A 70,376-nucleotide genomic window follows, 5' to 3' on the forward strand; every position below is an offset into this window, starting at 1 on the left:
TGGAGCTGCTAGGATAGGTGGGGAGGTGAGTATTTTTTTCAACCCCTGAAGTGCTGCATCTGCTGCATCGTCCCAGACAAACTTGTCTGTTTTCTTCAGCAGTTTGTACAAAGGTAGCGCCTTCTCGCCAAGACGGCTAACAAACCTACTGATTGTTGCGACACAACCAGTTAGTCGTTGCACATCTTTGAGACAAGTTGGCCTTTTGATACACAGGATTGCCTTGATTTTTTCCAGGTTAACTTCAATGCCTCTGTGAGAGACGATGAAGCCAAGGAGTTTTCCGGCTGGAACGCCAAAGACGCACTTCAGCGGATTCAACATCATCTTGTACCGACGGAGATTCTCAAAGGTTTCTGTGAGGTCGCTGATCAGGTCGGATCCTTTTCGGGTCATGACCGCGATATCGTCGACGTAAGCGTGCACGTTCCGGCCAATTTGGTCCTTCAGGCACCGCTGCATCGTACGCTGGTAAGTGGCACCTGCATTTTTCAAACCAAAGGGCATGGTGACATAGCAGTAAGTGCCGAACGGGGTGATGAACGAGGTCGCCTTTTGGTCGGACTTCTTCATACGGATCTGATGATACCCGGAATATGCGTCAAGAAAACACAGAAGTTCCGCCCCTGCCGTCGAATCAATGACTTGGTCAATGCGCGGCAAGGGGAACGGATCCTTCGGACAATGCTTATTCAAGCCGGAGTAATCGATGCACATTCTTAGTATTTCAGTGTTCTTTTTGGGTACAAGGATGGGGTTTGTGACCCAATCAGTATGGATAACTTCTATTACAAAACCTACCTCTAGTAACTTTGCTAGTTCCATTCCTATGGCGCGACGCTTCTTATCTCCAAAGTGTCGCATAGCTTTCTTCACCGGTTTAGCCCCCGGATTTATGTTGAGGTAGTGATTGGCGAGTTCCCTAGGTACTCCGGACATGTCAGAAGGTTGCCATGCGAAGATATCCATGTTAGCGCGGAGGAACTCGACGAGCGCATCTTCCTATTTGGGGTCCATGTTGGCTCCGACTGAAACCTGCTTGGAGCTGTCGCCTACGATGAGGTCATGCTTCTTGGTTTCTATCGCGGCCTTGAACGAGGTCTTCTGTTCGGAGATCTGCTTCTTGGTGGTGTGCATCTCTTGCGGATCCACCGCGGCTCTGTAGCCTTGCAGCTCCTCTCCGGATATCACAGACTCTGCGAAGGCGGCTTCGCCTAACTCGCACTCGTGAGCCTTCTTGTAGTCTCCGGATACGGTAATAATACCCTTGGGACCCGGAATCTTGAGCTTGTTGTAGATGTAGCAAGCTCTTGCGTGGAACTTGTGGTAGGTGGGCCTGGCGAAGATGACGTGGTAGGAGCTCTTGAAGGGCACGACCTCAAACGTGATCATCTCTTCGCGAAAGTTATTGGCATCGCCGAAGGCCACGGGAAGTCTGATGCTGCCCAAGGAATTTGCCCTTTTACCCGGAACTACACCATGAAATTCAGTGGTGACATCCCCAAGCTTAACTCCTGCTCGTCCTCGAGTAGGTAAGTGATAAAAAGAATAATTTTTGAGGTGACATGCACCTTCAAAGTTCAAAGGATGACTAGATACAAATAATTTAAGAACAATTAATAACACATTCATGATTCAATCAATAATAATTTCAGGACCATGCACATAGAACTAAGAATGACAACTATGCTCTCATAAGACGGTGCATATAACTTAGAAGATGAAGACTCAACATAAAAGTAAAAGAATGCCCCTTCGCAGAGGGAAGCAGAGATTAAACATGTGCTAGAGCTTTTTATTTTGAAAACATAGAGATATAAAATTTTAAGAGAGGCAATTGTGTCAACGGTAGCAATAAGTAATATATGTTATGTATAAAACTTCCTATAAGTTGCAAGCCTCATGCATCGAATACTAATAGTGCCCGCACCTTGTCCTAATTAGCTCGGATTTCCATGGATTATCATCGCATTACATATGTTTCAACCAAGTTTCACAAAGGGGTACCTCCATGCCACCTGTACAAAGGTCTAAGGAGAAAGTTCGCATTGGATTTCTCGCTTTTGATTATTCTCAACTTAGACATCCATACCGGGACAACATGGATAACAGACAAATGGACTCCCCTTTAAGCTTAAAGCTTTTGGCAACATACATTTCTCATAAGAGATTTTTGAGGTTTTAATGTCCATGCTGAAACTTCCACCATGTAAACATGGCTTTGGTTAGCGCCCCAATGTTCTTCTCTAACAATATGCATACTCTAACCTTTTTATCATGGTTATCTCCTTTACTTCAGACAAGACGGACATGCATAGTAACTCACATGATATTTATCAAAAATATGATGATGGTGTCCCCATGTCAGCATGGTTGCCACACAACAAGCAGCTTATAAGAACTAAGATACATAAGTGACATATTCCTCACCACAATATTTTTTTAGGCTACTTTCCCATGAGCTATGTATTGCAAAAACAAGGAATTATTTTGAAGGTTTTAAAGGTAGCACATGTAAATTTACTTGGAGTGGCGGTGAAATACCACATATAGGTAGGTATGGTGGACACTTTTGGCATATTTTGGTTTTTGATGGTTGGATGCACGAGTAGAGATCATACTCAGTACAGAATGAAGGCTAGCAAAAAGAAAGATAGCGACCAACTAAGAGAGCAATAATGGTCATAATCATGCATAGCGACAAAACTTATTATTTAAAGCATATGGTGATATTAAAAGTTTAAACCAAATGATCAATTCAACCCAATTGAAACATCAGAGGAGATCTTCCATTTGCATCACTATTAATATGAAACCTTTTTACTCGTATCCAACACCAATCAACTTATTTGAAACAACTCTCATTTATAATATTCATTAAAGATCAGAGAGCTAATCATATATAACAAAAGCATACTAACAAGCTCTGAACAAAATAGGAGTGAAAAACCAGAGCTAAACGCAGTACTAGCAAAAACTAGCACAATTACCCGTGCTTTGCTACGGAACTACATTTGTAATATTATGAACTAATTTAACATGTAGTATTACTTTTTGAAAATATGACATAATTTATTACAAATGCACATGCTCAATAAAACATGCCTGCCAATAGATGATATTTTTCTATCAAGTGTAATGAGATGACAAACAAATAATAATGGAGCCATTATTTAAAAGTTCACCGGCACCTTTTTCTTTTAAAGTTGCATATAAGGGCATGTATATTAGTTATGTGAGAACCCTCAACCTAAGGTCTAGACGGAATAAAAAAATCCTCTGTAATGGATTTTTTTTCTATGGCTAGCACCAAAAAATAGTTAACTTATCAGCTAAGCTGAGTTATGTCTGCCTGCAAGATTAGCACACACATAAAAATAAGCAATAAATTTCCTGATGGGCTTTTGCGAGACCTCAACAGGACTACAGGAGGCAAACCATAAAAATCAATGCCAAATATTGAAGCGGAGGAAATGAATGAATCACAAGCCAAAGTAACAATATCCCTTCCGCTAAAGTATTATCTTGAACGAATCATATTTTCTGAAACTTGCACCTTATACAGTGAAATCGAAGTAACAATATCCCTCCTGCCAAAGTATTTTCTCATCCTTATCTTTCAGGTTGCTATATTCACATATCATCTCTTGACTACTCCGTATAAATCAGCGTGTATGTGTCAGATTACCACGTGGGAGCACACCGTCAAAGTCCAGGTTGATCCAGTTCTTTTACCGAAGTTCTCGCAATGTTCGTGTCAGATCCGGATCAGATTTCTTGCTTATTCATGTGTGAGTCGGGACGTACGTGACTGGGCCGGTTTTACAGACTTTGCATGTCCGTGTGGTTACGTTTTTGGGCCGTGGGCCTGACTCGAGAGTTATTAGCGATCGAGGAAGCGAAGGTATTAGCATTAGAGGCGAGCGACGTACGTACCAACGGATTCAGATTTAATAGTAAAGATAAAACGCTCGTTGAACAATAAGAGTGAAAACTAGAGCGTTCATACAATTAAAACGGAGCGTGTCTCTCTCCCAAACAAACATGGTATGATGGTGCCCACTTTATTGAAAATAAAATACACAACAGAAAATAAAGACGCTCCAAGAATAACACATAGTATATGAAGCAATAAAAATATAGTGAACAGAAACAGGACCTGATATTTTTATTGATGAAGAAGGGGATGCCTTGGGCATCCCCAAGCTTTGACGCTTGTACTTCTTGAATATATCTTGGTGTGATATGGGCATCCCCAAGCTTGAGCTTTTGTCCATTCTTCATCTCATCTTATCATTCTTCTTTCCTACACTTGAAAACTTCCTTCATACAAAACTCATCATAAATCTCATTAGCAGTGTTAGTGCAATGATAATATTAATCAAATATACAAAGTTCAGTATGACATATGAAAATAATTTTAATAAGCATTAGCTACTGTAGCAACTTCAATAAGGTTCTTTGATCAAGATAACTCAAAAAGGTGGGCAAAAAGATGCAAATGCAAAACAGTGCAAGAATCTGTCAAAACAGAACAGTTCGTAAAAATTGATTTTTGAAAAATAGTTACGCTGCGTAACTCGAAAAACTCTGAACTAATAAAAGTTAGATAAATACCTGGGGAAGATGCTCGTAAATTGGCAGCTCAAACTTACGTTCTGGTGATTTTCGGAGATTTTTCTCATGACGAACCAGAAACAGTAAACAAGATTGCAAATCTCTCAAATACCACTTTCTTACCATTAGAGGCAATTCTTGGCACAAAAACAAAACTAACATGATAAGGAGAGGTCATTATAGTAGTAATGACTTCCAAGACTCAACAAAGCAGTAAATAACAGAAATATAAATATATTGGGTTGTCTCCCATAAAACTCTTTCTTTATAGCCATTTAAGATGGGCATGATTATTTGATGGAGCTCTCAAACCCCCTTTTTTTGTTGTTTTCCAATTATAAGTGAAACTGACAAAGAAACAAGAACCAAATAAAGACCCTAATAAAACTAAATAGGATAAAACCAAAGATAATAAAAGCAACTATATACAATGCTTACATGTGGATGGGTAATATTGAGTTTGAAGGAGACAACCTCATGTTGGTTGATGAATAGGGGGATGCCTTGGGCATCCCCAAGCTTAGATATTTGCATCTTCTTGAATATTCTCTTGGGATCCATCTACACATCCCCAAGCTTGAGCTCTTGCATCCTCTTGCTCATCTCATATCACCATATTGATTGGAACTTAAAAATTGCATCCACATAAAGCTTCACAAAACTCATTAGTAGGTTAGTACTCATTAAATAAAATCCACAAACGTTCAAGTATCCCTAATTTCTATAAAATATATCAAATATTTAGCCACTGTAATACTGATGTTTCTTATTATTTCAATCGTACGTCGAAAACGAAGGAAACTTTTGAATCCTAAGTACAATATTTAAACAAAGAGAATAGAAATCTGTCAAAACTGAACACTCTGTAAAGATGTCACTCAATGAGATAGTTACGTAGCTAAAATCAAAAAACTCATGATTAATGAAAGACAGATCATAACCTCAGGTCTATGCACAAAAAATTTCAGATCAAAATGCCATACTGAGATTTTTCACGAATTTTTGCAGCAAAGCACAGAAAATCTGTCTCAACAGAATCAGTCCGTAAAGATTGAATTATTAGATCTGTCTACGTACCTCAAATCAGAAAAGTCAGAACTAACGAAAGTTAGATAGCAAGCACTACTATGCACTCAAGAAATTTCAGATCAATATCACGTTCTGGTGATTTTTAAAATTTTCTACAGTGGAGCACAGGAAATCTGTTTTCTAGGCAGCATAGTGACAAACTTGCATAACAAACTAGGGGTTATCTATACATTCTATTTACAGCGGGATATGTACACTATATACACCATATACACTATTTACAAGTTTTTAATGAAAAGCTTCCATGGAAAGAATTGTTTTGGTTTCGCAGGCATGAACACAAGTGTCAAAAGGTCGACCCCCACTTTACCATTACTCATCTTTCCAATCACTTTTTTTTTCTGAGAACATTTTTTTATTTTTTTTATATAAGAAGTACAACTAATTTTTTTTGTAATTCGCATTCCCTATCCATACAAGAGATAGAGAACAACTAGGTACAGGAATTAAAACTATTTAGAGATAAAGCAAACAAGTGCACACGAAAATATTCACCTACGCTATGGCTCCCCGGCAACGGCGCCAGAAAAGGTCTTGATAACCCACAAGTATAGGGGATCGCATGTAGCCTTTTCGATAAGTAAGAGTGTCGAACCCAACGAGGAGAGAAAGGTAGGATAAACATTCTCTCAAGTTCTATCAACCACTGATACAACTCTACGCACACTAAGCGTTTGCAATATCTAGGAAATAAAACTAGAGCGATAACGGGTATGAGAGGTGACTTTGCAGAACAATAAAATACACGGAATAAATGTTAGTGTTGCAGCAATAAAACAAACTAAACTAACAGTACCATGAGTGTGGAAAGGCGGTGGTAATAGTGGTGGCTTTGTCCAAGATCAATTAGTGAAGATCTTGGGTTCAATGTCTTCGATGCAGCTTTCTATGTAGGAGAGGCTAAATATACATGTTTTCCCTCCGGGATTACAAGTACTATATGATTGGCTTGCTAGCAAATATCCGTAAATACTAGCAAGCATTAAGGTTTCCCCAACCATAGCCTTAAGTAAATGGTCCTCTTAGGGCATCTCCAACCGGGCGACCCAAACGGACGCGCTGGGCCGTCCGTTTTGGGCCGTTTGCGTACCCGAGCGGACGCGCGGACGGAGCCCCGCGTCCGCACGTCCGTTTGGGTCGCGCGCTGCGCCCAACGCGCCAGATTTGGGTCGCGGCGCCCCATGGTATGTTTTTCTTGTAAATTCACTAGAAAAACGCAAAATAAATTATAGAAAAAATATATAAAGTAGTTCAAATGCTCAAAATGTATTACACATTACATAGTCCATGTAATCAAGGATAAAGTATTATTCAAATAAAATGAAAAAACGATACAAAATGCTCTAGGCTTAATCATTGTTGTTTGCAGCATTGTTGCCTACATGCTGCCACATGTGCTCGACCAAATCAGCCTGAAGCTGGTTGTGCACAGCTAGATCTCGAATTTCATGGTGCGCATGAAGAATGTCCTGGAATGATGCCGGAGCACGTTGAGGAGTAACCAACTCTCCTTGGCCTTCCCAGTCATTATCAAAGAGTGAATCATCCCGCTCTACCTCAACAATCATGTTATGCATGATTACACAAGCGGTCATCACCTCCCACAGAGTTTGCACATCCCAGGCTCTGGCAGGGTGTCTGACGATAGCCCAACGAGCTTGGAGGATGCCAAACGCCCGCTCGACATCTTTCCGGGCTGCCTCCTGCTCTTTGGCAAACCTTGCCTCCTGCTCTGAGTTGGGGTTTCGGATTGTCTTCACGAGTGTAGCCCAAGGTGGATAGATACCATCAGCAAGGTAGTACCCCTTGGTGTAGTGGTGGCCATTGATCTCAAAATCCACATCAGGGGACTGATCGTACGCTAGCCTATAAAACACCGGAGAGCGCTGCAGCACATTGATGTCATTGTGCGAGCCAGCCATTCCGAAGAATGAGTGCCAAATCCATGTGTCATGGGAAGCAACAGCTTCAAGAATGACTGTGCACCCCTCAGAATGGCCGCTGTATGCCCTGCCAAACCAACGGTGCAGTTCTTCCACTCCCAGTGCATGCAGTCTATGCTGCCAAGCATCCCAGGAAAACCCCTGGAAGCGTTGATCGACAACAGACGAGCTGTGTCCTCTGCATTAGGTTGACGGAGGTACTGTTCTCCGAACGAACCGATCACAGCTCTGCAGAACCTGTACATCGATTCCAAGCCGGTTGACTCACTCATGCGCGTGTACTCATCTACGAAATCACCGGCAACGCCATATGCGAGCATCCTAATCGCTGCCGTGCATTTCTGGTACGAAGAGAGGCCTACCTTGCCAATTGCATCCACTTTCGCACAGAAGTAGTCGTCGTAGATCTTGACGCCATCCATTATCCGGCGGAACAGCGGCCTGGTCATCCGAAAACGACGGCGAAACAAGTGCGGCACGAACAATGGAGTGGGTTGGAAGTAGTCGTTGTAGAGCTGGTCGTGGCCGCGTTCTCTTTTGCGGTCCAAGGCGGCCGCGCGCCCCGGCAAGGACCCCCGGAACACGGGGATTTGCGAGACAGTGTGCTCGTGGATGAGCAGCGCAGCATCCGTGAAAAAATCGTCGTCGGACTCCTCTTCCGACGACGTGTCGATGAAGTTCTTGAAGTAGTATTCGTCGTCGCTGTCCACCATGATCTGAAAAGGACACATTTTAGTTCGAGCATTTGAACGAACACCTCGCAGGCGGAGGCGATCCAAATGCTTCTCTAGGGACCTGCAGCCATGGCCGTCTCAGCCGACTTGCGGTCTGGAAAGACGGTGCAGGAGAGCTCACCTCCGGCGGAAACGGCGCAGCTGCGAACGGCGGGAGGTGTCGCGACGGTGAGAGGACAACAGCGCCGGCGGCGGCCTCCTCCGACTCTGCTACGAGTCGGCGATAGCAGCGCGGGACCTCGACCTATGCTTCCGCCCCGCTTGCCGGCGTCTCGACGACGATGGCCGGCGTCGACGCGCTCCCAAATCGCCGGTCCGTGGGTGGCGGCGGAGCGGTGGGGAGATGTGTGCGACGGCCTTGTGTTTTGGGTGGCAGACAGGCGGGCCAGGGCGGACAAGGGGAGGACGCAAGCGACCAGCCTTTCGCGTCCGCGGCCACGCAAACCCGTCCAAGATTTGGGCCGGGTTTGGATCGTCCCGGACGCGCTGGGCCATCCGTTTTAGGGATGGGTCCGCGCGCTGGGACGCGGTTTTGTCCGTTTCGACCCATCCAGACGCGCGGGCGCGGGATGGGTCGCCCGGTTGGAGATGCCCTTACTCCCATACATGCAACTATCCGGTTCGCGTCCTTAGGTTTCTGTCACTTCGGCAGAACTTCCCCCTTCTAGTATACAAGTACTACCAATCCTATGGTGCTTGATCCATGCGCGCACAAATATAATGGGCACCAAGGACGGTAACATATCAACATACAACTCTAATGAACCAAAGAGAAACAACCAATCAATCAAAGAACAAATAAACTATGGCAACATGACATAGATCATAGGATTATAACTTATAGCATCAAACACCATGTTTACATAGGGCGGTACAGAGGTTTGTGAGAGGATGGACCACTGAATACAATGAGGAGTTGGTGATGGAGATGGCGGTGAAGACGTTGGAGAGGGGCTCAGCGAGGAGCGCCGGGAGGCGGAGGCGTGGGCGGCGACGGCGCGGGGGACTCCTTCCCCGCCGCCGACATCATGGGGGAGCGCCGCCCCTTAGCCTTCTTCTTCCTTGAGTTGGTGCTGGTGTAGATGAGTGTTTCCCCCTCCTTGGCTGCTGCCAAGGAGGAGGATTTTCGTGACAATGCTTGGGGGCCTCCAAAAATAGGGTTTCCCATCAATATATAGTGTTGGAGATGCAATCTAGGCCATGGGATGGATGCCCCTTTGATCCAAGGGCTCTTGGGCACCTCTAGAACCTTCCTAGGACTCCCCTCTGTCCTTCATGAGCCTCACAACTCATGGCTGGGCCGAAATATCCAGGTATGGAAAGAGTTTGTGTCAAATACGTCACCAACTTTCGGAGTCCCGAGACTGCACGAACCTCCGCAGTAATTCTACTTTTCCGGATGCATACGTTGTCCGTTCTGGACGAATAAGATGTCCAATTTGTTCGGTTTGAAATTCTCTACAACTTTGTAGTTTACCACTTTTCCATTGGACGTCGTTTTGATGGAGTTTCGAAGCAATCTTTGAAAAGTGTTCAGCACGGACAGATTTCGGGAAATTCCAGATTTCACCATAATGAGCTATTTCCTTCCATATTTGCCTATTTCCTGCACAACAAAGTTGAAACCAAGAACTTGTGCACTTTTGCAACTATTAATAGGTTAGTCCCTTAAAACATATAGTAATTGGTGTAAAACAAGCATGGAACATCAAAAATTATAGATACGTTTGCGACGTATCATGGTGCTGTGTTTGAGCTGTTCCTTACTAAGGTTCATCCGCTCCAGAATCTCCAGGTACATGATGTTCAGGCTGGCTCCGCCGTCCATGAGGCACTTGGAGAAGTCATGCCCGTCGATGCGGGGACTTACAACCAAGGCATACCACTCTTTCGGAATGACAGTAGAATGATCCTTCCTATCAAACGTACACGGAGTTTCCGACCACCTGACATACTGCGGCATAGCGGGGACTGGGACGTTCAGGATCCGGAGAGCTGATTTGCTTGCACGGACTGTTGGGGTTCCGAGGAAGGTGTGGTACGCGCCCACACTCTTTTTGTCGAAGGGGTTGGGTTTAGCTGCGGATCCACCTTTGGGATCCGGCGAAGCATCATCCTCATCCATCGCCTCAGAACTGTCTTCCTCCTTGTCCTTGTTCTTGCCCTTGCCTCCTTTGCCGCGTGGGCAGTGCTTCCGGGCTCGCTTGTATCCTGCTTCCGGGTCAGATTTGAGATCATTGACCCACTTGCAGTTGCGGTTGGTGTGAGTGGACTTCCCTGTAGCCGGATCCAGATGGGCCAGGCAAGGCATGTCTCTGTACTCTTCATAAGTTTGGGGAGCGCGGGTTCCGGCAGCGGTGACCTCGTCACCACGCTGCTGGCCCCTTCCAACTCTGCCTCCGCGGCCGCGACCTCTTCCGCCTCCTTGGCCTCCGCGCTGGAAAGCCATGGCGATCAAGTCGGATCCTCCACTTCTTTGGTCATCAGGGGAATTTTTCCGCTTGGTGCCGCTACTGCTGCCGTTATCACGGTTCTTCTTTTGCTGATGCAGGGGAATCACTGTAGCTGCTAGATCTCCACCTGCATCGTCATCGGTGGCAGTATGATCGCTGGTGATGGTGATCATGTCATCCAAAGTCAGTTTGTTTGCATTGACCAAGCAAGTTAGCTTGTGCCGCATCAATCCTCCTCTCTGCAACCCACCAATAAAGGCGTGCATTGCTGTGCGGTTATCAACGTTCTCGCACTCGTTCCTGGTTTGCAACCATCGGGTGAGGAAGCTCCTTGATGTTTCACCCTTCTTCTGGATGCATGCCTGTAGGTCGCTTGTTGTGGCAGGTCTCTTGTAGGTGCCCCTGAAGTGCTTCTCGAAGGCGTTCTTCAGGTCAAACCAGCAAAAGATGGAGTTCTTCTCGAGGTCACTGAGCCAGATTCGGGCTGGACCTACAAGGTACAACTGGAGCATGCGGTAGGCGATGTTAGGGTTTCCACCGGCGAAGGTTACTGCATTGTAGTACTCCTCTATCCAGATATCCGGCCTTTCGGTGCCATCATAATGCTTCAGGTTTCCGGGTAGCTTGAGGTTCATCCTTGGCTTTGGTTCCTCTCGAATCATCCTGCCAAAGCACTTTGGGCCGATGCAATCAGTTTTGTACTCGTTGAGGCGTTCCCGGGCATCGCGTGGGCCGCCATCCGGGGTTTTTGATCGGGAGCGAGATCTCCGGCCACCGCCTCCGCCTCCCCCTCCTTCACTTGGTGGTGGTGAGGGAGACCTGCGAGGGGGCCTGTAAGATTTTTTGCTTCCGCCATCGGATTCCCCGCGATCTTCCCGTTGCTCGCTCCGCCTCCGGTGGCTACCTTCACCTTGGTGATAGTCTCCTCCGTCGTTCCGGCTTCGGTGGGGCTCTGGTTCGCGTTCCGACTCCTCCTGGGCTCAGGTTCGCGATCATTGTTCCGGCTCCTTCTGGGCTCAGGCTCACGATCGTTGTTCTGGTTCTGGCGGGGTTCCGGCGTACGCTCCCTGGTTCTCGGCGGCGGCATGTTGTCGCGGATGTTGATTCCACCGGCCCCGTGGGGCCTGGTGTTTCCGGCTGGACTACGGCGGCGAGGAGGCGGGGGACGCGGGTACCCGTTAGGCACGGGTTCCGGTACTTGTTCCTACCAGTGTACATTGCATCCTTTCCCTTCTTTGGATCTGACGGAGGCGTCTTTGATGGTACGGGGATCGGATTTGGGTGTTCCCTGGTTTTTCTTCTACGCTCCGTGGATCCGGTACGCGATTCGTCGTCGGGATGGCGATTGGCGTGGGCATCCTTCTGCGCGGTAGATACACAGTGATCCGGATTGGATTCCAACCTGCGCAAAGTATCTGCCTTACTCTGCTGCTTCATTGCTGAGGCAACGAGCGTACGAACGTAGTCGATGTCAATCTCCTCGTCTTTCTTTTTCAAGATCTCCACAGCCTTTTTCATGTTATCCTTCGGAGTTGTGAATGGCTGTTGCTCAGTGGGGGTCGCGAAGGTGATCTTGCGGGGAGGTATAGCTTCCCGCCTGATTTGATCGGCCTCATGCTGAAGCTCGGTGACCTTGTCTTCCCAGTGCTTTTGGAGCTGCTTGACTTTTACCAGTTGTTCGTCAACCTGGCGTTCTCGCTGGTGGAAATTTTACACGAAGTGTGCGGCCTCTTTCCTCTCGTCCAGCATTGCTGCTGCGGTGGTGGCGAATTTCTTAGCTGTTGCCAGCATCTCCTGTCTTTTGGCTTCTAGAGCCTCCAGATCTGCAGCATCGTCAGGAGTTATGGGTTTGTTGAGGATCTCCGAGTGTGCGATTGCGTCCATGCCTGCCTGCTCAACCAGTTCTTCTAGGGACAGGACTTCCTTACGCGGTCGTTCCCGCGATAGCGGAGATCTTGCATAGGATGGCTGTGGGTCGGAAGTGGTGTGCTCATCTGCTGATTCCTGCTGATCCAGCGCCGCTAAGGTTGCGAGAACCTGCTTAGGCTGGGCGGAATCTACTTCAATTTGCTCACCGCCTCCGAGTTCTTTCAACTTGCGATCGTACTCTTCAGTGTCCATGGAGGAGGTATCGTCAGAAGTTGGGCTTAGGTTGCCCAGGATCGATTCTTCACCCGGGGCGTCGCTTTCTCCGACAGCCTCCTACTGATCCGGAGCGTCGCCGTTTTCCGGTGCCACAACCTGCATGGGGCTAGCTCCGGCTTCTTGAGGGGCGGCTCCTGCGGTATGGGCTATGAAGTGCACGAAGTGACACCTTTGCTTCTCTAACACCTGGGAGACCCAGGCGGATCTGCATTGGTCTTCCACCTTTATTTCCTGCTCAGGGGCGGATTGGGTGGGTTTTGATTTTCCAGATCTAAGGCGGAATCTTCCTTAAGAAGTTCCTGCGACTCAGATCGGATCTTCGCGACTGCGTCCTGCTCAGCGGCGGTCGCGTCAACGTTACTTACCAGTGCGTTCCCATCGGAATCGACGGTCTCGCCGATGAAGAGGTGTATCCCGCCGATCGGGATGATGGAGAGCTTGACGGGGTTTGTCTTAGCCGGAATCCAGCACTCGTCCTCAGGGACGATCGGGAAGTTTCCGACGTACTTGACGCGCCCCACGGCGATGGTGTCGCCGATGCCTCCGAAGGTAGAACCCTCCCGGTTCCGGCCTCCAGACGCCGCTGGCCCCACGGTGGGCGCCAACTGTCGTTGCCTATTCGACGGTACTCTAGAGGAGGGATCCTCATGGAGGGGAGAAGAAGTAGGGGCCATTGGGCGGAGAGTCGTCGGGACGGTGGTACGCGATTTACCCAGCTTCGGACCACCTGCACGATGGCAACGCCTACTGCTGCTTGTCTGGAATTATCTGGGCGCTTTCGCGTTGTTACAATGAGTTCTGGTTGTGCCTCTAGGGCTCCCGGGATCCGGCTTATAAAGGCGCACGGATCTAGGGTTTACATGGAGAGTCCTAGCCGGAATACAAGTTGCCTAACTACGGTACAATGTCTTGCCGTGTACGTCAAGGATCCGCCTTCCATCAGGGCCGTGCAAGATCCGGATACTTCATGGGCCTTCACGGATCCGGCCTCCTTCGTAGGTCGGTTGGGATCCGGCTTCCTGTTCCTGGGCTGGACTTCATCCTTCAGGATCTACAGCAACTGGGCCGCCCGATGGGCCACATGCCACATCACCGTCTGTGGGCCACCTGGGCTTGCCGGATCTAGGCACTGCCGTTGATATACCCATAAAGTATACCCACAACAGTGCATACTAAGGACGATCATTTCATGGATATGCGAATATCGTTAGTGCCCCAATAGTTGGAGGATTGGGACGCCTGGCGTCTTCAACCTTCGTACATTCCCATAAAACTTATGAGTTTATGTAGTCTCACCAAATTATATTCTATCACCTTGCAATAAGGTCTTAGATATCACATATATCTCATACTTCGCTTATTTTTAAAAACAGAATTTTCAGCTCCTTACTTTTCAAACAAATTTGAACTTCAAGTATCACGGAGACAAGATGACTTTAGGTACTAATTGAAACCATAGCTCTTTGAATCAACAATGTGAGGTTTACTAAAAGTTTGCAATAGGACTTAATCATTTCTTGATTCTTTAACAATAGGGTACCAGTCCGTAAAGTTTCTTATCAGACTTAACAATATTTCTATCTCAATTACAAGACTAGCGCATGGTAGAAAACGGATGCCAGTTCTACAAATTAATTCAAAATACTATTCAGACTATGTTCATGATAATTAGTTCATGTTTTAATCTAATTACTAATGAACTCCCACTTAATACAACATCCCTCATAGTTGTTTAGTGGTACACGATCCATATCCACTACACCAAAAACCGATCATCATGTGAGATGATGTAGCTTCAATGGTGAACATCAACATGTTGATCATATCATCCATATGACTCGTGTTCAACCTTTCGGTTTCCTGTGTTCCGAGGCCATGTCTGTACATGCTAGGCTCGTCAAGCAAACCCAAGTATTTCCGCGTGTGCAACATGGCTTACACCCGTTGTATGTGAACGTAGAATCTATCACATCCGATCATCACGAGATGCTTCAAAACGACGAACTGTAGCAACGGTGCATACGTGGGAGAGCACTTTATTATCTTGATATTAATGTGAGGGATCATCTTATAATGCTACTGTCGCGATCTAAGCAAGATAAGATGCATAAAGGATTAACATCACATGCAATTCATATGTGATATGATATGGCCCTTTAGTCTTTGCGCCTTTGATCTTCATCTCCAAAGCACGGACATGATCTCCATCATCAACGGGCATGATCTCCGTCATCGTCGGCATAGCGTCAAGGTCCATGGCGCCGTCTTCATGGTTGTTCACCACATGTAGCAACTATTACAACTACTTTGAAATAACACTACTACATGAAATATAAAGACAACCATAAGGCTCCTGCCGGTTGCCACAATACAATAATGATCATCTCATACATATTCATCATCACATCATGGCCATATCACATCACCAAACCCTGCAAAAACAAGTTAGACGCCTCTAATTTGGTTTGCATATTTTACGTGGTTTAGGGTTTTCGAGCAAGATCCAATCTACCTACGAACATGAACCACAACGGTGATACTAGTGTTGTCAATAGAAAGAGTAGATTGAATCTTCACTATGGTGGGAGAGACAGACACCCGCAAAGCCACTTATGCAATACAAGTTGCATGTCGAGCGTGGAGCAAGTCTCATGAACGCGGTCATGTAAAGTTAGCCCGAGCCGCTTCATCCCACCATCCCGCAAGATGCAAAGTACTCTAACTAAAAGCAACAAAAGCATCAACGCCCACAAAACCATTGTGTTCTACTTGTGCAACCAATCTATGCATAGACACGGCTCTGATACCACTGATGGGATTCGTAGCATAGAAAACAAAAAATTTCCTACCGCAAGAACGAATAACAAGCCAAGATCCAATCTAGAAGATGGTAGCAACGAGAAGATCATGAGACTAACCCTCGAAGATTTCCAAAGCCTACGAGATTAGATCTCGTTGTTGTTGTAGTCGATCACTTGCCGCTTTCAAAGCGCGTAGAAGATCTTATCGGTGCCACAGTCGGGCAGCACCTCCGTACTCGGTCACACGTTCGGTGTTGATGACGACATCCTTCTCCCCGTTCCAGCGGGCAGAGGAAGTAGTAGATCCTCCTCGGAATCCCGACAGCACGACGGCGTGGTGGCGGTGGTGGTGGAGAACTCCGACAGGGCTTCGCCTAAGCGCTGTGGGAGGTGTATGAGGAGGGAGGTGTGCTAGGGTTTGGGAGAGAGAGGGGGGCTAGGGCGCCGGCCATGGGAACCTGATACGTCTCCAACGTATCTATAATTTCTGATGTTCCATGCTAGTTTTATGACAATACCTACATGTTTTGTTCACACTTTATATCGTTTTGATGCATTTTCCGGAACTAACCTATTAACGAGATGCCGAAGTGCCAGTTCATGTTTTGTGCTGTTTTTGGTTTCAGAAATCCTACAAAGGAAATATTCTCGGAATTGGACGAAATCAACGCCCAGTATCTTATTTTTCCCGGAAGCTTCCAGAGCACCGAAGAGGGGCCAAAGGGGAGCCAGGGGGCCCCCACCCCACAAGGCGGCGCGGCCAAGGGGGGGGGCGCCCCCCTATGGTGTGGCCCCACCAGGACTCCTCCGAGGCTGCCCTTCCGCCTATATAAAGCCTCCGTCGCGAAAACCCTAAAAGAATAAGCCACGGGACGAGAAAAGTTACGCAGCTGCCGCCATCGCGAAGCCAAGATTCGGGGGACAGAAGTCTCTGTTCCGGCACGCCGCCGGGACGGGGAAGTGCCCCCGGAAGGTATCTCCATCGACATCACCACCATCTTCATCGCCATTGTTGTCTCCTATGATGAGGAGGGAGTAGTTCTCCATCGAGGCTAAGGGCTCTACCGGTAGCTATGTGGTTAATCTCTCTCTCATGTACCTCAATACAATGATCTCATGAACTGCCTTGCACGATTGAGATCCATATGATGAGCTTTGTATCACTATTAATCTATGTGCTACTCTAGTGATGTTATTAAAGTAGTCTATTCCTCCTTCATGATGTAAAGGTGACGGTGTGTGCATCATGTAGTACTTGGCGTAGGTTATGATTGTAATCTCTTGTAGATTATGGAGTTAACTATTACTATGATAGTATTGATGTGATCTATTCCCCCTTTAGTAAAGGTGACAGTGTGTATGCTATGTTAGTACTCGGTCTAAATTGCAACGGTCTATTATGCTCTAGAGGTTACTTAAATATGAACACCGAATGTTGTGGCGCTTGTTAACTCCGGCTTGAGGGAGCTCTTGTAGCCCTACACAATGAATGGTGTTTGTTATCAAACAAGAGAGTGTATGTAGCACAAAGGAAGAGAAGTTATTTATTTATGTGATCATTGTTGAGAGTGTCCACTAGTGAAAGTAGGATCCCTAGGCCTTGTTTCCGAATAGAAAAGTTACACCACAGAGAATTGCCTCCCACGCCAGCAAGCTATTTTCTGGCACCGTTTCCAACAAGTTCTGCTACATGTTTACTTGCTGCCATATTTATTTCAGATTGTTATTACCACTCATATTCATCTATATTACTTGTATTTTACTATCTCTTCGCCGAACTAGTGCACCTATACATCTGACAAGTGTATTAGGTGTGTTGGGGACACAAGAGACTTCTTGTATCTTAATTGCAGGGTTGCTTGAGAGGGATATCTCTGACCTCTACCTCCCTGAGTTCGATAAACCTTGGGTGATTCACTTAAGGGAAACTTGCTGCTGTTCTACAAACCTCTGCTCTTGGAGGCCCAACACTGTCTACAGGAATAGAAGCGTGCGTAGACATCAGAGCCCTAGGTGGTGCGGCCAAGTCTAGGGCTGCCCCTCCCTCTCCTCCTCATTATATAGGTGGAACCCCAAGGGTTTGCCCAAAGTATTCGAATAAGACCCCAATTCAAAAACTGCCTTATGGACGAAACCTAGAGGGACAGGGACTCTCCCCTTCCCCCTTTCTTTGGCCGGCCAAGGAGGTGGAGTCCTCCATGGACTCCACCCTCCCACTTGGTTGGCTGGTTGGGTTTGGTGGAGTCCAACCGGGACTCCACCTTCCATGGTGATTTCATCCGGAAGGTTCTAGAACATTCTAGCGCCTTCCATAAATGCACCGGATCATTTCCAAACTTGGAAAGTGACTTCCTATATATGAATCTTATTCTCCGGACCATTCCAGACCTCCTCGTGATGTCCTGGATCCCATCCGAGACTCTGAACAAACATTCGAACTCCATTCCATATTCCATATCTACTTAAAACGACATCAAACCTTAAGTGTGTCACCCTACGGTTCGTGAAGTATGTAGACATGGTTGAGACTTTTCTCCGACCATTAACCAATAGTGGGATCTGGAGATCCATAATGGCTCCCACATATTCAACGATAACTTAGTGATCGATTGAACCATTTACATACGATACCGATTCCCTTTGTCTCGCGATATTTTACTTGTCCGAGGTTTGATCATCGGTATCTCTATACCTCATTCAACCTCGTCTCCGACAAGTACTCTTTACTCGTACCGTGGTATGTCATCTCTTATGGACCATTCATATGCTTGCAAGCTAATCAGACGACATTCCACCGAGAGGCCCCAGAGTATATCTATCCGTCATCGGGATGGACAAATCCCACTCTTGATCCATATGCCTCAACTCATACTTTCCGAATACTTAATCCCACCTTTATAACCACCCATTTACGCAGTGGCATTTGATGTAATCAAAGTACCCTTCCGGTATAAGTGATTTACATGATCTCATGGTCGAAGGACTAGGTAACTATGTATCGAAAGCTTATAGCAAGTTGAACTTTAATGACTTGATCTTATGCTACACTTATATGGGTGTATGTCCATTATATCATTCACCTAATGACATAACCTTATTATTAATAACATCCAATGTTCATGATCACGAAACCATGATCATCTATTAATCAACAAGCTAGTTATACAAGAGGCTTACTAGGGACTCCTTGTTGTTTACATAACACACATGTATCAATGTTTCGGTTAATACAATTATAGCATGGTATGCAAACATTTATCATAAACACAAATATATATTATAATAACCATTTTATTATTGCCTCTTGGGCATATCTCCAACACGGAGGAAGTATCCTTCTCCAGTTTTTGAATTGCAAATAATTTGAAGATTAGGGCTAGCCACAACCTTGATAAGAGCATCTCCACTCGTCTCCCCGACGAGGCCCCCGAGCGACGTTTTTCCCAAATTCGGCCCAGTCGCGCCCCCGGTTCCTCATTTTCGTCCGGATTTGGCCCTTCATCCATCCGGCGAGCCCACGCCATCCCCGGTCCCCCGGGGAGCTATCGGGGAGTCCAGACGAGTGAAAAGCGGGGAAGGGCCCGATCTGTCGGCGACTGGACACACGAACCCCACCACCACCTCGCTCAAAATCCCCCCCACCCCTCGTATCTCTCTCGCCGCCGGCACTACCCCGCCTGTTTGTTGCCCAGATTCCGCCGTCCCTCCTTCCCACCTGCCTATTTTCCGCCGTCTTTCAACGACGGCCTATCTGCCTGCTCCTCCGCCTGCCTGTTTTTCGACGACGGCCTAATCCTCGTCGTTCGCGTCTCGGCTAGCCTCGACCACGCCCGTCAGGTGTTCGTCCATTTGCCTCACTGGCCATGGACTCGGACGAAGAGGAGGAGCAGATGTTCGTCGAGCTTATGCGAGAAGAGATGGCAGCCGCCGCCCAAGACGAGGAGCACATGATGATCCTCGGTTGCTTATCAAGCATGTACGCCGGGTGGCAACTGGTCGACGTGGTGGGTCGGCACCAGGTCGCCGGAAGTGCAAGCCGAGACAACGAATGGAGGGCTACTGCATGTTGTACGCCGACTACTTCGCCGACAATCCATTACACGGTGAGACTGTTTTGAGGCGTCGTTTCAGGATGAGCAGAAAGCTATTTCTGCAAATTGTGTATGCCATCCGAGACTTTGACCCCTACTTCAGATGCAAGGCGGATTGCACTGGCTTGGTTGGATTTTCGTCACTGCAGAAGTGCACAGTGGCTATGAGGATGCTGGCGTATGGAGCTCCCGGTGATGGTGCAGATGACTATCTTCGGATGGCGGAGTCCACCGCCCTTGATTGTTTCTACCGGTTCTCCAGGGCCGTCATAGCAGTGTTCGGGGACTTTTACTTGAGATCACCCACTGTCGAAGACACTCAGAGGATCCTTGCAACAAATGAAGCTAGGGGTTTTCCAGGGATGCTTGGAAGCATTGACTACATGCATTGAAAATGGAAGAACTGTCCGTTTGCGTGGCAGGGAATGTACAAGGGTCACAAAAAAGGCTGCACTGTGGTACTTGAAGAAGTGGCTACCCATGATCTCTGGATTTGGCACTCTTTCTTTGGTACGCCTGGATCCAACAATGACATCAACGTCCTAAACTGCTCCCCGATCTTTTCCAAGCTTGTTGAGGGTCATGCTCCCCCGGTGAACTATGTGATCAATGGTCGGCACTACAACAAAGGATACTACTTTGCAGACGGTATCTATCCAAAGTGGGCAACATTTGTGAAGACTATCTCGAAACCCGGCACCCCCAAACATTCCGAGTTTGTCAAGAAACAAGAAGTTTGCCGAAAAGACGTCGAGCGTGCATTTGGTGTGCTCCAGCAGAGATTTGCCGTCGTCCGGTTTCCCGCTATGACTTGGTCCAAAGATCAGATGTGGGAGGTGATGAACTGTTGTGTGTGCTTATACAATATGATTATTAAAAATGAGCGAAAACATCCGGTTCATCTGGCTTAGCAAGAAGCATCATATGAGAGAGAGGGTCCTCTTGCACAGTCTAATCACCAGGTGCCGACATCATGGGCCGCCTTCATTGCTATGCGCAAGGAGATTCGAGACTCTACAATGCATCAACAGCTGCAAGATGATCTGGTGGAGCACATATGGACGCTCCGAGGCAACGCCGACGCCAACACCGACGCCAACTAGTCTGTCTTTATTAATTTGTTTCAAAACTTGTGAAATTATGTGCTTCATTTGTTTCAGCACTTGTTAAACATTGTACTGATTTTCGCCGAATTTGTTTCAGCAATTTTTGCCGAACTTGTTAAATTTTATGTCGATTTTATTTGAAATATGTCAAATGGCCGAGGTTGGGGGTGTCCTGCCGGTGGGACGGCTGGAACTTGGGCGCTCCCAAGACCAAATTTTCCTCCAATCCGAAGAAAAATTTCGCCGGATTTAGACGTAGGGGAGCGCCAACGAGTGGAGATGCAGTTGATCGTAGTACAGTCACATGGTTAGGTTTGAGACCTGACGTTGTCAATCAGATTCTTGAGCATGATAGATCCTTTTTATCAGGGAAAAAATGGGAAAAGAGCACTGGAAAAATTTAGAGAAGAAAAAAATGAGAAAAAAATAACTCCCACCCGCTTTCTTTTCTGAATTTCTGATCGCCCCTCTTTGACTCTTCCCCCCTTTCCACACCCACGCCGTTTTCTCTCCACCCCTGTCAACCTTCGTCCGCCTCCTCACTCTACCTTTGACTGCGCCCTTCTCTCCGCCTCTCTCTCCTGGCCGCCGTCACCGCACGCGCACCCCGCGGTTGCACAAGCCTCCCCAGCGGGAGCACGAGGCCGAGAGGAAGCAACAACCCTACCCCGGGCCGGCCCCAAGGTGAGGAGCCCTCTGCGCCGCCATTGTCTCCCCCTCCCCCCTCTCTCGCGGCGCTTCTCTGGTTCCCGACGCGTCCGCGGCGATTTCTCCGCCCGAAATGAGGCTTCTCGGGGTTACACGGTGCTGGCGGGGGTAGGATTTGGCGGCGGGTTTCTTGGTCCTCTCGGTGGGTTCCTCCGGGTTTCCGCTCCGGATTCCGCGGGCTCCGCGAGGTTTTTGTGGGGTTTCTTGATTTTTTTCCCCTTCTTACGCCGGCGCTTGGGTTGGAGACATCTCGCTGGGTTCTCGCGCGTCTGGTTGCCTGTTCGCAATGCTCAAGGGCTGGATTGGATCTTTGCGGGATAAACCGAATTGCATGTTCGATCCAACCGTCAGACTAGTTTACTTTCCGCAAGAACGCGCATGAAATTGAGGAATTTACGTTCTTGTTTTGGGGGGGGGGGGGGGGGGGGGGAATTATGGAGTTCTAACAAAACCGGGTGATTTTGGCGGTGTGGGCTGTTGTTGCCTGTTCGAAAGGATTAAGGTCGTATGCCTAGAGGATGCAAGAAGACCATTGCGTTTTATGTTGTTGTTGTTTTTCCGTGTGGAGAATTATACTGAACATAGTAGTACGGAGTGCCAGATCTTGTCGTCAAACGGAATTTACTGTCCAGAATCTGAATGCTTCAGCATTTTTCTGAACATTCATAAATGTATGGTTGAAGTGACGCACGGCATGCGTGGGTGGGTCAGCAGGTGATTTATCAAAACGGCCCATTCGATGCGATAATTCTTCTGGCGGGATTGGGTGTTGTAGTCAGTATGGTCTAGTCTTGCCTATCTCTGTTTCAGGATTCGAGCAACTTATGTTTACATTTGCTGTCCAAGTGATTCAGTTTGCTTTCTGTATCACGAAAAGTACCCTTTATGTTTCTTGGTATTTTAGTTTTGACAAAAGTCTAGAAATTCGCCACATACATCACTGGTTGTTACTTGTTTTCAGAGTATCACAAAAAGTACCCTGTATGTTTCTTGGTATTTTAGTTCTGCCAAAAGTCTAGAAGTTCGCAGCATACATCACTGATTCTTACTTGTTTGCTAGTAAAATTGCAGCATACCATGACAAATCAGGCTCTAGTTTTTGTCACTGGTTTTCTCCTGTCTGGTTGTGACACGGATTGGTCTGCATTGTTTGTGTAATGTGTACAGCTTAAATGTGTCGGCCTGTTGGAGTTGCCCTTATGGTGCATGATGTAGACATGTCTTAAATCATGATTGTTTTTTGACTTAAATTACCTGAAACCCTGTTATATGCATGATCAACTCATCATATTGCAGATTGTTGAGCTACAATGGGAGTGGCAGGTCACAACGATCCTTTGTTAGGTGAAACAACGTGCGGATCTTTGCTGCAGAAACTGCAGGTGCTTTGCTCCGCCCCCATTTAATATGCATTGTTTTTCTCCTGCGCTTTACTAGAGCTAATTTGAACAATGGCAATTCAAGCACCATTGGAACTGATGGGTGTTATTTCAGCTGATATGGGATGAGGTTGGTGAGACCGACGATGATCGCGACAAGATGCTACTTCAGCTTGAGCAGGAGTGCTTAGATGTTTATAGGAGAAAGGTTGATCAGGCTTCTACTTCCAGGGCACATCTCCTTCAGCAGCTAGCCAACTCTAGATCCGAGCTTACTAGACTCCTCTCTTCACTGGGAGAGTTGTCTATTTCTGGTGTCATAATTGTAAGTATCTGGGAATAGCCAGTCAAATCCATTCCATGTCAACCTAACTCCTTTGTATGCACACCAGTATACTTAGCTGGTACTTGATAGTTTGTCATAGTTCTACTTAGCTTTATCTTGAATATAATATATCTCTCCTCAAAAAAGAAAAATAATTATCTCTTCCACTTATATAGTGCATGTCTCCTTTCTGCCGATTTACAGCCTGACAAGACAACTGGTACAATCAAGGAGCAACTAGCAGCGACATCACCATTCTTGGAACAGCTCTGCAGGAAAAAAGAGAAGAGGGTGAAAGAGTTTGCTGATGTACAACTCCAGATTCAAACAATACGTGGTGAAATTGCAGGGAGTCTACAAGTTGGTGATCACTTGGAAACACCCCATGTTGACGAGGATGATCTTTCAATGAAGAAATTAAATGAATTTCTCTTTGAACTACAGGCACTGCAAAAGGAAAAGGTGCGTATTGGATATTGATTCTGTAGTTTTCTTTGCACAATGTAAGAACCGGTTATTTTGCTGTTCATGTTCCAATGTTCGAAAGCTCAAAGCCTAGAGGAATTATAAGTTTAGCAGTGCACATGTAATTTGCATTTTTCCCAAGTTCTCTTCATATGCCAATGCTATATGTATAACACCACAGTTATGTATCATTATTAGTGAGCAAAGCAATAGGCTACTGATATAGCTGCTGGCTGTTATTGCAATATATGTACTCTGGAATATGTAAAATATCCTGATTTGATATGGTGTTCTCATCTTCTGTATTGCAGAGTACTAGGCTGCACAAGATTCTCGACTTGGTGAGCTCAGTGCATGACCTTTGTTCTGTCCTTGGGATGGATTTCTTGAACACAGTTACTGAAGTTCACCCTAGCCTCAGTGACTCTGTTGGTGCTGATTCCAAGAGTATTAGTGATGAAACACTATCTAGGCTGTCTAAAATGGTGACTGAACTTAAAGAAGAGAAAGTAAAGAGGCTTGAAAAGGTAAATCCACAGTGAGCCTCTTGTTATTGTATATCTGGTTTTTTAGGTGTCTTTGATATGTTTACATGATCCGATTTGATTTCTGATTAAATGCTATGCTCTCATAGATTCAAGCTCTAGCTTCCCAGCTAACTGACCTTTGGAACTTAATGGATACCACTGTGGAGGAACGACAACTTTTTGATCATGTCACTTGCAATATGTCCTCAGCATTGGACAGAGTGACAGCTCCAGGAGCTCTGGCTCTTGATGTAATTGAGCAGGTTAAGATTTCTTTTCTTCTCTCAGTGAGTTGGACTTATTGATGAAGTAACATACTATTGTTCACCAATGTCCTAACATATTTTTGCACTCTACAGGCTCAACTTGAAGTTGAAAGGCTGGATCAGCTAAAAGCCAGTAGGATGAAGGAAATTGCATTCAAAAGGCAGACTGAACTTGAAGATATCTATGCCCAGGCTCATATTGCAATAGATACTAGTGCTGCAAGAGATAGGATACTGTCTGTTATTGATTCTAGTATGTTTGAGCCTTCGGAACTACTGGCCGATATGGAGAGCCAGATACTTAAAGCAAAAGAGGAGGCCTTGAGCAGAAAGGACATACTGGAGAAGGTTGACAGGTGGATGTTAGCATGTGAAGAAGAGAGCTGGCTTGAAGACTATAGCCGGGTATGCAAAATGTGTTACCTTAACTGTTCTCTGTCTTGGTTTTAATGGCTGAAATGGAGAATTTTGTGTTCCTTTAGCATTGTTCTTCTGATTATATTCTGCAATCGACTAGCATTGTTTATTCAGTACTTTTTTTTACTGTGGACGCTTACATTGATGTTCTCTTATTGGCAGGATGATAACAGATACAGTGCAACTAGAGGCGCACATCTGAACCTTAAACGTGCAGAAAAAGCTCGTCTTTTGGTTAATAAAATTCCAGGTATGTTCTCAAAACTGTTTCTCCATGGGAATTGCATGACATTACATGTGGCGCTCGTAGCTTCCACTGCATGAGAACTCACATTACATACATGTTACATGATATGTGATGGGACGTCAATGCTATTCCTAACATGATTTAACTTTTCATGAACATTGATGGCTGTTTGCTGCAGCTATTGTTGACATGCTGGTGGTGAAGACCCAGGCTTGGGAACAAGACCACAACACAGCATTCACCTACGATGGTGTTGCTCTTCTTGCAATGCTGGAGGAATACAGAATCCTGAGACAGGAAAAGGAGGAAGAGAAGCGGAGAATGAGGGTATTCCTTTATGCCATTCCTTTGTCTTGTATGATAGTTGGTTTTGGTAATAATCTCCACAAATCCCATACTCATCCTTTCTATCTGCCATTCCAGGACCAGAAGAAGATAAACGACCAGCTAGCTGCCGAGCAGGAGAAGCTGTTCGGCTCGAAACCGAGCCCAGCCCGGCCCCAGTCGGCGAAGAAGTTGCCTGGGCCTCGGGCGAACTGCGGCGCGGTGAATGGCACGCCAAACCGGAGGCTATCGGTGCTGCAGAGCGGTGGTAGGTCGGCGAGCCGGGATGGGCGGAGGGAGACAGTCAGGCCGTCGGCGCCTGTGAACTATGTCTCCCTCACCAAGGATGATGTGGCTTCGCAGGCTTCTTCAACTTGACACATGGCTTCTCGGTGCCAATGTGGCAGAAATATATTTGTGCAGTAGCTGGAAAATTATAGAGCTTAGCTTAGCTTTATCTGGGTGGAGCAAGTGGAATGATGTAGTCGTGGAGGGATTGACCGTGGTTTGACTGGATGGATGTTCGTCTTGTGTTGTAGATCGAATGCTATGGAAAACTGGGATTGTGCAATATATCTCCTTGCTTTCTGATCTGCATACTTTATTTCGCAGCTACATAGTAACTTTTACATTTTACTAGCAATCATCGAAATTTTTAACACCAGGCAACTGGAAAGAAAAGAAAAATCATGGAAACACAAGCGCACACAGCAATCTGGATTTGGAGAAGCTATGTACATCGTTGGTCGAGCGTCTCGGTTTCAGTAGTCCGTTGGAGGTTGGCGGGGATCGTACACATTGGCCTCGGCTTGATGATCCTTCTGCAGCTGCTTCTGCTCTCTCTGCCGCGCCTTCTTGCTCACCTTGATTGCATCGATCATGACACAACATTTCGCATCAGCACAGGACATTACTAACCATGGTGGTAAACTGAGTGATTTGATCGTTACCTTGTGTGATCTCGCTTGGAGACCGTGGTCTGACGCGGCCGCCGCCACCTTCCGGCGCGGCAGGTTCCGGGCACCCCTGGGCCGGTTGTTCTTGCCGGGCCTGTAGCAGCTCAGGCTGCCACTCCGCCCCCCGGCGCTGGAGCCGTCGAAGCTGACGGCGGCGGACACGCTGTTGGACCCGCAGCTCTCCTTCTCCTCGACGGCGGCGACGTCCTGCCGTCTCCTCACCGGCACCACCACCCGCCGCCCGGCCACCGCCGACCCAGCATCCGTCGCGTTCTTGCTCGCAGAGTCGTCGGCGCCTGGCTCGGCCTGCCGCGTCGCCATCCAGCGCTCCAGCCAGCTCCACCCCACGTTGAAGTCCCCCTGGTCCGACCGCGACGACCGCTTCTTCGTGCCGCCGCCGCTCCTCAGCTAGTTCCGACCAAGACGCAGGACACAGATCACATCGGTCACTAGGCCATGAAACTGAATTGTACACCAGTCGGCCGTCGCCTGATAATTCAGAGCTCCACCAGTGCAATGTGCGTACCTGCTGCGAGAAGGCGTATGCGAGGGCTCGCTCCCGCCGCGTGGTGGCCTCCATCCTGCTCTGGATCCTCATCCGCAGCACGTTCGAGCTCAGCGTGCTGTCGTCCCACTCCTCCTGCAATCGATCAACAAATCGACCGTCACCAAACTGAACTGAACTTTTTGTCAACACAAGTTGTTTGTGTGCTGTAGCTGTGCAGTACCTTGGCTCTGAAGACCTGCGGTGGCCGCGTCTTCTGGCTGGCCCGGTGCTGCGCCGACGGCGTCGGCGACGCGCCGCCGTCGTCGCTCAGCCGGAGGTTGCTCAGGGACTCCCCTACCTGGACCTCCACCGACGCCGCCATGGACGCCGAGACGGGGGTCGCGGGCTCCTCTTCAGCGTAGCATCCCTCCTGCCCCGAGCTCCTTCTCAGCACCTCCTGCAGCAGTCGCCTCCTTGCCTGCCGACAAGTGGCAGAGCGATGAGCGATCTGTTTCCACCTCGACGCAGTTCGGGCTATGATTTATGAATGCAGGATTTATTCAAGAACGCACCATGAATCTCCTGAACGCAGACTGGATCAGCCTCGCCGCCTCCTCCTCGCCGACCGGCCTCGTCGACACGCCGTCCTCCACGGCGTCTCCACCAATCCGATGCCGAGGCTCTTCAGGATTGCTGCTGTCGGCACCACCGACCTGATCTGCCACCGGAACTCGAGTCACCGGGCAAGTCTCGAAGCTTCCGGCGGAGGCAACCGTCCCGTCATCGTCGTCGTCCTCCTCCTCCTCCTGGTCGACGGCCGCCGCGCCGGCCTCGTCGCCGCACAGGTACAGCCGGAGAGAGCTCCGCCACCTCTTGCGGTCGCCAGGGCTCCGTTCCTGCAAGAAATTTGTTCGCACGGAGCGCCATTGTTGTCATTTCAGGAACCGCAAACTCCAAGAACTGCTGTCGAGAATGCACTCACGCTGTTGCCGGCGCCGCCGCCCGAGCTGCAGGGGCTCTTGGAGAGGACCCTCCGGACAATGCCGCCGGCGAGGCCCATCTCTTGCAGCGTGGCACGCCGCGTCACCCTGACAAGGTCGTCACTCGCTCACCGGCTGATCCACAGTGATGGCAGGACGGCGCGTGAGCTGAGCTGTGGCCGTCCCCTTATAGCGAGACTGCGTCAGCGGCCGTGGACTGAGCTGAGCAGTTGGGGTAAATCCAAAACAGGCAAAGCTCTCTCGCAGGGTGCTTTGGCCCGGTGCAGCTTTGTGTAAAGGCGCGGGCATTTGATTGGCGGATCCGTGGGGAAGAAGAGGGGGAGCACACGCCGCGGTGCGGTGGCCTTGATGATGGCCATGGCCATGGACGGACCCATGTGTTGGTTTTCTTTTGGGTATGGCAGAGGAGGCCGAGGCTTTAGAGCTGGAGTCGAGCGTCTTGCTCCACACTGCTCTTTCTTCCTCCGGGCATGTTTTGAAATGTTTTTTCTGGTAAACATAATATATTAAGCTAGCAAACCGTCTCATTAAAAAATTTCTAGTCTTCTTAGGTACCTAGTAACAAAAAGAGTGCATCTAAAACTTGCTGCTTCGAATCAAAGGATAGTTACATCGTTTAGGAGAGCTTGCCGAATGAAGCTAGGGGTTCATCGACCTAGTTACAAGAAGAAGCTGAATTAAAACTAAAGCTAGCTAGCTACTCATGAGTTACTACATTACTCTCTCTCCCACGATGACTAAAAGCAACCTTCCCTATCATCCGGCAAGAAACAGTGATCTAATTAACTCGGGGAGGAAGAGGTTACCAAAAGAAACGGTGTTCCGCTACAGTCACAGATCAGTTTGCATTCGTTGTCCGGTTCAAACCACCATTGATATCGGGAAGGATGTCTCGTCATCGAACGAAATTCCAAAGGCTACTTATTAAAGATGATGTCTCCATCGGCACGAGTGACAAAAGGAAGACGGTGACCAAAACCCTAAACTTACCTATTGAACAACTACTTCTATTAAAATTTGAAAAAAACAACTACTTCTATTGGAAAACTCCACCCATAGATCAGGTTCACCGCCCCTCGTGACGCCAGCAAGGCTGGCTGGAGGAGAGGAAACCAATGGATAATGGAGGCAGAGCTGTGGTGTCTAGAGTTTTGGAAGAGAGACGGCGGCTAAAAAGATCGCAAGGAGAAGATCTTATTAACACAGGCATCCGATGTTAAACCAGTAACTAGATAATCATCCATCACATCCGTTCACATTGACTGACTGCCACTATCAGTCGATTTATGATCAGGGAAGTACAGAACAGACAGTCGAACCACCTCTGTCGACTTCTGCACCAGTGGTGCTCGTACACGGTTCAGGTGCACAAATCTGTCGGCAGGGGGTTGCAGCCGCGAGTGAGCTTAGCGTTCTGAGAAGGAAATTACCAGGAAAGAATGTCGGATGGGTCCGGAAATAAAGGCTCTAGACGTGCACACTTTTTAACTGGATCGGCACATGGCATGCTCGCCTCATCCAACCTAATCTTGGCCTTTGCTTGCTACCACGGGCAGGTATATTCCTCGCTGTCAGTCACTCTAGCTCACTCTCAGCTGAGCTGAAATCTCAACTCCATCATGCTGCAGATCTCACTAGGTTCTGCAGTCTGTACCTGCCTGCCGACAGTATCTCATAGCCCAGCCCAGGACCAGACTCTCATAACTCTGGAGTCTCAACTCCACTCTCCTGTGCCCATGGCATGAACACTGTAGCATCGGTCTCCGTTTCCCAGAGTCAATTCGAGACAGTTGATGCACAAGTCCAAATCGGCACAGCCTCAGGTCGAGATGCACAGACGGTAGAAAATTCTTGATCTGTTGGAAACTGTAGGCACTGGATGCGCCTGCGCGGGGAGTTCTCATCGCGTTTGGCTTCATCCGAAAGGCGAGAGAAGCTAAAATTTTACCATTCTTCTGGCTGGATCAAGCACCCAAGCTGATGAAATAGAGAAACCCAAGCAGAAATGAAGTCAGGACGTAAATGAGCAGGCTAACACATGACTGGAAGTAGCTAAATAGCCGTTATAGCAACAAGAAGTTGCCAGAGATTTACTTGAGAAACTAGGAGTGCACGTCTAACAGCTGGAGGCCTGGACTAAACCTAAGATGAAGCATTGGGCCATGTATGTCTCTTAGTTGTCCCTTCTAGTACATCTGACTTATTCCATCTACAGAAAAGTACATGCATACTACAGAGGATTTAATTATGCAAATGAGGTAGGGTCATCAAATCATCATATTAGTACTTACCAATAGCCCCACTTATTCAATGTTTGTGCTACACCAGTCGCGATTGGCACAGGTGACGCAGCGTAAGAGTTCTCTCTCCTAGCATAGAGCATCGTCCTCCTATCTGTCATATACACGAGTGATGCAATCAGGTCAAGCTCCGCAGAGCTCAAAGTGCTAGAGAGCCTGGAAGATGGAAAAAATTAAGCTCACGACCAAGCTCTCAACTCTGACGTCCCAACTCTACTGTTCTGTGCCCATGGCCTGAACATTGCAGCACCAGTCTCCGCTTCCTAGGGTCAACTCGACCTAGCTGAGGCAAGTCCATCGGCAGACTCGGTTCGAAATGTACTGATGGTGGAACTTTCTTGATCTGTTCAGAAATTATAGGCACTGGATGGGCGGGGAGTTCTCTGTTGGTTTGGCTTCATCTTTAAGGTGAGAGCAGCTGAAATTTTACCATGCTTCTGGCTGAACCCAGCATGTAGCACCAGCTGGTGGCTGATGAAATGGAGCAACCCACTCATAGATCAGGTTTCCTGTGCCTATGGCAGGAATACTGCAGCATCGGTCTCCGTTTCCCAGAATCAACTGGAGCCAGTTGAGGCACAAGTCCAAATCGGCACATCCTCACGTTGAAATGTACTAACGCTGGAACTTTCTTGATCTGTTATGGAATTGTAGGAACTGGATGTGCGAGGAGTTCTCATCGGTTTCGGCTTCATCCGAAAGGCGAGAGAAGCTGAAATTTTACCATGCTTCTGGCTGGATCCAGCACCCAGGCTGATTCCTGATGAAACATGGAGAAACCCAAGCAGAAATGAAGTCAGGACGTAAATGAAGGCAAGCCATTATAGCAAACAAGAAGCTATTTTTGCAACAGATTTACTACAAAAACTAGGAGTGCACATTTAACAGCTGGAGGCCTGGAATAAACCTAAGATGAAGCATCGACATAGGTAGGCCATGTATATCTCTCAGTTGTCCCTTCTAGTACATATGACATATTCCGTCTACAGAAAAGTACATGCATGCTACAGAAGATTAATTATGCAAATGAGTACTTACCAATAAGGGCGACACAGGGTAAGAGTTCTCTCTCCTAGCATAGAGCATCGTCCTCTGTCATATACACGATTGATGTGATCAGGTCAAGCTCTGCAGAGCTGAGAGCGCTAGAGAGCCCGGAAGATGGAGAAATTAAGCTCAGGACAGAGCTCTCAACTCTGAAGTCTCAACTTCACTGTCCTGTGCCCATGGCCTGAAAACTGCAGCACCGGTCTCGGCTTGCCATAGTCAACTCGGCCCAATTGAGGCACAAGTCCAAATCAGCAGACTCAGGTTGAAATATACCAACAGTGGAACTTTCTTGATCTGTTCAGAAATTTTAGGCACTGGATGGGCGGGGAGTTATCGTCAGTTTGGCTTCATCTTTAAGGTGAGAGCAGCTGAATTTTACCATGGTTTTGGTTGAATCCAGCACGTAGCACCAACTGGTGGCAGATGAAATGGAGCAACCCTAGCGAAAATCAAGTCAGGACCTAAATGAGCAGGCAAACATAGGACTAGATGTAGCTCGCTAGTCGTTGTAGCAAACCACAAGTTCTGATTGCCAGAGATTTACTATGGAAACTAGAAGTTTAACAGCTGGAGCCTGGACTAAACCTAAGACAAAGCATAGACATAGGTAGGCCATGTATGTCCCTGAGTTACCTTCTAGTACATCTGACATATTCCGTCTAATAAAAGTACATCTGACATATCCATGCTACAGAAGATTAATTATGCAAATGAAGTAGGTAAGGTCATCAATCATCATATTAGTACTTACCAATAAGCTCCACTTATTCAATATTTCTGTTACATCAGTTGCGACTGGCCGCAGGGTAAGAGTTCTCTCTCCTAGCATAGATCATGTTCTCTGTCATATACACAAGTGATGTGATCAGGTCAAGCTCCACAGAGCTCATCGTGCTAGAGAGCCTGGAAGATGGGGAAATTAAGCAAAAACAAAACAAAACAAATATTCTTGATGACAATGAGCTAAACATCACTTCTTTTATCTATGGTTCAGACAAGTTCTACTAAAATCCTAAGAAATCCAGCCAGCAGGCATTATCTGAATCCATCAATATCATTAGAATTGAGTGCAAAAATCAAGAAGTAAAAACACATCGATCGAGAACTTGTGCATTAGCATATGTCCATATGCTTCAATTCATGTCATTCTTAAGTACTATTAAGCTTTCTTTCTCAAACTGTCAAACACATGTCAGTTGTATTAGAAGTTCTCCAAATTGTGTGATCTAAGGCTAAACCTTAACATTTTCTTTGTGGCATGGAAGAGAGTTGTGATGCCAAACAATACAATCTTTTGTTTTTTGAACTGCCAGACAATAAAACCTTGATATTATGTACATGCGTTAATCATTGTTATTTGCTATGACCAACAATAGTATTCACTTCACTTCAGTACCATGAATACTAGCAAACGCTTGCTACTATTTCACATTATCACCAAAAGGAGCCTGTCAATGAACAACAAACTATATGGAAAAAAGTTGCAATATCAAAAAACAAGATTGCGTTCAAACCAAGTGTAAAACGCAGAAGCTGATTTGAGATTATTGTATATGTCATGCATGTCGAAGATGAAATATAGCTCAAGACACACAGATGCCTCTGAAGAAAGTACACAAAGCAATCCCAAAAGCCTTTGCAGCTGGATTAATAACAGGTTAAATGCTACTAACTATGATATCCGCAAGTACTGGAAGCAAGCATTTCATCTCTTTAAGCAGAGAGATCAGGGGAGAAAAAAAGGCCAACATGTGGACAGCTTGCCTGACAGTTCCACTTTTGTGTTCATGCTTGGCTGAGGCCAACCCATACATCCAAGCCTGGCCTTTCTAACAAGTCTCTGGCACTGCACCCATAAAAACTATATGCCGCCAAGCACACAAGACTATATTCGCTGAGCAAATTATTCACGATTTCAATCAATTTACAGGCTGGAGTTTGTAAGATGCCACCTGGTGTCAATTTTCACCCCTGCAAGTAGAGCCTTTTGGGAACACTGCTTAAATTCATCCCAAAATCTGGCTCAGAATGACTCATGAGCACCAATCAGAGGACATCATCGCCAACAAACCAGAAGAAACACATAACAATGTTATGGGCTTCTGCCATCTGTGATGATGTCCTCAGAGGCAACAAGTTCTGAAGGTGCACCTTTAGCATTCCATACATGTAATTTACTTCTGTTTACATCAATCCAGCTCGTCCCGGGTTCCTTTTTCACCTTTCTTGATTGCATCAACTTCCTTATCTCCGAAGCATCTTCCCACCGTCCAACTGTTCTGTACACATTTTCAAGAAGAACGTAGCTCAAGTGGTAGTGAGGCTCTAGCTCCATCATTTTCTTGGCAACCCTTTCTGCTACATCTGGGTTAGAATGTGTGGCAGAAGCGCCAAGGATTGCTGCCCACAAGGAGGAATCATCTCTGAAGGGTGACTTATTTATCAGATCTTCAGCCTCTTCCAGCAGTTGTACTCTGCTGAGAAGATCAACAATGCAATTGTAGTGTTCGATTCCAGCGGCAATGCCATAGTCCTTGCTCATAGAGTTGAAGTAGTTCCGTCCCTCCTCAACCATTCCAGTATGACTACATGCAAAAAGAACACCAATGAAACTGATGTAGTCAGGCCTGGCTCCTTCCCTGACCATCCGATTGAACAGATTGATAGCCCCCTCGGCGTGGCCATTCTGAGCGAAGCCGCAAATCATGGCATTCCAAGTAATCGTATTACGGACACTGCTCGCCTCGAAAATTCTGTAAGCGTAGTCTAGAGCGCCACATTTTGCATATAGGTCTACAAGCGCGGACTCAACAACCACGTCTCTCCAGCCACCGTTCCTCAGAAACCGGCAATGGATCTCTTTTCCCGGCTTCACAGAAGATAGACCAGCACATGCCCTCAAAACAGTCCCCAAACTGTATAAGTCATCGTATTCCTTATCCATCTGCCGAAATAGCGCGAGAACCTTCTCGTACTCCGCGTTCTGGCAGTACCCACCGAGCAACGCACACCATGAAACCGCATTCCTGACCTGCATCCTGTCAAACACCTTGCGCGCCTCCAGCATCATCCCGCACTTGGCGTACATGTCCAGCGTGCTGCTCTCCACGATCACATTATTACCACACAGGCCACGGGTCAGTACCTGGGCATGCGCCTCGCGGCCTTGACTGATTCTCCTCAGGTTCCCCAGCGCCGTCATCATCGAACCAAACGTGCAGCCATCCGGCTCGACCCCACGCGTCATGACCATAGTCCGGAACCACCTCATGGCCTCCTCGAACCAGTCGTTCCGCACGAAGGCTGATATCAATGAGGTGTAGCATATCCCATCGGGGGCGCGCATTTCCTCGAACGCCTTCCGGGCGTCTCCTGGTGAGCCCGCGTGGCCGTACATGTCCACTAGCGCGCTCAGCACGATGTCGTCGTCGTCGAATCCCCGGACAAGGATGCTCCCGTGGACGCAGGCGCCCGCGTTGCGGTCGCGGAGCATGGCGCAGGCCTTGACGGCGGCCGAGAGCGCGTGGGCGCTGGGCGAGACGCCGTCCGCGCCGGCGACCATGGACCTGAGGGAGTGGAGCGCGCGGCGGGGAAGCCCCGCGCGCAGGAACGCGGCGAGGATGGAGGAGTGCGCGACGACGTCGCGGCGAGGCAGGTCGTCGAACGCCCTGAGCGCGTGCGGGAGGTGGCGTGGCAGGCGGAGGTAGAAGGCGAGGAGGGCGTTGGCGACGTAGCGGTCGGCGAGGACACCCGCGCGCGCGGCGCGGGCGTGGAGGCAGTATCCGAGGCGGGGCGGCGGGTGGCGGAGCAGGACGGCGGCGAGGGAGACGGGGGACGAGGGGTGCGCGGCCGCCAGGCGCGCCGCGGCGGGGAGGTCGTGGGAGTCGAGGAGGCGGATGACTTGGTGGTGAGGCGCGGTGAAGGTGGTCCTCGGCGGGGGCATCGGACGGCGGCGCTCCAGCCGGCGGCGCCGGGGAGTGGCGGTGGCAGTGGCGCGACGTCCCGTCTAGTGTTTGTTTCCGCGGAGGAAAGCGATACGCAAGACTTCAATTTCATCGCCGACTGATATGGGGCGAATTTTTTTAAAATAATACGAATTAATTATTTAATTCTAGGACTATCACACGAGATTTTCAAAAATTTCCAAAAGTGAGACTCGGTCGGCCGGCAGCAGGCCGATCGGACCCAAAATGTCAGCCTCGTTGGTTCATAGCTGACCAACTGGACTGCTAGAGACCAACTGGACTGCTACACCCCAACTGGCTTGCTAATACCCGATTAATTGCATGGATGTATTTCCTTCGTTCGCATGATGCTTAGGGTTGGCACGAGTATCGCTAGATACATAGTTCATACATAAAGTCTGATACGTAGGTGGTGCATACATAAATGTCTGATACATAGATACATAAATGTCTGAAACTATGGACGGTGTCTGGGGTTTCGTGGGGGCGGCGTAGCACGGGGTGTCCAACCGAACCTGTCCGGGGCCCTGGTTATGCGAGCAGGGATCCAGGAACCGGACTCGGGGTCGTACTGTGTCTCCTGTGTGGGCTCTGGTGGAGGAGTCTGCATACCAACATAGTTCTGCTGCGTGCTGTAATACTCCATGTGCTCAGGATCCTGATCACTAGCTCCCCATGAAGGATTGGACGCAGTGTGCTGCGTGTATCCTGTGCCACGAAACATAAGTGATGTCAAACTAAGTGGAGTATAGTCTATATAGAACACAATATATAGAATAGTACATACCCTGTGTGTATCCTGCTGCCACTGGTCGAAAGCAGCTTGCTGCTGATAGTACTGCAAGTCGTCGAAGGAAGGAGTGTGATGCTGCTGCTGCCACGACGAACCTCCTGCCTGGTCAGGAGGTGGTGGTCTGGGTGTCGCCGTCGGCGTGAGACGAGGCCGTGATCCGTGCTGCTGGTACTGAAAGTCGTCGACGGAAGGAGTGTGCTGCTGCCACGACGAACCTCCTGCCCGGTCAGGAGGCGGTGGTCTGGGTGTCGCGGTCGGTGTGAGATGTGGCCGTCGCTGCTGCTGTCTGGAGGGTCGCGGTGGAAGGAGGTGGCGCTGAACGACGTCGGAACTACGGCTGCACGTGATAGCCGAGTAGATCCCGCGTAGCTTGTCCTCGAGTCGCCTCAACTAGGACACATGTTGGTCACGCTGTAGAAGAGGCGCACTGGACACTTGACGTGTGTACCGAGCGACTTCATCCTGTAAATCTGCAGTCAGCTGACCCTGAAAAATGATGGTAGCCTATAAATCGTAGAACCCAATAGATAAACGACAAGTATGATGGTGGAATAGAAAGTTGTACGTACCGCATGCTATCGACTACCGGCTGTGGACTGAGTCGGGTACATATCGTGCATAGACGTCGGTGGCGCCTCAGCTGGATCAGTCGGCGGGATGAGGCGCACTCGCGTGGCTGCGGTGTACCTCTGCAGATATGCGTCAAACTCCTGTGGGTCAAACTGCTCATCGTTCGGCCAGACGTGTGTTGTCGCGTCATCCCACTCAGCAACATACAAGCCAACGCGCTGAAGCCACCATGTCGAGGAGTGGCTAGTACCCTTCCTGTTGTACCTACAGAAAATAATTGTGTCAGTAAGCCGAACCATGATGAACAGTCTTAAACTTAGCGATGCTCAGAACTTACTTGTGGACGTAGGCAGGGAGAGGTGCTATCGGTGGTGGAGGATCGACCAGCTGCCGAGAGCCGAACTGCCTCATGATCCTCTGCTGGGCCATTATCTCCACGGACGCATGGAAGATGATCTTCGACTGTGTCATCCAGTACGCACAATCTCTATAGCAGAGGTTAGAGATCCCGCCGGGGTACCTTGCATGCACGGCGGCGGCCATATAGGGCTGCCAGATCACCGCCCTATCATCGAGCACGTCGAACTGCTCGGTGAACGCAGGGTAGCAGTTCCTGACCTGGTCGCGAGCAAATCGTCTCTGCAGAGAGAAATAGTCAGTACTCATGCAAAACTATAAATTACGAAAGAACTATGTTCGACAGTCTACATACCTCGCGACGTGTCCAAAGTATGCCGAAAGTAGGCATATCAATGTGGTCCGGATCATCCAACTCGTTTGCCCCGAACCGCTGAGCATCTATGTCTGGCCGACCAATCGGGAACCTCTCCCAGGACCACAGCTGCAAGAACAGTGGGCAGCCAAGAAGCCCAGACTTGGGGGAGACAAGTGTACAAGCATTGCACAAACCTCGGTATGTGGATGCTAGAACCGCGGAACCCCAACTCCGCTGTATGATGTCGTCGGCGGTTTGTGCCTCTGCTATCTCCAGTGCAATGGGGATGAAGCGCCTGCTGATGGTGGTCTGATGGTTCTCTGTGAACATGACCTTCCCAAGCAGCCACAATATGTACGCCTCGAGACTCCTAGTGATCTGTGCCTCACTCATCGGCGGTGTGAACTGTGAAACCTACAACCATGAAAAAAAAGATGTTAGTTATAACAACGCAATAATCATAAATAAATTTGTTATAACAATGGTTACCTCGAAGTTGAGTAACCAGTCACACTTTGGACCGTGGTCCTCACAGAGAAACTCAGTCTGGCCCGCACGAGTTCCCTCAAAACGTGCAGACATTTCTTGATCCCAAAGCACTGGTTCTGCCAGCGGGCCTATGGGCTGACCCGCCAACGGTAGGCCCAGTAAGAAAGACACGTCCTGGAGAGTAGGGGCCATCTCTCCCCATCGAAAGTGGAACGTGTGTGTCTTGGGCCTCCACCGATCCACCAGGTTGGTCAGTAGGGAGTGGTCCTGCTGAAGGCGCTTGATCGGTGTGCCTACTCGCTCACCGATGACCTCTGACCTAGTGGCCTCAACCAACCGTGCAAAAGGTAGAAGTCCAGCCCACTTCAACCTACAAATTCATATAAGAATCCAATTAGTATGTGCCAGTACTTCAAATTGAATGTATCAAATAAATCGCACATACCTCTGAACCCAACCGGGGTGTATCTGCCAATTTTGATTACCCCCGCGTGTCACCATTGGTGACAAGCTATTAGGGTTGGCCTCTAGCTTGGCCGCACGGTGCGCCCTCTCAATGTCCCTATTGAGCAATGATCTTCCTGCCATTTCTGTAAACAACAAAACATTCGTTATTACTCATTACAAATGATAACATAGTTGCAAAACCAAAATGACATAATACAGATATAAATTATTGTAACGTACATGACCATAATAAAATTGCAAAGTAGTTCCATACTTATTACAAATTCATTGTTCAATACATAAATGTACAATAAGATAGGTTCACATTTCAAATTGCAAAGTAGTTTCGTACTTATTACAAATTCATTGTTCACTACATAAAGTTGCAAAGAAGTTGCGAACTAGTTTCTTCCCCTCCCGCGACGTCCCCTTGTGCCTCGCTGCCCCCTTCTTGCTGTGCCAGTGCCGAAGGTTGGACAATTAGTGTCCCAGTGACCCAATTCATTGCATAGGAAACATTATCTCGTTGGCCCCCCTGCTTCAGATTCATCCATATCATTTCGGATGCGTTGCGACGACCTTCTACCGATGCCTGTCCTCAGTAGCGCCGGGTGTGGGATATATCGCCTTTTAGCAGGGTTTACAGTGTTGAAATTTTCCAATGACCGAAATCCTTGCAGCTCTCCAGTCCAGGTGTTCAGCACGGCCTCCTTAAGGTAATACAGAGAGACGAACGAGATTTCCGGCATCCCAAGGACACCGCAAACAGCTAGCACATGCGAGCAAGGAAGATGAAGCAACTTTGGTTTGTTGCATGTGCACTCGCACGTTGGCCATTCTTCACTGCCAATTTTCACATCATGCGTCCTCTGCGGATTCCCACACCCGAACCTATCTGTAGGTAAGCGGACTTCGAACCTTCTTTCCACATTCCCAATGGGAACAACGGCGAGATGTCTAGCTTTCTCCTTCTTCTTATGCATGTACTCCATAATCTTCGAACAATACGGTGTGCCTGGGTTGTTCACCATATGAATCTGCGCCTTCTCGCGTCTCTCTCTGTAATATTTAACTGTGCCCATGAAAATACCCTCTACTATTGCTGTAAGTGGCAAAGCCCTGTTGCCTCTCAGCACAAAGTTATACGATTCTGCGAGGTTGGTTGTCATGACGCCGTATCTAGCTCCATGTGTGTCGTGCAACAAGGACCACCTCTCTGTAGGCTCGTGCTCTATCCACTGCTCAAAGTTTTTAATCTGCCTTCCCTCCCTTCTCCTTGTTCCGGGCGGGTCAAATCCTGGCAAATCACACAGACCTTGGGGTTCCTCGTAAACTGGTGCTTCTACCACTGCTGTTTGTGCTGCAACTGCCTGCATATGTGCTACTATGTTTGCATCTCGTGCTGCCTTCCTCTGCACAACTTGTTGCTTCGTGAACTCCTGGAGTTTGGTACACAAAAAATTATACTTCCACTGCTGGTTCTGGATGCACAGCTTCTTGAAGAGATTCATAAGGTTCTTGTTCCTGAATTGTGTGTAAAAATTGGCCCCCAGGTGGCGCATGCACCAACGGCTCTGAATGTCAATCCATGGCATTTCTTGCCCTGGCTCTTTGGGTGTCTTAACAGCTTTCAGTATACTTGCATGTCTGTCATGAAGGATGCAAACATTCGGCGTCTCCTTCACAATTGAAATCTTCAACTGTCTGAAGAACCATAACCAGCTTTCGGTGTTCTCACTCTCCACGAATGCAAAAGCGAGTGGAACGATTTGATTGTTTCCGTCCATTCCAATGGCGGTCAAGATTTGACCCTTGTACTGACCGGTGAGAAACGCGCCGTCCACACATAACACGGGTCGACAATGCCTGAAAGATTCGATGCATACACCGAACGAGAAAAAACTCTATGCAGAACCCTGTAAGTTGGGTACTCCGGAAAAAACAAGTCCTGGATGTTTATATATGTGTCTGGGTTCCTCTCCTGCAGTGTCCGCAACAAACGAACAACTGCGTCGTATGCGTCTCGAAACGAACCAAATCTCATCTCCAGCGCCCTTTGTTTAGCCCTCCAAGCCTTGCCATAAGAAATGTTGTACAAATGATGCTTCTTCACATTCTTAATTATGCCCCTTACTCCCATGGCTTGCCCTTCCACTATTTCAGTGTACAGCAGCCGAGCTATCAGATTAGACGACAGGTTGCAATGGTCGTTGCGGATACTTGCAAGCTCACAAGTGTGCGCCATAAAGTCGCTCACACGCCATGTTGTGTCATACTTAGGAACATACCCATGCACCCTTCCGGGACAATTAATGTCATGGCATTCCATCGTCAGGTATTTTCCAGATGACACGGTTGTTTTGAGCAACCTTTGAGTCGCCATTGCCCACTTAACTATTACATCCTGCACATGTCGCTTGGACGGAAACATAGCCCCTACGGCGACATTATTCTGGTGATACTCCCAGTTAGAATCAAGGCCATCGTTGATTGTCATTGCAGATGAAAAGTTCTGATTCCATCTGCCAGGAATAGGCACCTCCGCGCCATCATCAGACCCATCAGAATCATCAGCATCACTTTCACCTTCTGTATCTTCCTCTTCCATCTGGTTCTGCATGTATCCATTTTCTTCGTCACCATCAACCTCACCGTCTTCTCCTACGTAACCATCACCCTGCCCACCATAAACATTTTCCGCATGACTGCTCTGTCCAGGCTCGTAACCACCGCCAGCACCGGGTGCTTGACTGCTCTGGCCTGATTCATAACCACCGCCACCGCCCGGTGCTTGACTGCTATGGCCTGATTCGTAACCACCTCCTACACCATAACCGCCTTCAGGAGGCGCTACCTCCTTCGCCACCGGAAGAACTAATGCCACAGGGTTAGTTCCTCTCCTATCAGACCCTTTTAACCAGCTCACCCACTTAGAGGTATCATCTACAAGCCTCAGATACCATAAAATGTTTGATAACGACTTAGTCCATAATGCATGCACACCCACTGTATGCACTTCAGGATTAAGCCCGAAACATTCTGTCAACCAGTCCTTCACCTGCTCAATTGTCCATGTTCTAGGGGCAGTCAAATTCATCTCTACATACTTGAACTCACTCAGATCAACTCCCATCTCATTTGATCGGACACTATCCAAACCATAGTAAAATACTATCTTCACTACATCTGTCATCTTTGCTCACCTAAAAAAATTTCCATCCGCGTCAACAAACGTAACTACTACACATCACATAAATACACTAACACCAACAACACCGCACATTAACCTACATAGTTAACACTACTATGCAAAGATTAGGGTTTACCCTTGTAGCGTGAGCAGCCTCTCCAACCTGCAGAAAGACGAGCAAAGACGTAACAGACGCAAAGCAGCTCAAAGACCACCACGAACCAGCAGCAGCTCAGCCCCTAACACCACCACCAACCTCCACCACTTCATCACCATTGCTGCTAAATAGCACCACCAATCGTCTCCAAAACCTAACCCATCTGTAGATCGGGCTTCCCTCAACTAATAGCAGCAAAATGGTGAAGTTTTATCGGCTAAATCACTAGGGATCTGCGAAAAATGGTGAAGTTTCGAGCTGTTCTTGCGTGCAGGGAAGAGAGAAGGGAAGAAGAGAGGAGGAAGAAGAGAGAAAAGGAGGCCGGCCCGTGTCTCTGCGGCAGCGCGTGGAAAGGAAGCGAGCGTGGGACTGCGCCGCGCGTCCGGGCATGCACAACTTTGGATGCTGCCGTCCGATCGGCCTGCAGCGGACCGACAGGGTGCTGTCGGTTGGTCGGGTACAGCGTCGACCTGCAATCGGCCTGCTACCATCCGATTGGCCCACCGAAGTCCGACCGGGTCCTACTTTTGTTAATATTTGAAAACGCGTGATAGTCCTGGAATTAAATAATTATTTCGTATTATTTAAAAAAAAAATCGCCTGATATGGGAACAGTGTGGTAGAGATATTCAAGCTCTTTTCAGCAATTACAAAATAAAGTTAAAAAAAACATGAAACCAAAAATCTGTAAGTACTGAAAACAGTTTTTATAATTTTAACGTAAACCGCAATGCCAAGGCGATGTGTATGCGTACATCTTTTTTTGGGAGCAACCACGCATTTTATTAATAGAAAATCTAGTTACATGAGTAAAAGAACGTGGTTTCTTGAAAACAAACTATCCATAGTATTTCCAGCACTAGTCGAAGCTATTGGGTGCAGCCAAACTCTAACACCGTCTAGACGCACATTGGAAGAGACGCCGAGACTCCACCCAGATCCAAAAGAGCACCACCGAAATAGAACATCGGTAAGAGACCAACACCAACATGCTTGGGGAAAGCAATCAAACGGCTTGGTCGACGTCGCTGGTGATTTGAGAGTGTGAATCACCATTGTTGAGGGTGTAGCCGCCATAAAAATATTTTAAGTACAATCCTCCTCGCAGCAACCATGAGAAAGAAAAATCCAAAATTAACATGAAGCAAGATCTGAAGACATATACATAGAATATTATAATCTTCAAGCACAACCGTTGACGTCGTGAAGGATCTCGTCATCGAATGAAGAATCCAAGATCACTTATTGTATACAATGCAATCTCCAGTTAAGTGGATGCTAGAAAGAAGACGACTAACAAAATCTAAAAAAAAAATACTATTTTTTATTAAAAACTCTTTACATATAATGGCTTTTCTAATCCTCCTAACACCGACGAGGCTAGCCGGAGGAGGGGAAACCAACTTATGAATAAAGCGGAGGTAGAGGCGGCGCTACAGTTTTTTTCTTGCTCTCTTTCGTGCGGTGATAACTTAAAAAAAGGCTCCCTTTTCACAACACGATACGATTTTATTGTAGGCAATACACTACATGACAGTAATATGGATCGACTGGACTCTTGGATTACAACCTTAAACCTGACCAAATTCACTACTCAGCACCTTACCGTTCCTTATTGACTTGGATAAACTAAGACCGACAAAGCAAAGCGCAACGCAACGACACCCTACTACTCCTCGTGAGCCTTCTCCTCACATGCATCTTCCTTGCCATTTTTGGTCACTTCCTCCTCGGCTGCCTCCGCCGCCTCTTCAGGAGCGACAGATGCTGCCACCGGAGCCTGGTCATCTGCGGGCGCAACAACCTCTTCGTCAGTCTCGTCGTCGATGGGAATGACCGCCGTTTTCTCGGTCTTCTTTACCCCTTCGGGCGCAGCGACCTCATCATCGGTATCGTCGTCCACGGGAACGATCGCCCCCTTGGCCTTGGCGGCTGCTTTGTCTGTCTTCTTCGCCCCACGGCCGGATCGTCCTTCCTTGGTGTGCTCAGCTTCTGCTTCTGCAGGGCCGTTCTGGATGGCGAGCTTGGCTGCGACCTCCTGTGCTATGCCCTGACCCTCATCGGTGTTGGTGTCGGTGTCGGTGGCGGCGACTTCCAGCTCGCCCTTGCCCTCCTCGTCCTTGCAGCCCCCATTATCGTCGTGTACCTTGGCATGAGAAGCTGGTTCTTTCACCTCGGCGCAGGGCGTGTCTTGGATGATCTGGTGGTTCTTCTCTTCCTCCTTTACGCAGCTGTTGTCGTGCGCAGGTGCCGCCACGACTTGCTGAACCTATGATCCAAAAGACAGAAACAAAAGTGACTAAAACACGCCACGCAAGTAATATGTTGATTTACGCTTATATATGCATGGTACAGTTGAGGCTCATTGCCATTCAGGTATGCCGAGACTGTGAGACACCATGAGAAATCAAGGAAGCACTACTAGCTAGCTATTTGGTTTAAACCTGAGCCGTCGCCATTGTGCAGGAGGAAAGACAGTGCTGCCGACGTTTGGGTGAGAGAGGCAGAGAGAAGAGTAAGCTAGCTTGGATGGCTTTCGTCTTCGAGGATCAAGGTGTGCTTTATATAGAGGGATGGGCATGCATGTCCTGATGGTTGGCCACCAAATGCAGTTAAATCAGCAGATATACACGTATGGAGCATTGGAGCTACGAGGTTCTTGGATCAATCAAAAAATTCAGTTGGGATTTCAAAACGCCTCCAGCTGCCTCTCTCGCATGACGCGCGGCCTCCTCCATGGCAGCTCAGTGATCCATACCTACGGGGAGATGCCCTGCACAGAGGGGACACGAGATCGTCAGATGGATGGATCGGGCTCGATCGATGTGTGCACGGCCGGCGCCGTGTGCTCGCCGGCGGCCTCGTGCTGCGCTGTGCAGAGCCTATGGGCGACAGGCGCAGTCACACACGGCGACCCATGCTGTACTGTACCGTCCCCTTGGGCTCGCCTCAGCGCCGTGTGCGGTGTAGCGCCGCTTGTCTGGGAGAAGGGCGACGGCCGCGCGCGATGCCGCCTCGGCCGGGACGAAGGCTTTGGGCTGTGAGCGAATGGGTCGAGCGGGAGGCCCGGGGAGAACTACCGGCTGGGGGCTTGCCACGCCTCGAGCCCACCTTAAGAAATTGGACCGGGATATCGCGCGAACTGTCTCCCATGGCGGTGCGATCGGGAGCACACGTTTAAAATTTGGGCGACGGTGATTTCTTGAAAAAACATTGAAACTTTTTTTTTGAAAAAAAATAAATAGAAGTCCACTAGTTATTTACCATGGCAAAACTTTGTGAATGGGTCGCCCGAGCGTCAAAACGGGCACGTTCGGCCGTTATGAAAACCGAGAAATTTGAGTTTTTTTTTAAAATCATATCTCTATATATAAAACACACCAGCAAGCCGCCTCATTAAAAACCTTCCAGTCCCCTTAGGAACCCTGGTAAGGAAAAGAGTGCGTCAAGAACTTGCTGGGTCTAAATCAATGTATGGTTACATCATCTACGAGGGTAGGCAGAATAAAGCTAGGGGGATCATCGTCCCAGTTACAAGAGATTTTTATCAATATAACACTTCCTCGCTAGCTCGTGAGCCACTTTATTTGCTTTCCTTGGGCAGTGGACATAGGAGACTTTACCTATAGATAATCCCAGGTCAATACAATCTGCATAAATCGCTGCCGAATTTGTCCACCACATACTTGAACCATTAAGCGCTACAATATTTTCCAGAGAATGTGACTCAGCAACAATAGCACAACACCCATGTCTAGCAGCTAGTAAGAGCCCCTCTTTAATTGCCAACGCCTCCACCATGGATGCTGAAACAACATGAGGGATAAACTTTGTGGCTGCAGATATGAAGTGGCCCTGGTAATCACGAAGAACTGCACCTGTAGCACCCTTCCCTGACTCCTCAATAAAAGAGGCATCCACATTAAGTTTCACCCATCTAGGACAAGGTTTGGTCCAAGCAATAGCCGGGAGGTTTACCACAACCATAGTTTTCTTAGCATTAGCAGTAATAGAGATTATAGATAGCTTACATCTGTTTATAGGTGGAACATCCTCATCATGCGTTCTCCTCCTTCTAATCCACCATAGGTACCAACAGGCAACCATCATAATCTCTTTAAGACCAACATCAAAATTCTAGAAGCTCAAATCCTCTTTACATAATAAGTGTTCAATGATAGCTGATCCAGAACGATCACTTAGCACGGCATCATCCACAACGCTAGTCAGACCGAGAGCATCCTAGATTTCTTTCGCCCTAGGATAGAGAAAGAGGAGATGAGCAATATCCTCCGGACCCGTAGAACAAATAGGGCATTGGCCCGACGTTCCAATATGGCGATTTACCAGAATACTTTTTAGAGGGAGGATACCATGTAATGATCGCCATACAATTTTTATTTTATTTTACTTGACAGCTTCAGCTTCCATAAAATTTTCCAAACTGGATTCGTTGCAGAAACACCTGGGAGAGCAAGCAGCCTACCCGAGGCTCCAAAATGGTGCCTCCATTGAAGGTGGTATGCAGAACGTACAATATACATACCATGCTTACTGAAAGACCACGCAACAAAATCCTCGAAACCATGATGATTAATTGGGATCTGTAGAATGCGAGAGACATCCAAATGGTTGAAGATACTACGCATCAAGGTTTCGTCCCAAAGGCCTGTGATTGGGTCTAGAAGCTAGCTCACTTTGGTATACACAGTATTGCCTCTAATGGTAGTAACTTTCCTGTCATGACTGGAAGGAATCCATGGATCTGTCCAAATTTTAATTTTCTCACCATCGCCAACTCTTCAGATATAGCCCCTTTTAAATGTGGGGATACTTGTTGAAATACTCTGCCAAGTGAAGGAGGAACCCCCCTTCGGTCCAGCCCTTATAACATCTCCATCTGGGAAATACTTAGCACTCAGCACCTGTGCACACAAAGAAGATGAGTCGGAAATCAATCTCCAAACTAGCTTACCCAACATGGCTAGGTTGAAAGAATGGAAGTCCCTAAACCCCATGCCCCCTTCATTCTTTGGGTAACACAACTTCCACCAAGCATACCAATGCATTTTGTTACTATTTTCATCATCTCCCCACCAAAACTTTGATATAGCATCCATCATTTTCTTACAGACTCCTTTGGGTATAAGGAAGACAGACATAGCGTACACAGGGATAGCCTGGGCCACTGTCTTTAGTAAAATTTCTTTACCACCAACAATAGATAGGTGTTTTTCCTTCCACCCATTAATTCTCTGAATAATCCTTTCAATGAAGTGTTCAAAATTATCACTTTGTCCGCCCCCACCAGAGCAGGCGGCCCCAAATATTTATCCGAGAGGGCCTCACTATCAATATGTAATTCTTCACAAATCTCAGCTCTAAGAAGTACATTAGTATTTGGAGAGAAGAAAATGCTTGACTTAGGCAGACTCACTAACTGACCAGAATTTGCACAATAAGTATCCAGAACTTGTTGCAAGGAAGTTGCATTATTCATATCTGACTTCATGAGAATTAGGGAATCATCAGCAAATAAAAGGTGTGAAACTGACGGTGCATTTCTGCACACCCTAACCCCATCAATACCACCAACTTCTTCTTCATGCAGCAGAAGACTAAATAAACCCTCTGCACAAATAAGGAACAAATAGGGAGATAGCGGATCTCCCTGCCGGAGACCCCTCGTAGGAGTAAACATATCCGTCTCTTCAAAGTTAAACCGTACTTGATATCTCACGGATCTAACACAAGCCATCATAAGAGTGATCCATCTTTCATCAAACCCAAGCTTCCGCACCATATTCTCAAGAAAAATCCACTCAACTCTATCGTATGCTTTGTGCATATCCAACTTCATAGCACAATAGTCAGTCGCCCCAACTCTTTTATTTTTAATCGCATGAATAGATTCATAAGCCACAAGAACATTGTCAGTGATTAGCCTTCCAGGGACAAAGGCACTTTGCATAGGGGAAATTACCTCTGGGAGAATGACCTTGAGGCGAAGAGCAAGCATCTTTGAAATAATTTTGTATATAACATTACATAATCTAATAGGCTGGAATTGAGAAACCAGCTCTGGATCATCAATCTTAGGAATCAGCACCACAGTTGTATCATTCCAACCATCAGGAATGATTCCAGAATTAAGGGCCTGAAGAATTTCCTGAGTAATATCATCGCCACAAATGTTCCAATTTTTTTATATTTTAAAGATTAACACCTTGGCCTTCTGGTGCTTATCATGTTTTGCTCACGGGAGAGGTTTTAGTCAACGGATCTGACACGCTCAGAAACGTATGTATTTTGCAATTCATTTGCGTCTCAACGCATCACTCATTTTCCAAATGAGTCGGCATTAATTTTATATGCTTAGTCCTCTGGTGGAACCTTAATTCCGCGGCCTGAAAATAAGTCACTAATATTGTCATACACAATATAGCTTCAAAGTTCTGACACAATCGGAACTACACCAAGTTCTCAAAGAACTCCTTGACTCAACATCCTCAATCATTGTCAAAACAGTGATATATTGTGCCTTCGTTTGTAGAATCCGTCACAATATTTAGAACTCATCTAAATCTAGCATAGACCTCTTCTAGCTCATTGTGCTACCTTTTAATCAAAACTTAGCCTAATTGAGATTGAAATTTTATTTTTATATGTGACCAAACTAATATCGGTGCAACACCTTACATCGATTTGTTTGCCATTACCCCATACAAAAACTATATATATATCCTTGGTTCTTCTAAAGCACTCAGGGATATTCTTACCGTTGTCTGATACGTCTCCAACATATCTATAATTTCTTATGTTCCATGCTAGTTTTATGACAATACCTACATGTTTTATTCATACTTTATATCGTTTTGATGCATTTTTTGGAACTAACCTATTAACAAGATGCCGAAGTGCCAGTTCCTGTTTTCTGCTGTTTTTGGTTTCAGAAATCTTACACAAGAAATATTCTCGGAATTGGACGAAACAAAAGCCCACGATCTTATTTTTCCACGGAGCTTCCAGAACATCGAAGAAGAGTCGGAGACGGGCAGTGATGACCCACAAGTATAGGGGATCGCAACAGTCTTCGAGAGAAGTAAAACCCAATTTATTGATTCGACACAAGGGGAGACAAAGAATACTTGAAATCCTTAACAGTGGAGTTGTCAATTCAGCTGCACCTGGAAACATACTTGCTCGCAAGAGTTTATCAGTAGTAACAGTTTTATAACAGTAGCAGTAGTGAAATAACAGCAGCAGAGTAACAAAAACAGCAGTAGTGATTATAGTAAACAACAAGATTAAAATACTGTAGGCACATGGATGGATGAATGGGCGTTGCATGGATGAGAGAAACTCATGTAACAATCAAGGTAGGGCATTTGCAGATAATAATAAAGCGGTATCCAAGTACTAATCAATCAATAGGCATGTGTTCCATATTTAGTCGTACGTGCTCGCAATGAGAAACTTGCACAACATCTTTTGTCCTACCAGCCGGTGGCAGCCGAGCCTCTAGGGAATCTACTGGAAATTAAGGTACTCCTTTTAATAGAGCACCGGAGCAAAGCATTAACACTCCGTGAACACATGTGATCCTCATATCACCGCCTTCCCCTTCGGTTGTCCCAATTTCTATCACTTTGGGGCCTCGGGTTCCGGACAACAATACGTGTATACAACTTGCAGGTAAGATCATAAAGCAATGAATATCATCATGAATTGATAACATGTTCAGATCTGAGATCATGGCACTCGGGCCCTAGTGACAAGCATTAAGCATAACAAGTTGCAACAATATCATAAAAGTACCAATTACGGATACTAGGCACTATGCCCTAACAATCTTATGCTATTACATGACCAATCTCATCCAATCCCTACCATACCCTTCAGCCTACAACGGGGGAATTACTCACACATGGATGGGGGAAACATGGCTGGTCGATTGAGAGGCGTCGGTGGTGATGATGGCGATGATCTTCTCCAATTCCCCGTCCCGGCGGAGTGCCAGAACGGAGTTTCTGGTCCCGAGACGGAGTTTCGCGACGGTGGCGGCGTACTGGATGGTTTCTGGCGACTCCGACTTCTCGTCTCGCGTTTTTAGATCGAAACCCTTAAGTAGTCCAGAGAGGGGCATCAGAGGCCAGCCGAGGCGGCCACACAGTAGGGCGGCGCGCCCCCCTCCTGGGCCGCACCGGCCTGGTGTGTGGGGGCCTCGGGCCTCCACCTGGCTTGCCCTTCTGGCTCCGTAATTCTTCTGGAAAAATAAGACCTTTGACATAAATTCCGGGGATTTTCCTGAATGTTGGATTTCTGCACAAAAATGAGACACCATAGCAATTCTGCTGAAAACAGCGTTAGTCCGTGTTAGTTGTATCGAAAATACACAAATTAGAGGCAAAACAATAGCAAAAGTGTTCAGAAAAGTAGATACGTTTTGGACGTATCAGGCAGCAGGGGGCCCACACCATAAGGCGGCACGGGTGGCCCCCTGGCCGCGCTCAGATGTGGGGAGGGAGCCCCCTGGCTCCTCCGAGGCTGCCGTTCCGCCTATATATTCTATCCGCCTCGAAAACCCTAAAAATATAAGCCACGGGACGAGAAAAGTTACGCAGCCGCCGCCATCGCGAAGCCAAGTTCGGGGGACAGAAGTCTCTGTTCCGGCACGCCGCCGGGACGGGGAATTGCCCCCGGAAGGCATCTCCATCGACACCACCGCCATGTTCATCACCATTGCTGTCTCCTATGATGAGGAGGGAGTAGTTCTCCCTCGAGGCTAAGGGCTCTACCGGTAGCTATGTGGTTCATCTCTCTCTCCCATGGTGTGATCTTTATGTGATCATGAGCTTTGTATCACTATTAATCTATGTGCTACTCTAGTGATGTTATTAAAGTAGTCTATTCCTCCTCCATGATGTAATGTTGACAGTGTGTGCATCATGTAGTACTTGGCGTAGGTTATGATTGTAATCTCTTGTAGATTATGAAGTTAACTATTACTATGATAGTATTGATGCGATCTATTCCCCCTTTCATAGCTATTGTTGACAGTGTGTATGCTATGTTAGTACTCGGTCTAAATTGCAACGGTCTATTATGCTCTAGAGGTTACTTAAATATGAACTCCGAATGTTGTGGAGCTTGTTAACTCCGGCTTGAGGGAGCTCTTGTAGCCCTACACAATGAATGGTGTTTGTTATCAAACAAGAGAGTGTATGTAGCACAAGTGAGGAGAAGTTATTTATTTGTTATGTGATCAATGTTGAGAGTGTCCACTAGTGAAAGTAGGATCCCTAGGCCTTGTTTCCAAATACTGCAAACATCGCTTGTTTACTGTTTTACTGCATCTTTATTTCCTGCAATATTACCACCATCTGTACCACCTGTATTTCACTATCTCTTCGCCGAACTAGTGCACCTATACATCTGATAAGTGTATTAGGTGTGTTGGGGACACAAGAGACTTCTTGTATCGTAATTGCAGGGTTTCTTGAGAGGAATATCTTTGACCTCTACCTCCCTGAGTTCGATAAACCTTGGGTGATTCACTTAAGGGAAACTTGCTGCTGTTCTACAAACCTCTGCTCTTGGAGGCCCAACACTGTCTACAGGAATAGAAGCGTGCGTAGACATCAAGCTATTTTCTGGCGCCGTTGCCGGGGAGGTAAGGTAAAAGGTATTCACATCCTCCTACTACTAAGCTATTTCCTAGCACTGTTGCCGGTGTGTGAGTGCTCCAAGATATTTTCTTTAGATCCTGCAATTATATCTTTTTGTTTCTTGTTTTCACTAGTTAGGCTTAATGGAAAACAACCAAAAAATGAGAGATCTTTATGAACTTTATCTTGAGTTAGGACATGAGGTGTTTGAAGAGAAAATTAAAAAACCTATGGAACTTTATATGCATGCTAATGGCAATGTTATTAGTATGAATGCTTTGGACACCATTGTTGCTAATGCTGTGGAAAATTCTAAGCTTTGGGAAGCTGGTTTTGAGGAGCATGATATTTTTAGTCCCCCAAGTTTTGAGGAGAAAATTTTCTTTGATGATACTTTACCTCCTATTTATGATGATTATAATGATAGTGGTATTTTGGTGCCACCTACTATGGAGGATAAATGTTATTATGATTATACCATGCCTGCAATTTATGATGATTACAATGATGGTTATGGTAGTTTTACTCCCACTATTACTAATAAAATTGATTATGCTTATGTGGAGAGTAATAATTTTTTGCATGTAGCTCATGATAAGAATGTTTCATGTGATAGTTATATTGTTGAGTTTGTTCATGATGCTACTGAAAGTTATTATGAGAGAGGGAAACATGGTTATATGCATCTTAATAATATTAAGATTCCCCTCTTTGTGTTGAGAATCTTGAAGTTGCGCTTGTGTTGCCTTCCTACGCTTATTGCATTATGCTTACATGACTTGTTTATTTACAAGATTCCTTTTCATAGGAAGTGGGTTAGGCTTAAATGTGTTTTGAATTTGCTTCTTGGTTCTCTCTTTTGCTTCAATTCTTATTTCTTGCGCGAGCATCATTAAAATTACTGAGCCCATCTTAATGGCTATAAAGAAAGCACTTTTTGGGAGATAACCCATGTTTTTATTTTGCTATTGTTTTGTTGCGTCTTGGAAGTTGTTACTACTGTAGCAACCTCTCCTTATCTTTATTTTATTGCATTGTTGTGCCAAGTAAAGTCTTTGATAGTAAGGTTGATACTAGATTTGGATTACTGCACAGAAACAGATTTTTTACTGTCACGAAATTGAGCAGCCCCGTCTGTAGGTAACTCAGAAAAATCTGCCAATTTACGTGCATGATCCTCAGATATGTACGCAACTTTCATTAAATTTGAGCTTTTTCATCTGAGCAAGTTAAGTGCCCCAGAAAAATTCGTATTTACGGACTGTTCTGTTTTGACAGATTCTGCCTTTTATTTCGCATTGCCTGTTTTGCTATGTTTGATGGATTTCTTTGTTCCATTAACTTTCAGTAGCTTTGTGCAATGTCCAGAAGTGTTAAGAATGATGATGTCACCTCATAATATGTGAGTTTTTGATTATGCACTAACCCTCTAATGAGTTTGTTTCGAGTTTGGTGTGGAGGAAGTTTTCAAGGATCAAGAGAGGAGGATGATACAATATGATCAAGAAGAGTGAAAAGTCTAAGCTTGGGGATGCCCCCGTGGTTCATCCCTGCATATTTCAAGAAGACTCAAGCATCTAATCTTGGGGATGCCCAAGGCATCCCCTTCTTCATCGACAACTTATTAGGTCACCTCTAGTGAAACTATATTTTTATTCCGTCACATCTTATGTACTTTACTTGGAGCGTCTGTGTGCTTTTATTTTCATTTTGTTATTTTCATTCTATGAATAAATTCATGCTTGTGTGGGAGAGAGACACGCTCCGCTCTTTCATGTGAACACTAGTGTTCTTCGCTTTTACTTTTAATGTTCATGGCGAAGGTTGAAACTGCTTCGTTAATTGCTATTTGGTTGGAAACAGAAAATGCTTCATGTGGTAATTGGTATATTGTCTTGAATAATTTGATACTTGACAATTGTTGTGCTCAAATAGATCATGTTTAAGCTCTTGCATCATGTACTTTGCACCCATTAATGAAGAACTACCGTAGAGCTTGTTGAAATTTGGTTTGCATGATTGGTCTCTCTAAGGTCTAGATATTTTCTGGTAAAGTGTTTGAACAACAAGGAAGACAGTGTAGAGTCTTATAATGCTTGCAATATGTTCTTATGTAAGTTTGGCTGTACAGGTTCATACTTGTATTTTCTTCAAACAACCTTGCTAGCCAAAGCCTTGTACTGAGAGGAAATACTTCTCGTGCATCCAAATCCTTGAGCCAAAAACTATGCCATTTGTGTCCACCATACCTACCTACTACATGGTATTTCTCTGCCATTCCAAAGTAAATTACTTGAGTGCTACCTTTTAAAATTTCATTCCTTTTCTTTGCAATACATAGCTCATGGGAAAATAGCCTTAAAAACTATTGTGGTATTGAATATGTTGCTATGTATCATATTTCTTATAAGTTGCTTGTTGAGCGGTAACCATGTTTCTGGGGACGCCATCAACTTTTACACCTTTGTTGAATATCATGTGAGTTGTTATGCATGTTCGTCTTGTCTAAAGTAAGGGTGATTTATCATGATCAAATGGTTTGAGTATGCATATTGTTAGAGAAGAATATTGGGCCGCTAACTAAAGCCATGAATCATGGTGGAAGTTTCAGTTTGGACACTAATCCTTAATCTCTTATGAGAATATTATCTGTTGTTGAATGCTTAAGCATTAAAGAGGAGTCCATTATCTGTTTTCTATGTTGTCCCGGTATGGATGTCCTTAGTTGAGATCTATCAACAACGAGAAATCAAATGCGATTTATCTCCTTGGACCTTTGTACAGGCGGCATAGAGGTACCCCTTTCTGACACTTGGTTGAAACATATGTTATGCAATGATAATCCATGTTAATCCAAGCTAATTAGGACAAGGTGCGAGCACTATTGGTATTCTATGCATGAGGCTTGCAACTTATAGGATGTATTATGCATAACACATATGAAGTATTACTACCGTTGACAAAATTGTTTCTATGTTTTCAAAATAAAAGCTCTAGCACAAAAATAGTAATCCATGCTTCCCTCTGCGAAGGGCCTTTCTTTTACTTTATGTTGAGTCAGTTTACCTACTTCCTTCTATCTTAGAAGCAAACACTTGTGTCAACTGTGTGCATTGATTCTTACATGTTTACTTATTACACTTGTTATATTGCTTTATGTTGACAACTATCCATGAGATATACATGTTACAAGTTGAAAGTAATTGCTGAAACTTAATCATCCTTTGTGTTGCTTCAATGCCTTCTCTACTTTGAATCTATTGCTTTATGAGTTAACTCTTATGCAAGACTTATTGATTCTTGTCTTGAAAGTACTATTCATGAAAAGTCTTTGCTATATGATTCAGTTGTTTAGTCGTTATCTTTACTATTGCTTCGAATCACTTCATTCATCTCATATGCTTTACAATAGTATTGATCAAGATTATGTTGGTACCATGTCACTTCAGAAATTATTCTTTTTATCGTTTACCTACTCGAGGGCGAATAGGAACTAAGCTTGGGGATGCTTGATATGTCTCCAACGTATCTATAATTTCTTATGTTCCATGCTAGTTTTATGACAATACCTACATGTTTTATTCATACTTTATATCGTTTTGATGCATTTTCCGGAACTAACCTATTAACAAGATGCCGAAGTGCCAGTTCCTGTTTTCTGCTGTTTTTGGTTTCAGAAATCTTACACAGGAAATATTCTCGGAATTGGACGAAACAAAATCCCACGATCTTATTTTTCCACGGAGCTTCCAGAACATCGAAGAAGAGTCGAAGACGGGCAGCAGGGGGCCCACACCATAAGGCGGCGCGGGTGGCCCCCTGGCCGCGCCCAGATGTGGGGAGGGAGCCCCCTGGCTCCTTCGAGGCTGCCCTTCCGCCTATATATTCTCTCTGCCTCGAAAACCCTAAAAACATAAGCCACGGGACGAGAAAAGTTACGCAGCCGCCGCCATCGCGAAGCCAAGTTCGGGGGACAGAAGTCTCTGTTCCGGCACGCCGCCGGGACGGGGAATTGCCCCCGGAAGACATCTCCATCGACACCACTGCCATCTTCATCACCATTGATGTCTCCTATGATGAGGAGGGAGTAGTTCTCCCTCGAGGCTAAGGGCTCTACCGGTAGCTATGTGGTTCATCTCTCTCTCCCATGGTGTGATCTTTATGTGATCATGAGCTTTGTATCACTATTAATCTATGTGCTACTCTAGTGATGTTATTAAAGTAGTCTATTCCTCCTCCATGATGTAATGTTGACAGTGTGTGCATCATGTAGTACTTGGCGTAGGTTATGATTGTAATCTCTTGTAGATTATGAAGTTAACTATTACTATGATAGTATTGATGCGATCTATTCCCCCTTTCATAGCTATTGTTGACAGTGTGTATGCTATGTTAGTACTCGGTCTAAATTGCAACGGTCTATTATGCTCTAGAGGTTACTTAAATATGAACTCCGGATGTTGTGGAGCTTGTTAACTCCGGCTTGAGGGAGCTCTTGTAGCCCTACACAATGAATGGTGTTTGTTATCAAACAAGAGAGTGTATGTAGCACAAGTGAGGACAAGTTATTTATTTGTTATGTGATCAATGTTGAGAGTGTCCACTAGTAAAAGTATGATCCCTAGGCCTTATTTCCAAATACTGCAAACATCACTTGTTTACTGTTTTACTGCATCTTTATTTCTTGCAATATTACCACCATCTGTACCACCTGTATTTCACTATCTCTTCGCCGAACTAGTGCACCTATACATCTGACAAGTGTATTAGGTGTGTTGGGGACACAAGAGACTTCTTCTATCGTAATTGCAGGGTTGCTTGGGAGGAATATCTTTGACCTATACCTCCCTGAGTTCGATAAACCTTGGGTGATTCACTTAAGGGAAACTTGCTGCTGTTCTACAAACCTCTGCTCTTGGAGGCCCAACACTGTCTACAGGAATAGAAGCGTGCGTAGACATCATTGTCCAATGATCGTTACATGAATCATTCTGGTATATGCTCGTAACACTTTAGAGCACAGGACATCTGATTTTGTACATATTATTCGTGATCTAAAATCACTCATGTGTTTTTTACTCATTAAGTGTCAAATACACTCAAGTCTTGTTAAACCTTCACATGGAAAATAACCCTTCTTAATATATTTATATTGAACTACTTCAATATTCATTCTATGTACTTTGACTTAAACTTATTATGTGTTTCAATCTATCTTCATAGATCTTGACACTAAATATGTTTCAGTCCATATCCTTTCATTGAAGTTAATTCTCAATGAAACCTTTTAATCAAGTATATAATTACATCATTTATAACCAACTATATGTCATCTACATAAAGTATTATAAATATGTCTCAGCTCTCCCACTTGATTTCTTGCGAATGCAAGCATCTTCATCGTTTCTGATGAAATCAAAAACTCTTTGACTATTTCATCCGGTGAAGATTCCAACTCCGTGATACTTACTTCATCCATTTGAAGTTCGTATACCTATCTAGTATTCCACGGACTAGCAAAACTCTTGGTTGTATCTTGTATACACCTTTAATACACACTTCTGTTAAGTAATGTATTTTACCATCCTACTAGCATATCTCATAAAAAAATATGTAGCGATTACTAGAATAATCCACATAGACTATAAGCATTGCTACGGAAGATCTAATCTTATTGTAGTCAACTCTTTGAACTTTGTCGTAAACAACTTTTCAACAAGTCAAGCTTCTTCAATGATATTTCATCCAAGTCCATCAATTTTATAGATCCATTTACTTTCAAAAAGTATTCATATATCTTGGATTTCATGGCGTATAGCCATTTTAACGGAGTAAGGGCCCATCATAACTTCTTTGTTAGTAGTTGGTTTATCATTGTTCAAAATCAATCCTTTGTCCACAAATCATTTATTTGATCACAAAGTAAACCATACCTACAAGGTTCAATAGGTACTTCGATCTCCATGGCTAAAACACTTTGTAGTCATGGGAACCATGATCGTCGTGGCCGCTTCCGGAACCATTTCCGATGCTGCGCTACTCTGATCATTACGCTCAGGTTCATAAACCTTATCAAGTTCTATTGTCCTCCCACTTAAATACTTCGCTAGAAAACAATTTCTTGAAAATAAGCAAGTAACATTAACAAACACTTTTGTCTTTTACTTCATAGTGGAAAGAATTCCCAATTCTGCGATAACAACAAAGACATTCATCCGATTTTGGTTGTAAACTTATTTACTTATACCAACTTTTTAAGAAAGGACTATTATGGTTTATACCCATGCCACAACTCGTATGGTGTCATTTCAACGGATCATGATGATGCTCTATTCAGTGTAAAAGCGGTAGTCTCTAAAGCATAATCCACAAAAATATAATGGCTTCATTTTATTTTATCTCATCATTAATCCAACAAGGTTTGGATACGTCTCTCGGATACTCCATCATCACTATGATACTCCATGACACGTGAGTTGTAGAACAATTTCATAACTCTCTTAGATGTTCGCTAAAACTCGTAATTCAAATATTTCCACCATGATCCAATCATAGATATTTGACTTTTTCTATTACGATGATTTCCACTTCATGCTGAAATTTATTTGTATCCATTCAAATGTTTCAAACTTCTTCCTTATCGAATATATCCACATATATATACTCAATTCATTGTTGGAAGTTTTCATGAAGTAAAAGAATCTCCAGCACACAACTATGGCCAGTGAACCACATACATCATCATGTATTTTTCCACTAAGTTAGTTGCCCGTTCAACTCTTGGCCTATGAACGGTATTTTAGTCATTCTCTTTAGAAAAGATTTGCAAGCGCCAAACGATTCAAAAATCGAATGACTCCAAAAATCCATTTGCATGGAGTTCCTGCATGCGTTCCTTTCTAACATGACCTAAATGGCGGTTCCACAAATAAGTGGAATTAAAATCATTTGCCTTATGGCATTTTAGCGTCAGTGTTATGTATGTGTGTTTCACCATTAAGATTTATAATAACTTATCCATCGTACATGGAGTAATGTTATAATTTGAACAACTCATTGTTTTCATTTGACCAGAGCAAAATAACAATTATTATGTTCTTTATTATAAATTCTAAGGGCTAGATAGAATGCCAACGATGAACATAATAACACTTTATTTTTGTTCCAGACGTGCATTCCTATCATATTCCTTGTCAGTCACTTAGGCCATTGTATTCTTGTATTGCGTTGTTTTGTATGACACTTCATACCAACCAATATGGTACAGATACCCAAGAATTTCATTGTGTGACCAAACTAGGAATACATTCATAACATCTATATCATTTATATACACCTGAGCTAGACTTTCTAGTCGTTTCTTTCTTTCTGCCAAAATCTTTTGTAGTTTCTCTTTTAGATTTCCTCATTCTCAGAAAACACTTCACCTTCAATAACTTCCAGGTCCATTGGTCAAATACCAATAACCTTGACGTTCTTACTTTGAAGTTGATCATCACATGACAAGTGTTCCAGATTTTACTATTAGTAACTTTTTAATATGATGAACAATTTCACTCATAATCATATCATGACGACTTTTTGAGACCATGTCTGTATATGCTAGGCTCGTAAAGTTTAACCTTAGAATTCGCATATGCAAATCTGGCTTGCACCCGTTGTATGCACACGTAGGATCTATAACACCCGATCATCACGAGATGCTTCGAAACGACGAGTCTTAGCAACAGTGCATACTATGGACGATCACTTCATGGATATGCGAATATCGTTAGTGCCCCAATAGTTGGAGGATTGGGACGCCTGGCATCTTCAACCTTCATACATTCCCATAAAACTTATGAGTTTATGTAGTCTCACCAAATTATATTTTATCATCTTGCAACAAGGTCTTAGATATCACATATATCTTATACCTCGCTTATTTCTGAAAACAAAATTTTCAGCTCCTTACTTTTCAAACAGATTTGAACTTCAAGTTTCAGGGAGACAAGATGATTCTATGTACTAATTGAAACCATTGTTCTTTGAATCAGCGATGTGAGGTTTACTAAAAGTTTGCAATAGGACTTAATCATTTCTTGATTCTTTAACAATACGGTACCAATCCGTAAAGTTTCTTGTCAGACTTAACAGTATTTCTATCTCAATTACAAGACTAGCGCATGGTAGAAAAACGGATGCCAATTCTACAAACTTAATCCAAAATACTATTTAGACTATGTTCATGATAATTAGTTCATGTTTTAATCTAATTACTAATGAACTCCCACTTAATACAACATCCCTCATAGGTGTTAAGTGATACACGATCCAAATCCACTACACCAAAACCGATCATCACGTGAGATGATGTAGCTTCAATGGTGAACATCAACATGTTGATCATATCATCCATATGTGTAATATCCCAGGTAATGGGGTTACAAAAATAGAGGAATCAGATGTGTGCATTGCATTCATGCATAGAAAATCTGGGGAATTTTCGCGCTTTAAAGTAAAACAGTCACAGTAACTGAAGTTTCACTTGACCTTGGTGGAATTGAAGTAGCTCATCAAGTCAAGCGCTACAAACTTCAATGTGACTTTGTTCAAACCTTGTTTTGGGTAGAGATGATTTGATCTAAGGGGTTAGATCAAATGGAACTAATAATCAACACAACAACACTTTACTCATTGATCAATTGCTTGATCTTATAAAAGATTATAATATGGTAATCCTTAATAACATATGAACATACATTCATTTGGAAATCAAGTAACAATAAATGGAGAAACCATTCTTGACTTATCTTTTCCATGTCTTAAATTAATCCATGATCCTACCATGAACCTCATTGTATTTATTTACCTCATTCTTGGAAACATGTCATGGATATCAACTCTAAAAATATATATTCTTCTCTATTCCAAATCTTTTAAGCATCAAACCTAGAGAGGTGAGAGTTCCATTACAATTATTAGGGAAGCAATAACAAACCTTGAGCTAAACCTTGGATATACATCCAAGTATTCAAATCATCATCTCTAGGAGGAACCCTAGGATATTATTCAGGACATTCCTAGAGAGAGAAACCATTTATGTTAAACATAAATATTAATGATCACATCAATCCCTATGGGGCCTAACCTTAAGTTAGTATTAAAGTCCTTTCCAAAATGAGAGAGACCAATCATACAAAACATAGCTTTATCTATTTAAGAATAAAGGACAACCATTGAACTAGAATATTAGGAGTACACCATAAACCCTAGAATAAACCATTCCTATATAAGAGAGCTCAAGATATGGTGTTACACTCAAGAAAGTTAAAGCCAACACCTGAATGTGAGGAAGAGAACTATCCATATACCCAGATGATACTATCAACATTATTTAAGTGGAACCCTAACAGAATATCTTAGGCATTCTCCTGAGATATAATCTATAGAGACAACCATAGCCATGTCCACCCTAGAAACTATAAGAGAGGTATTATGCTTAGTTGATCAAGACAATACTTGATCTTAGAAGTGAGAAACCTAACTCAGGAGAGATACACTTTAGGAAGCCAAACCTTGATCATTATAAATTGAGTGATGATCATAAACCCTAAGTATTTGAAATAAAGATATTAAGAACAAGTAGATCATATATAATATATGATCATGCTTTGGAGATATGTGAGGATAAGTTAAACCCTACTGGTATAAGTAAATCCCATTTCCACATGAAATTATAGGGAGATCACTAGTAAGAAACTCTAGACTTATATCCCAACCTTAACTTGTGAACCACTTGATGATCACAATTAGAATCCTACCATATCTATATTTCATAAATTAATGAACCTAAGAAAACCTTAGAGTTAAACTCTATATTTTATATGGTGAGAAACCAATCACCCATAAAAAACCAAAGTTAACTATAAAAAGAACCATAACCACTTTAGTTACTTCAACAATAGATTAAGGATAATAATAATAGAAGTCTATTAGTAAAAGATAACACCAATTCTCAGATCCTTAGTAACTAGAGGAGCACATGGAATACTAAGCAAGTAACCATCTTATCATGGTTAGGGGAGATTAACCCTAGCACATGCAATATGGTGTCATTTTATCTCTATAACCTACAATTATAACTCAACCCTAGTTTGAGTATCACTTGGGTGATCACAAATAAAACCAGACCATAATTAAGATTCAAACCAAGTGCCATTAAGTAACTATAATTAGAACTCTAGAATTGCACTTTAATTAAATCCTATGCTTAATTATGGAGCATAAGATGAACCTAGTCTAAACCCTACAACTTAAACCTATATGGTGGTGATTAACCACCTATCATTATAGTTAAGACCAAACCATGATGAGAGTAGAATTACCCTAGGTATTTCAAGGTGTTATTGAATATAACTCTAGTGCTACCTTTGAAAAAGGGTTATACTAAAACTTACAAGACCTTAACAAATAGATGCTCACATAAAATGTTATGCAAGTAATCAAGTTATCAAATATGAAGTCAAGTCCTTAGAAATATTTAGCAGATGAAATCATGACATTAAAGCACTTCTTATTAGGAATCCATAAGCAAATATTACTTTCAAATTATTTCTTACAAAGAAATACTAAACAAAACTCTACCTATCACTAAGTAACAAAACTATCATTTTAGAAAACAAATTGAATGTCTCCAATGATAATATTCAGATTCATGTCCATATGGAAATTTAATCCAAACATCAATACTAATTAATAAACTAATGTTATAGTATTTTATTAAAGTTGCTAATACATCACTAAATACTTTGTAGAACCCTGGACTGATATTTGTATGAATTATAGTGAGCAAGACCTGCAAATAGAAAATAATTCAAATCTGAATTTAAAACAGAAATGAAAAATAGAAAATAAAAACAGAAACAGAAAAGAGTGAAGAAAAACTTACCTGGACCTCACTCGGCCACCACAGTCCAGCAAAACGGCCCAAGAAGCAGCCCAGGCCCAGCTCAAACCAGCCCAACACCAGCCCTAATACCTCTTCGCGAGGATAAACATGAAGGAGGCGTCCTCGCCTTCGTCTTCGTCCTGGACGCGCACGAGGCCGCCACCGCGATGGCCAGAGCCACGTCCCGCGGTCGCCGCCGCCGCCGCTGACCGCCAGCACACGCCGAAGCCGTATAAATGGCGCAGGAGCCCTTCCATTCCCCTCTCTTCGTCCAATTCCTCCCCAGTTCGAAACCCTAGCATGCTCAGACTCCGACCGCCGCCGTCGATGGAGCCCATCCCAGACCTCGCCCTGACCACCATTAGAACCGCCGTGCTCTACTTGCTACTACTGCGCAAGGAATCGAGGTGGGGCATCCCAGAACATCGCCGTCGAGCTCGTCTTCCCCGACGCCAGGAGCGACGAATTCCGGCGATACCGTCCACCTCTGGCCTCGCCGACACGCCCGGCGTGCTCGTGGTGAGTCACTGGCTCCCTAGCACCTCATGGCATCCTCCCTAGTCCCCTGCATCGCCGTGGCGCCATACGTCTGCGAGCGCCGCCGCGGTACCTCGCCGGAGAGCTCGCTCCGATGACCAAAACGGAGCGGCGCTACCACTAGTCGCTTAGTCACGCCGCCCTCTCTCCAACGAGCCCCCGCATAGCCCCGCGGGGAACCGTAATCGCCGGCGACCATCAGGGTCTGCCGCCGGTCACCGCACCCTGGCCACCTTGGCGATTTTGACTTCGGTCAAAGCCACCGTGGCAAGTGACCTGGCCTATGGCCCACGCGTCAGTGGCCCTGGGTGAAACTCACCCGGGTGCACTCAATCGTTTTTCTGTTTTAAAATTTAAATTGAATAATTACTGCAACTTCAAATAATTATAGAAAATTCAATTTAAGTCAGAAAAATAAAAATAAGATATCAAAATTCTTATAAAGAAAAACTCTATCCAATAAAAATGTAAAATGAAATTTTTATTTTTAATAAAAAATTAATTATTTAATACTTGTTATTTAAGCCTTATTAATTAATTCTAAATTCAATTAAATTCAATAAATAAGGAAAACTTTAAAAATAAAATTGAAACCAGTAAATAAATAAAGAAAACTTTAAAACTAATTTTTCTTTATTATTTTATTAAATCCTTATTAGGAGGATTTTAAACCCTAATTAATAATTACCCTAATTAGTAAATTATTTAAAAATAATAAAAAGCCAAATTGAATATTAATTTTATTTCAAAGTTATTAATAACTTCAACTTTAACAAGAAGTTATTAATCATAGAATTAAATGGTAAATAGCAAACCCTAAATTCCACATGGAATGATATTATAACCCTATCATTTCATGTGACTCCTAAAACCCTAAATTAATTAGGAACCCTAGTTCCATTATTACATGTGAACCCTAATTTGCTTCTAACCTAAACCTAAGGTTAGAACAGGTGAGCATGGTACTTTATTTCAAGTCATAGAGCCATCATCAGCAACTAAAAGACATACTTATGTCCACATAAAATGTAGAACCCTATCACTAGCAATTTAGTATCCCATGTATTCATCTTAATCAAACTTAGATAATCAAATAGAACCAACCAGAGTTCCTATCCTTAGAGGCAACAACCTTATTCATCCATGCTTAGCATCATACCATTGTGATGAACCCTAATAACAACTATACCAAATATTGTGCATTACCTAACCATACTCCCCTAAACCCCACTAGTGTAAGATAATTATTAAACATCCTATTTAGGAAACCACTATTCCTTAGTTAGCAAATCCAATAGCACAACCTAAACAACCTCAACCTAATTGATATACTTCTTATTATTTAAGAAGTATGTTCTTCAAAAGTTATTCTTTTGAAGTAAACAGAGAACCATCATCAACCCTGCTTATAAAGACCCATAAAACCTAGCTAGCTATCACCAACAAGATAAACCAGTCTTGATAGCAACCTTGTATGAACAAATGCTTAGGATGCCTAGGCTTAACTCAGCCTTACCAGACATAGGTGTCGATGAATCCAACATTGTTGGGATACATCTAATACTTACTCCAGAAACTAAATGAAACCATAGTCAACCATAGAACCCCATCAACCTAATTATCATACTTGTTCTTTATTAAAGAACATGTTCTTCAAAAGTTATTCTTTTGAAGTATATGATAATCAATCATTAACCATGCCATATAGTACTAAAACTAACCACTGTTCTTTACTTGTTAACATTATGCCAATTATCAGTCTTCGTGTGCTCAATTGATTACTATGCTTTATTATCTACCTGTTTATAATACCAAGTAATCACACCTGAATAAGAACCTTATATGTGAATCACTCTAAAAGTGCAACACACCCTAAACCAATCATTACAACTCACTGATCCTAAATCATCGGGGTTAGTTCACGCTTAGAGCGATTGCATCTCATTCTTATGCATTATTGCATCCTTGCCAATCTTTTAAACATCGTCCTTACCGGACGATGATGCTATTTCAGAATTTGGAGTTATTGCGTATCGAAGACCTTGCCTGCATAATCTTGCAGTCAAGAAATGCAAGTTCATCACTTGCTCATGTCATTTGAGTATTTCTATCAAATTACTTGCAAAGTATTATGGTTATCACTATTGCATAAAAATCAAAACCACTACTTTCATAACTATGAATATGACTATGTGGTGGGCAATGGAACCATGGATTGTGTTGATATGGTGGAGGTTCCATTGCACGGGTTTATATCCATCTAGGATTAAACAACAAATGTCGCCAGTGATTCTTGTGCCGTAATACCCGTGTTAACCATAAGATCCGGAGTGAGACGGAGTAGTCAAAAGTGTTTCCACCTCTCGTTCATCAACGGATGCGCTTTACCGTAGTACACTTGTAATCCAAGGGGGCAAGCGGTGAGGCTGGGGAGTCCTAAGTCCCCACGGCATAGTCCGTAGTACACTTGTCGCCCGAAGGAGCAAGCGGTGAGGCTGGGGAGTCCTAAGTCCCCACGGTATTGCAGTCTATGATGGGTTGCAGCTACCGGCGTAGGAGTGTATGGTAGAGCCCAGCACTGACGTCGTGGTCGGGGTCCACCTTGAAATCTACAGGAATAATGGGACCGGCGTGGACCCAGGGTCGGCGCATGCAACAACGGGTGGGTGTTCGAGGTAGCGGAAGAACATGATTGGCTAGACCTTATACCGGGCCTCACACCATAGGAAGTGTGGACAGGAATGTACACCTGGTTGGCACCAAGGTTAAGATCTCTTATGGGTAAAGCAACACACCTCTGCAGAGTGTAAAGAATCGTGACCTGTCACTCCCTGTTCCAGGATATGGAACTGCGAACGCGGCCGGAAAGGAGCTCCATGAAGTTCTAGTAAACCGGTGAAGGCTGACGGATATAGTTCTTCTGAATAAAAGCAACCTTTTGAAGAAATGGTTACGAAAACTTGCATTGGTATTAGACTTTCTGGTCTAATGCTGTAGCTAGTGCATTAAACACCTCTTTCCTATAATGAACTTGTTGAGTACGCTCGTACTCATCCCACTCTTAAATCCCCTGCTTAGATATGGAGGCATCGAAGGAGGATCTACAGTGCAACTCGAAGGCCAAGGAGCCAACAACTACTTCACGAGACAGGACCCTATCAGCGGAGTCAGATACGTCATCCAACAAGGAGAAAACCTAGATTAGCAGTAGAAAGGAACTAGCTTCCTCAACCTAGCTCCTACTTAGCTAGAATCTATTCTTAGCCTCTATAGCTAGTCAAATACTCTACAAATAGAGTTCGTGATAGGATTAGACTACGAGTCGTTCTTCTGGAGTTTATTTGCAGATTTACCTCATTGTAAAGTAGGAGGCTATGCTGATCTTATGTAATAGAGTCAATGTTGTAATTCTATAGACATGCCTTGGACCCGCATATGTTTCTGTTGTACCACTCTGAGCGATATAATACTAGTGGAATGGTGTTTCATTGGTGTTATATCAGACTTGCATACTACACCATGCAGTGGTATGCTGGGTCACCACAATATGACTCGTGTTCAACCTTTCGGTTTCCTGTGTCCCGAGGCCATGTCTGTACATGCTAGGCTCGCCAAGCAAACCCAAGTATTTCCGCGTGTGCAACATGGCTTACACCCGTTGTATGTGAACGTAGAATCTATCACATCCGATCATCACGAGATGCTTCGAGACGACGAACTGTAGCAACAGTGCATACGAGGGGAGAACACTTTATTATCTTGATATTAATGTGAGGGATCATCTTATAATGCTACCGTCACGATCTAAGCAAGATAAGATGCATAAAGGATTAACATCACATGCAATTCATAATATGTGATATGACATGGCCTTTCTTCTTGTGCTTTTGATCTCCATCTCCGAAGCACATGAGCATGATCTCCATCATCACCAGCATTGCACCAAGGTCCATGGCGCCGCTTCATGGTTGTCCATCATTTATAGCTACTATAACAACTACTTGAAATAAAGCTATTACATGATGAATAGACACGCAGGTCTTAACAAATTTAAAGACAACCATTAGGCTCCTGCCGGTTGCCATAATACAATAATGAACATCTCATACATCAAATATAATCATCATCACATCATGGCCATATCACATCACCAAACCCTGCAAAAACAAGTTAGACGCCTCTAATTTGGTTTGCATATTTTACGTGGTTTAGGGTTTTCGAGTAAGATCCAATCTACCTACGAACATGAACCATAACGGTGATACTAGTGTTGACAATAGAAAGTGCAAATTGGAATCTTCACTATGGTGGGAGAGACAGACACCCGCAAAGCCACTTATGCAATACAAGTTGCATGTCAAGCGTGGAGCAAGTCTCATTAGACGCGGTCATGTAAAGTTAGCCCGGACCGCTTCATCCCACCATCCCGCAAGATGCAAAGTACACAAACTAAAGCAACAAAAGCATCAACGCCCACAAAACCATTGTGTTCTACTCGTGCAACAGATCTATGCATAGACATGGCTCTGATACCACTGATAGGGTTCGTAGCATAGAAAACAAAAATTTTCCTACTGCAAGACGAATAAATCCAAGATCTAATCTATGGAACACCCAAGATCTAATCTACAAGATCGGAGCAACGAGATTGATGTGAGACTAACCCTCGAAGATTTCCAAAGCCTACGAGATTAGATCTCGTTGTTGGTGTAGACGATCGTCCCCAGTGCTGCAATCCGGCAACACTTCCGTACTCGGTCGCGCGTACGGTGTCGATGAAGCCCTTCCTCTCCCCGTTCCAGCGGGCAGAGGAGGTGTGGTAGATCTCCTCCAAGTTCCAGCAGCACGACGACGTGGTGGTGGTGGTGGAGGAAGAAAAGCTGCAGGGCTTCGCCAAGCCGGAACAGCATATGGTGGAGGAAGAGAGGGGGCGGCCAGGGTTGTGGTGAAGGGACAAGTGGCCGGCCACCCCCTCCCCTCTTTATATAGGGGGCCAGGTCGGTGGGGTGGCCCCCTTTCCCATCAAGGGTTAGGGGGGCCGGCGGCCAAGTGGGGGGGGGGGGGGAAGAGGGAATTCTTCCCCCGAAGTTGATCCCCCCTAGGGTTTTGGGGAAACCCTAGGGGTTTGGCCGGCTGGGCCTTGGGGGGCATGTGCCCCTAGCCCATTATGCTAGGGAGAATCCCCTCGGCCCATGCTAGGCCTCCTAGGGTCGTGGGCCCACTGGTGGGACCCCCGGAACCTTCTAAAACCTTCCCGGTCATCCACCAGAAAAATCCCGAACTTTTCTGAAACCTAGAAATCAACTTCCCTTATATGAATCTTATTCTCCAAACTATTCCGGACCTCCTCGTGATGTCCTGGATCCCATCCGAGACTCCGAACAAACTTCGTCTCCATACCATATTCAAATCTAGTTATGCGACATCGAACCTTAAGCGCGTCACCCTACGGTTCGCGAACTATGCAGACATGGTCGAAACTCCTCTCCGAGCAATAACCAATAGCGGGATCTGGAGATCCATAATGGCTCCCACATATTCAACGATGACTTAGTGATCGATTGAACCATTTACATACGATGCCAATTCCCTTTGTCACACGATACTTTACTTGTCCGAGGTTCGATCATCGGTATCTCCATACCTTGTTCAACCTCATTACCGACAAGTACTCTTTACTCGTACCGTGGTATTTCATCTCTTATGATCCAATCATATGCTTGCAAGCTAATCAGATGACATTCCACTGAGAGGGCCCAGAATATATCTATCCGTCATCAGGATGGACAAATCCCACTATTGATCCATATGCCTCAACTCATACTTTCCAAATACTTAATCCCATCTTTATAACCACCCATTTACGCAATGGAGTTTGATGTAATCAAAGTACCCTTCCGGTGTAAGTGATTTACATGATCTCATGGTCGAAGGACTTAGGCAACTATGTATCGAAAACTTATAGCAAATTGAACTTAATGACTTGATCTTATGCTACGCTCATTTGGGTGTATGTCCATTATATCATTCACCTAATGACATAACCTTGTTATTAATAACATCCAATGTTCATGATCACGAAACCATGATCATCCATTAATCAACAAGCTAGTTATACAAGAGGCTTACTAGGGACTCCTTGTTGTTTACATAACACACATGTATCAATGTTTCGGTTAATACAATTATAGCATGGGATGTAAACATTTATCATGAACACTAAGATATAACAATAACTAATTTATTATTGCCTCTTGGACATATCTCCAACACCCTTTACCATCTAGGGTTGGGGGGGGGGGGGCGGCCAAGTGGGGGGAAGAGAGATTTCTTCCCCCCAAGTTGATCCCCCCTAGGGTTTTGGGGAAACCCTAGGGGTTGGCCGGCCTGGGCCTTGGGGGGCATGTGCCCCCGGCCCATTAGGCCAGGGAGCATCCCCTCGTCCCATGCTAGCCCTCCTAGGTCATGGGCCCCATGGTGGACCCCTCCGGAACCTTCTAGAACCTTCCAGTCTTCCACCGAAAAATCCCGAACTTTTCCGAAACCCAGAAATCAACTTCCCTTATATGAATCTTATTCTCCGGACTATTCCGGACCTCCTCGTGACATCCTGGATCCCATCCGAGACTCCAAACAAACTTCGTCTCCATACCATATTCAAATCTACTTATGCGACTTCGAACCTTAAGCGCGTCACCCTGCGGTTCGCGAACTATGCAGACATGGTCGAGACTCCTCTCCGAGCAATAACAAATAGCGGAATCTGAAGATCCATAATGGCTCCCACATATTCAACGATGACTTAGTGATCGATTGAACCATTTACATACGATGCCGATTCCCTTTGTCACACGATATTTTACTTGTCCGAGGTTCGATCATCGGTATCTCCATACCTTGTTCAACCTCGTTACCGAAAAGTACTCTTTACTCGTACCGTGGTATGTCAACTCTTATGATCCAATCATATGCTTGCAAGCTAATCAGACGACATTCCACCGAGAGGGCCCAAAGTATATCTATCCGTCATCAGGATGGACAAATCCCACTATTGATTCATATGCCTCAACTCATACTTTCCAAATACCTAATCCCATCTTTATAACCACCCATTTACGCAATGGTGTTTGATGTAATCAAAGTACCCTTCCGGTGTAAGTGATTTACATGATCTCATGGTCGAAGGACTTAGGCAACTATGTATCGAAAGCTTATAGAAAATTGAACTTAATGACTTGATCTTATGCTATGCTTATTTGGGTGTGTGTCCATTATATCATTCACCTAATGACATAACATTGTTATTAATAACATCCAATGTTTATGATCACGAAACCATGATCATCCATTAATCAACAAGCTAGTTATACAAGAGGCTTACTAGAGACTCCTTGTTGTTTACATAACACACATGTATCAATGTTTCGGTTAATACAATTATAGCATGGGATGTAAGCATTTATCATGAACACTAAGATATAACA

General features: G+C 45.1%; 5 protein-coding genes across 8 annotated transcripts; 1 reads left to right on the top strand and 4 right to left on the bottom strand.

Annotated features, from left to right (window-relative positions):
- The first annotated feature begins 22,916 nt into the window (after nucleotides 1-22,916).
- Nucleotides 22,917-26,230, top strand: LOC127313007 (65-kDa microtubule-associated protein 1). The gene is made up of 9 exons (XM_051343547.2): nucleotides 22,917-23,069; nucleotides 23,182-23,391; nucleotides 23,596-23,853; nucleotides 24,168-24,383; nucleotides 24,491-24,646; nucleotides 24,743-25,054; nucleotides 25,229-25,316; nucleotides 25,492-25,640; nucleotides 25,737-26,230. Exons 1-9 carry the CDS (start codon nucleotides 22,998-23,000, stop codon nucleotides 26,013-26,015), a joined length of 1,740 nt encoding a protein of 579 aa, XP_051199507.1. The 5' UTR covers nucleotides 22,917-22,997; the 3' UTR covers nucleotides 26,016-26,230.
- Nucleotides 26,038-28,531, bottom strand: LOC127313008 (protein IQ-DOMAIN 33). The gene is made up of 6 exons (XM_051343548.2): nucleotides 28,063-28,531; nucleotides 27,653-27,976; nucleotides 27,322-27,558; nucleotides 27,120-27,233; nucleotides 26,588-27,001; nucleotides 26,038-26,500 (listed from the first exon to the last, which is right to left on the bottom strand). The coding sequence occupies exons 1-6, from the start codon at nucleotides 28,138-28,140 to the stop codon at nucleotides 26,399-26,401; spliced, it is 1,269 nt and encodes a 422-aa protein (XP_051199508.1). The 5' UTR covers nucleotides 28,141-28,531; the 3' UTR covers nucleotides 26,038-26,398.
- A 731-nt stretch (nucleotides 28,532-29,262) lies between these two features.
- LOC127313006 (pentatricopeptide repeat-containing protein At1g03540-like) lies at nucleotides 29,263-35,478 on the bottom strand. 4 transcript variants are annotated; one of them, XM_071823577.1, is made up of 6 exons: nucleotides 33,196-35,478; nucleotides 32,183-32,272; nucleotides 31,420-31,844; nucleotides 30,373-31,141; nucleotides 30,176-30,290; nucleotides 29,263-30,058 (listed from the first exon to the last, which is right to left on the bottom strand). In XM_071823577.1, the coding sequence occupies exon 1, from the start codon at nucleotides 35,372-35,374 to the stop codon at nucleotides 33,524-33,526; it is 1,851 nt and encodes a 616-aa protein (XP_071679678.1). In that variant the 5' UTR covers nucleotides 35,375-35,478; the 3' UTR covers nucleotides 29,263-30,058; nucleotides 30,176-30,290; nucleotides 30,373-31,141; nucleotides 31,420-31,844; nucleotides 32,183-32,272; nucleotides 33,196-33,523. The 4 variants fall into 4 exon arrangements, with proteins under 4 accessions (XP_071679678.1, XP_071679676.1, XP_051199505.1 ...); XM_071823575.1 differs by having other exon boundaries at nucleotides 30,176-30,311; XM_051343545.2 differs by having other exon boundaries at nucleotides 30,176-30,311; nucleotides 33,181-35,478.
- A 2,045-nt stretch (nucleotides 35,479-37,523) lies between these two features.
- On the bottom strand, nucleotides 37,524-38,555 carry LOC127315318 (protein MAIN-LIKE 2-like). The gene is made up of 4 exons (XM_071824297.1): nucleotides 38,409-38,555; nucleotides 37,964-38,333; nucleotides 37,669-37,888; nucleotides 37,524-37,600 (listed from the first exon to the last, which is right to left on the bottom strand). The coding sequence occupies exons 1-4, from the start codon at nucleotides 38,549-38,551 to the stop codon at nucleotides 37,524-37,526; spliced, it is 810 nt and encodes a 269-aa protein (XP_071680398.1). The 5' UTR covers nucleotides 38,552-38,555.
- Nucleotides 38,556-43,245: 4,690 nt separating this feature from the next.
- LOC127311800 (uncharacterized) lies at nucleotides 43,246-44,282 on the bottom strand. The gene is made up of 2 exons (XM_051342258.2): nucleotides 44,202-44,282; nucleotides 43,246-44,026 (listed from the first exon to the last, which is right to left on the bottom strand). Exons 1-2 carry the CDS (start codon nucleotides 44,214-44,216, stop codon nucleotides 43,427-43,429), a joined length of 615 nt encoding a protein of 204 aa, XP_051198218.1. The 5' UTR covers nucleotides 44,217-44,282; the 3' UTR covers nucleotides 43,246-43,426.
- Between the last annotated feature and the right edge of the window lie 26,094 nt (nucleotides 44,283-70,376).

Source organism: Lolium perenne, chromosome 7, assembly GCF_019359855.2.
Source record: "Lolium perenne isolate Kyuss_39 chromosome 7, Kyuss_2.0, whole genome shotgun sequence".
NCBI classification, from domain to species: Eukaryota; Viridiplantae; Streptophyta; class Magnoliopsida; order Poales; family Poaceae; genus Lolium; species Lolium perenne.

Bases quoted from the DNA above. Each gene is read 5' to 3' on its own strand.
- LOC127313007 (XM_051343547.2), top strand. From the start codon at position 22,998: ATGGGAGTGGCAGGTCACAACGATCCTTTGTTAGGTGAAACAACGTGC. The intron at 23,392-23,595 runs GTAAGTATCTGG...GCCGATTTACAG, and splicing joins CTATTTCTGGTGTCATAATT to CCTGACAAGACAACTGGTAC. The intron at 24,647-24,742 runs GTTAAGATTTCT...TGCACTCTACAG, and splicing joins CTCTTGATGTAATTGAGCAG to GCTCAACTTGAAGTTGAAAG.
- LOC127313008 (XM_051343548.2), bottom strand. From the start codon at position 28,140: ATGGGCCTCGCCGGCGGCATTGTCCGGAGGGTCCTCTCCAAGAGCCCC. The intron at 27,977-28,062 runs GTGAGTGCATTC...AATTTCTTGCAG, and splicing joins GCGGCGGCGCCGGCAACAGC to GAACGGAGCCCTGGCGACCG. The intron at 27,559-27,652 runs GTGCGTTCTTGA...ACTTGTCGGCAG, and splicing joins CTGCGTTCAGGAGATTCATG to GCAAGGAGGCGACTGCTGCA.
- LOC127313006 (XM_071823576.1), bottom strand. From the start codon at position 35,374: ATGCCCCCGCCGAGGACCACCTTCACCGCGCCTCACCACCAAGTCATC.
- LOC127315318 (XM_071824297.1), bottom strand. From the start codon at position 38,551: ATGGCAGGAAGATCATTGCTCAATAGGGACATTGAGAGGGCGCACCGT. The intron at 38,334-38,408 runs GTATGTGCGATT...ATGAATTTGTAG, and splicing joins CACCCCGGTTGGGTTCAGAG to GTTGAAGTGGGCTGGACTTC. The intron at 37,889-37,963 runs GTAACCATTGTT...TCATGGTTGTAG, and splicing joins ACTGGTTACTCAACTTCGAG to GTTTCACAGTTCACACCGCC.